The sequence below is a fragment of the Medicago sativa genome, chromosome 5 (assembly GCF_051527215.1).
Source record: "Medicago sativa cultivar Bolivia chromosome 5, Bolivia_mono, whole genome shotgun sequence".
Taxonomy (NCBI): Eukaryota; Viridiplantae; Streptophyta; class Magnoliopsida; order Fabales; family Fabaceae; genus Medicago; species Medicago sativa.
In genome coordinates this window covers 35,082,290-35,143,237 of record NC_140753.1, presented here as the reverse complement: position 1 = coordinate 35,143,237, position 60,948 = coordinate 35,082,290, and the positions used below count along the sequence as shown (strand labels likewise).

Here is a 60,948-nt window from a genome sequence, read left to right as displayed (position 1 = left end):
CACACACACACACACAGATATATATTATTTGGAAATGATAAATTAAATAATTAATAAAATCATTACTAGAAAGTTCTTTCTTAGTCCCCAAGTTATATTTTTGAACGCAATCTAGAATATTTTGGAATACAATCTGAATTATTTTAGTATGCAATCTAATATTTTTAGTGCTTGATCTAAAATATATTTTGGTACGTAATATAATATATTCTGGTACTCTAATATATTTTGGTACATAATATAATATATTTTGGTACTCAATTGAGATATTTTTGTACTAGATCTAATATGTGAAAAACTTAACGTCAAAGTAATGTATTACTTGTTCCCAAAGTTTCTCACTTATTAGTTGTGAATTTTCTCTATAAATAGAGAGCTCACACAATGCATTCTACACACCGAAAATTCACAGTTGATGCTTCCTGTGCTTTTCTTCTCTTCTTCCTCCTTTGACTTGTGTTGACGAGTCTTTCTTCCTTTCTTCTACTTCTAATAATTTCAAAACCCATCAAATGTTGAACATAAAGAGTTGTTGGAAACTTGTCAAAGTTTTGACACTTGCTATTTGGTTTGTATCATGAAGGAAAATATATGAAATTTACTGAAATAAGATAAAGGTAAAAATATAAAAATTGCTATAAATGGAATTTTGGAGATTTGTTTTTAAACCACAATGAATAAGAATCCGTATGTACAACATTTATATGATGACTGGTCTTTGAAAATGTATATGATTTGCATGATGAAAACTACATTTGCTAGACGAAAACATATATATTTCACCAATTTATTACTTTTATTTACCAAATGCTTGTAACATGTTTTGAAAAGCAAATGGTTGCAACTAACACTATGTTCTTGAAACTTAATTTCAAAATATATGTTGATTGGACTCTTGTTGGCACATGGAAATGAATGTTGTACACATGAATTCTTTTTCATTGTGGTTTCAAAACAAATCTCCAAAATTCCATTTATAGCAATTTTAATATTTTTACCTTTTTCTTATTTTAGAAAATTTCAGATATTTCCCTTCATGATACAAACTAAACAGCAAGTGTCATAGCTTTTGCAAGTTTGCAACAACTCTTTATGTTCTATATTTGATGGGTTTTGACATTATTGCCCTCATCTCACCTACTTTCATGCAATATGGTCCCTTTGTTTTCATTGTTCATGACCCCACATATTGAAATGACACTTACACGCTTTCCTTCTCTCTCAAATCAGTAAAATTTATAATGGCATTTTCGTCTGTTTAAGTTTGCCTTCATAAAGTTGCTATATAGTCTATTGTTTCTTTTATATGTGGTAAATGAAATAGATCAAAGGAAAAGAAAGTTCTAGCAAGCTACGGTTTTGTTTTAAGAGATGGGTCGTGGGAAGATTGAGTGGGAAGATTTGAATTAAGAAGATTCAAAACAAAACCACAAGGCAATTGACATTTTCAAAAGAAGAACTGGATTGTTGAAGAAGACTCGTGAGCTTTCTATACTATGTGAAGCTCAAATTGGACTCATCATTTTCTTAAGCACGGGAAAACTGTCTCAGTATTGCTCTGATTCCACTAGGTATATATATTTACCCTTCATTTTGTTTTTTATTTTTCTCTTAGATCCCTAGAATTGTAAAGTTGTTTGATTTATGTGATGTAAACACATTTGTAGAGGAGAATCGCAGCTTACTTGTATATCTACCTTTCCACATTTCATTTTATATTTTTCTCTTGGATATCTTGCTTTGTAAAATTATTTCAGATCAAGCACTAAAATATATTAGATTGCATACTAAAATATTTCAGATTGTGTTCCAAAATATTCTATATTGTGTTAAAAAATATTTTAGCATAACTTAAGGACTAAGAAAGCACTTTCTAGTAATAATTTTATTAATTATTTAATTTATCATTTCCAAATAATAAAATACATAAATATATATTTTTCATTTAGTTCTTTTTTTTCACTTAATTATGCACCTCCTTAGAGGTACGCCCCACTATATAAACACTACTAACGTGTGGGATCCGGCCGATGTGGGACTTCCACTTTTTTCAATTCACACTACACTATTTTACAAGTAAGCTGCGATTCTCCTCTACAAATTAGTTTACATCACACAAATCAAACAACTTTACAATTCTAGGGATTTAAGAGAAAATATAAAACAAAATGAAGGGTAAATACATATACCTAGTGGAATCAGAGCAATACTGAGAGAGGTTTCTGGTGCTTGACAAAATGATGATTCCAATTAGAGCTTCACAAGCTCACGAGTGTTCTTCAACAGTCCAATTCTTCTTTTTGAAAATGTCAATTGCCTTGTGGTGTTGTTTTGAATCTTCTTAATCTCAATCTTCCCACGTCCCATCACCTAGGAACAAAACCCTATTTTGCTAGAACTTTCTTTTCCTTTGATCTATTTCATTTACCATATATATAAAGAAAGAAACAAACAAAAACGTATTGAGAATACACAAAGTTAAACAATAGACTATATATCAACTTTATGAAGGCTAACTTAAAAGACGAAAATGACATTCTAATTTTTCCTGATTTGAGTGAGAAGGAAAGGGTGTAAGTGTCATTTCAAGTTAATAATAAAATCAATATTATGTAGGTTCGAGGGACCATATTGCAAGAAAGTAGGTGAGATGAGGGCAATAATGTCAAAACCCATCAAATTTTGAATAGAAAGAGTTGTTGCAATCTTTGATGGGAACATTTGATGGGATTTGACATTATTGCCCTCGTCTCACCTACTACCATGCAATATGGATTTTAATAAAAATTTAGATTGATTATCATATTGGTCGCAATCTATTATGAAACCATTTTGTGTTAAAGGTACTCAATCTTACACCAAGTTAAGATATTACTGAATCTAGTATTGCTTTTAAGATTTCACTTCTTACATTCAGTAATTTTTCATATAAGTTTTTGTAAATACAGTTTATCTTTAGAGTCCGTCTCCATCTTCTTATTCTTCTTCTTCTTAAAGTTTCTTCTTAATTAAGAAAGTCTGCATGAACAATCAAATTGATTAATTTGTTAGTTAAAACACCTACAATGAAAAACAATATGAATAAAACAGAGTGAGAGAACCATTCCAACTCCAACCCCAAAACTGATGAGGATTTTAATTAGTTATTTCCAAAAACTTTTTTCGTAACTAATCAAAAGCTTCGTCAGCTTTGGCGTTGGAGCAGGAATAACTCTCTTCACTCTATTTTTTCGTCTTGTTTTTCATCATAGAAGTTTAAATTCACAAATTAAATGTTATTATTTTTCTTGCACACATACTTGCTTAAGAAGATGATGAAGGTAAGCCTGGATTTTGAGAGATATATATAATTAGTTATATGTTTGTATATCCCTTTCTAACATCTAACTTCTGCGAGAATTGAGGAAGAAAAGATGGATATTTTTGACGGAGTTTGCAGCAACTAGTCTACAATCTTATAGTCGCTCTTTTTAATGAGCCTCAGAATCTCGTCCAGATTAGACTCTTCAATGGACTGACCCGATGGGCTGGCATTCTTATCAATAGGAGGAGCAACTAGTGGAGTTACTGCGGCAGCAGGTGTAACAACCTTCTTTTGGAACAAGGGTGGACGGACCCTCCCACTTCTCAGAGTTGTAGTTTCTTCAGCAATATTACTAACCGTGGCTGGGGATACCAGAGGCACTTCTACCCCATTCTCAATCATGGTCGCATTGTACTTGTAAGGGATTGCTTTAGGAGAGGCATAGGACACTGAGCCAGGTAGCCTGATCACCAAGGGTTCCACTTCCATTGTCTGAGGTACACTTTTGGTAGGAGAATCATGAAACACCGGCACAATCATACAAACGTCGCTGACAACCAAGTACTTATTGTCCATTAGGCTCTGTATGTCGTCCTGCACTGTACAACAACCCATAGGATTCTGAAGACACTCTGAACAGGAAGTATGATCATGATTAAACAAGGAGGCTTGGCAAAGCTTGACATGTAGCGGCACCAAAGGAGTAGCAACATTACGGACATTTAAAGCGGGGACTTCTTGGGAAACCCGGGATGTTTCAACTTTATCAAAAGCCTCAATCATGTTAACAACTGCATGGTCTGGAAGTGGATTGTCAAGAACGTGTGGAACACTATTTTCAAAAGTCAACCATCCTCTGTCTATTAAATCCTTTACAACGTACTTCAAAGCGTAACACCCTTCAACATCGTAGCCCTGAGCGCCCTGATGGAATTCACATCTGAGATCCTGTCGGAACCTGGGAGGCAATGGCGTAGGCGGAGGCTTGCCTGGCCTGGTGACGCAATGCCCTTTAGCAAGTACAGTTGGGAGCAGATCAGCATACCACATTGGTATTGGTGGAAAATAAGTCCTGGGCCGAGGGCCCTGTTGTTGCGGCTGTGGCTGTTGAGCAGGAGGCTGCTGTTGTACCTGCTGAGCAATGGCATTAACGGGCACTGGTGGTTGACCCGGTGGCAGAGGATATTGCTGGTAGAATGGCGGGAAGAAGGGATGTTGAGAGTACTGCATATATTGGTAGGGTAGAGATAACTGAGCAACATTAATAGGAGAGACAGCAGATGTGGATTGGTTACCGGACATCATCCCTACCTCGGATTCTTTCTTCTTATGGTGGTCGTTACCATACTTCTTTGGCGCACTAGCTGAGGGTTCACCCTTTTCAAGAACAATGATACCTTCCCTGACAGCCTCCTCTAGACGAGTTCCCATGGTAACCATGTCGGAGAAGTTATTTGGCGTAGAGACTATCATTCTTTCAACATATTCCTTCTTCAGAGTCTTCAAGATAGTCTGCGTCAGTTCTTCCTCATCAAGCCGAGGAGAAACACGGGCAGCTACCCCTCTCCATCTCTGAGCATATTCACGGAAAGTTTCGTCTGCCTTCTGAGATAAAGACTTAAGAGAATCCTTGTTCGGCTTCAAGCGGGTATTGAACTCATAATGATTTTCAAAAGCAGCAGCGAGTTCCTCAAAAGTATGGATATTGTCTTTACTCATGCCAGTGTACCAGTCTGCCGCATCTTCTGCCAGGCTGTCCTGGAAGCAGTGGATCATCAGTGCATTATTATCTGCGTAGTTGGCCATCTTCCGGACGTACCGAATGACGTGGCTATGTGGACACGAAGATCCATTGTATTTATCAAAATCTGGCACTTTGAACTTCTTAGGAATCTCAAACTGGGATACCAGGCATAGATCACGAGCCTTAGCAGAAACACCATTCTCACGGCTAGCTTTGACCTCACGGAGCTCTCCAGCTAGCTCTCTTCACTGTTCTCTCATAGCCTCTACTATAGGGTCCTCTCCACGTGGAGTGTCAACATTAATTACCTGAGGCACAGTGTGTACCACATGATTGGTGACAACGGTAGTCGCTTGAGGCATGGAAGTATTTGTAGGAGCAAAGGTTGTTGTAGGAATCTGTCCTTGATTGGCAATACCAGAAGCACCGACTGCAGTGTTGGGAGCATAGAAAGCTGAGAGTCCATAAGTGCGCCCATTGGGCATAACAAATCGAGCATCAGAAGCCACTGTGGATAATGGGTTGGATGGAATCACTTCAGTAGTAGCCGGAACAGATGTGGCTGGTTGTTCTTTTGCAGCCATCAGAGTAGACATAGTGTCATGAGCCTTGGCCAAGTCTTCTTTCATAGCAGCCAATTCGGCGCGGAGCTGAGCATTCTCTTCCTCAAAGTTGGCCATGTTTCTTCTCTTGTACAATCTTGTCTGATGAACTCTAGCTGGTTGGTAAACCTTACGAGCACGAGCCACCTTTCAGACTGCGGCGAAAAAACCAGGAGGCAATGAGCATGAGGGAAGTTTTTTGTGACCAATGAATGCATATGATGCATGAGATGTGTTAATGCATATGCAAAATGACTCTTTTTGTGTTATCGAAAGGTTTTAGACAAATTAGAAATTTGTAAACACTACTAAACAACTGAAACACCATACCCAGATGAAACATGCCAACATCACAATGTCTTACAAGATAATTCCCTTTGAAATGCTAAGCCAAGGGATAGACTTTGAAATGTAAAACAACATAAACAACAACTGAGAACAACAACAGGGAATAGCAATCCTCAAGCATAGGAGGTGGAAGGGTCATCCTTAGACTCAGACTCCGACTCATAGCTGCAATATCGGGCATAGAAGTCACGGGCCCCCCTAGCCTTTTGGAATCCCTCAAAAGCAACTTATCCTTTTCTTCAATTTCTTTTCTAGCCTTAGCCAATTCCCTCTTCAATGTCAAAACCTCATGAGTCTTCTGCTCATCTTTTCCATCCAAGGTCATGATCAGATTCTCAGCCTCATAGTATCTAGCCTTCCACTGATGCTTCTCTCGGCTCTCCATAGCTAGATGCTCCTGATACTTCTCCTGAGTAGGCAGGGGTAGAGGCAAAGGCATGGTTGGAATAGATGCGGACACATATCTCATGGCGGGGTAAGGCATGCCAATCTCCTCAGCCTGGTTTATTACCCATTGAGTATAGGCCTCATGAGCAATACCGGATCTCACACCCATATGCTTCACATCTTTCTTCCGAATCTTAGACCAAGCCTCTATGAAATCCTCTCTTATTCCTGTAGGAGCATTAGAGTAATGGAAGAAGTAAGGAGATGTCGCAAGATAGATGGGCTTCTCTTTCATCGGGAAACCGAATTGTCGCAAGGCGAGCTCCGGGTTATAGTTGATTCCACCCCGGGTACCAAGAAGAGGTACATTAAGAAACTTTCCACCACCGAAGATAATTTCTTTGACTCTAGAGGCGGGCGTGAGCCAAACCACTTCATTAGGAGTGAGAGCCATAATCTGCTATGAAATAGTCAATTCTCTGGATTATCATGAAAAGACTTTGGAAGGTGCGAAATAAACCACCTATAGAGGAGAGGTACACAACAAAGAATGTATCCACGACCCTTGCCAGATCGATCGTGGATAGCATGGTATATGTCAGCCAGCAAAGTAGGAACCGGATTCTTGGAGCGGAAGATCACAATAGCATTCATATCCACGAAGTCATCAAGATGTGGAAAAAGGATAAGCCCATAGATGAGTAGTGCAAGAATAGCCTCAAGAGTGTCCTGACAAGTAGTTTTGAGATTGACTTTTTCAAGTAGATACTTCAAAGTGAACCCTCGGATGCGAGCCTTAGTGACAAGATTCTTGGAGACATCGGAGGTCTTGAGATAGAGATCACGGGCAATAACCAAAGGCATAGGAGGATGCTCAAGACCCGTGAAAGGTGTTCCCTTGGCTATAGGCAAACCTGTCAAGGAAGAATAAGCCTCTAGAGTAGGTACCAACTGAAAGTCAGGAAAAGTGAAGCACCGATATTCCCGATCATAGAATTGCACTAGAGTATGCACAAGCTTCTCATCCACATTAGTCCGGAGAAGAGTAAGTAAGTCCCCATAACGGTGTCGGAAACCAATCAGATCCTTGACCTTGAGTGCCAAATCTCTCAAACTAGCCAAATCCACTTCCTTGAACTTATAGGACTTAGTCTTCCCCATTCCTACAATGTTTACAAATTCAAATTGTCTAAGCCTTTCGATAAATACATGGAAAAGAAAAAAAAATTATGCATGTATGCATGATCACATTCAAGTACGGAGAAAACACAGAGGGTTAAGATTCAAAGTCATGGAGTTATAGGTGGACACGGTGTCCGGTGATACTAGGGCTTTGGGTAATAGTAATCGGGTTCTAAAAGGTTCCCAAGTCGCAGCCTCTCCCACGTATATCATGGTGCCATGAGACAAACACTCGCTCCATGATTATCCGCGAGAAGATCTAACTTGAGTGTAGTATCGCGTGACGACTAAAACTCGAGGCAACACTCGGTTTAGCCTCCGCACTACATCCTAGAAAATGGCCATGGATGGGTTCGGTTATCTACGGTCCATAGCGTCATAGAACAATTGGAAGCAAAGTGCCTAAGCGCGACAAACACGCGCCAACAACATCACCCCCAAAATGCCTCAGCTATGTGGGATTGATCGCATAATCCAATACACGAGGCAACCCTCGGAATGAATTGTCGATTATATCCCCCCTAAATCCTAAGTTCACTCTGCCCGGGTGTAGGGCTTTAATATTCTCACCCCCACACGTTTTGCAAGAATTTAAACATTTATTCACATAAGAAAGCAAGTAAAAGAAGCAAGTAAAAACGAAAGCGCAAGCGTGAAAATAAAGACTAGGCGTAACTCTCAAATCTCCCCAGTGAAGTCGCCAGCTGTTTAATCTTGGTTTTTCGGGTGTCAAACATTGATTAAGTTTGAACCTTTTTAACCTTTGATATCTCATTTTTTCTTGGGAAGGAAAAAATAAGAAAAACCCTTGAGAATCGAGGTCCGGGAGTTGTTTTCGTCATGGGAAGGTGTTAGGCACCCATAACGACTATAGTATCCTATAGGAACCGTCTTTACCTTCTACGCGCGCGCTTTATTTTCAAATGCTATTTGAAATTGTTATTTACACCTAAAGGTTTGCTATGTTAAGAATTGGAGGGAGAAGGATGTGTTTGAATTTTTGTTTTATTTGAATTGAAGGAACATTGGTTCCTTGCCTACATACCCTTTTAAGGGATCAAATCCACCATAGTTCTCTTCCAAAGATGTTTTTGCTTTTGTTGATTGGTTTTAATTTGGAAAAAATGGAATTTTTAAGAATAAGAGAGAGAGGCCTCAAGGGCATAAGACTTGGAAAATGTGTGGTGGAATTTAGTTATTTTGCAAAGAAAGTCCAAATATGATTAAAGTTCATTAAGGTTTTTATTAAAGAAAATAAAGGGAAAATTCAATGGGATTTTGATCCCAAGGTTTCTTTGGAAAATTATTTGAGTGATGTTGTTCAAGTTTTTTGGAAAAAAAGAATTTTTGCCTAAGTTTCAAAGTTCCTAAACATACATCTAAGCTTACATTCCCTAAACATACATCTAAAGTATTCATACCCTAAACATACATCTAAAGTATCCATGTGATGTGTGTGCATGTGTCGGTGCTTGTGTCGGTGTACATCATTAGAGTCCATTGTCCTTTTACATCATTGGCCTAAATACACACTACTATCCTCGTGAGAACCATAAAGGAAAAGCAAGAGATAAAGTGGAGGAGGAGATGAAGCATGGAAGGCTTATGATGTATATGAAACATGAAACAAAAGGGTTAGTAGCACCAAATATAATGAAGAAAATAATAAGACAAGAGAGTACTAAACAAATGCAAAAAACACAAAGATAGAGTATTAAAATATACTAGAAACTAATCACAATACTTCAAGATGCACATGACTCATAATTTCCACATTATGACAATTTTAAAATGAGTTTCAATGCAGCAAAAATGTGAGAATTAGAGGTTCATGCTCAAGTTACAAGATTGTGATTCATTCCTAGATGTATTTAACATTTTATTTTCACAAACAAACACTAATATGCCTTGTAAAACAAGTAACTAATCACACATATTCACATGCAGCAAGAAATACACCCAAACAGTGACAAATTCATCACAAATTCACACATCACCAATCACAAACATGTATCAAGAGTTGGGATCAAAATTGTGCACATCTTCACAAGCTTTTTACCATAAAATTCAAGGATTAAAACAAGAAAATGAATCAATATATTTTTATAAAGTTTTTCAGTGCAAAATCAACACAAAAACATCACAAAAATATCATGAGGTCTCTATAAATTTTTTAGAGAATTTTCTAAAACATTTTGGCATGGCAGGGGTGTAGAAAGTAAGAAACATGGTGCAACCAGCAAGAAAATAGAGGAAAGAACGAAGTCCAGTAAAGAAACAAGCCTAGGCCCAAAATCTAACGGATCCGGATCACAGGGAACATTCACAGCCGTTGGATTGATCCGAATCCTCCTTAACCTAGATCTAACGGTTGAGATGGAGAAGAGGTGAACCAAAAATAAACCGGACCGGTTCAAGCCTCTATATAAGCATATAGAGACCAGTCCAATTCATTTCTTCCTCTTCTTTCTCTCTCTAACACAAAACCTAGTGAGAGAAGCTCTCACTTCTCTCTAAACTTTTCCGTCGGAGAAGATGACCGGAGAAAGCTCCGGTACAGTGGCTCGCCGGTGGCGCCACCGTACCGGAATCTTTCTGATTCCTTTTTCAAAATCTTTTTCCATGAATCTTCTCGTCTTCTTCTCCTCTTTACGATTCTGAGGTTATTTTTGTGAAACTATGATTAAAATAGAGTAGATCGGGGTTTGAAACTTAAGGTTTTCAAGAACTTTTTAGGTTTTCAAATCTTTTTCAAATATGTTTCCAGAAACTACCGATCTACCTTGATCTATCTTCGTTGATGTTTTTAAAGAGAAACTGAGAAGTTTTACGTGTTTACCTGTGATCTGTTCTGGAAATTCGAAGGAGAAGACGAAGAAAAACTTCTTGATTCTTCTCTGATCTTCTGATGAACACTTCGTTGTTGTTTCAACCGAAAATAAATCGGTGAGTTTGCTTTGGTGCACCAGTCTGATTCGATCTACTCCTTCTTCTTCTCCGGTTTGATCTTGCTTCGATCCTTCTTCTTCTCCCTCTTCGTCTCTGTGATCGCACCGGTTCGTCTTTGAGATGAATTGGTGCTGGAATTGCAGAGAATGCAGTTCAATGATGAAGATTCACCTTCGAATCTCTGAGAACTGCGAAGAAATTGCTTCAATCTTGCTCAATTGTGCTTCTAGAAAAGTTAGGGTTTGGTATTGGGGATGAATGTTCTTGGAATTTTCTGGAAACGGTTAGGATTTAGATCTTTGATGAGATGAGAGAGAATTGGTTTTGTGTTTGTATGAGTTGGCACGTTGTGAATGGAAAAGTTACTGTTGCGGTGGCTGAGATGGCCTTATATAGGCTGCCATATGTACTTGAGACCAATGATATGTTGACACCTGTACTGGGACTCTAACAAACTCGGCCTTGGACTTGTTTTAGGACTTGGGACTAATCTGCAATTTTTGAAAATACAAGGACCAAAATGCAATAATAGAAAAAGGACTTGAAAACAAAATTAAAACATTCGAGGACTAAAATGCAAAACTGTCAAAGGACTAAAAGTGCAATTTTAACAACTTGGAGGACTAAAATGAAAATAATAATAAAATTGGGTACAAAATGTAAAATGGAAAATAACGTAAAGTGAAGCTAAAAATAAAATCAACAAAAGGACTAAAATGAACCAACTACCAAATGAGGTACTTCAAAGTAATCTCTTTCTATCAAAATTTTGTGTGAAATGACCAAAATGCCCCTAGGGACTAAACTGACTCAAAATGTCTCAGATGCAATTTTTGAAATGAATTTTGGCATGGAATTAAAGCAAAGATTTATACAAACCAATTGAAAAGACTCGGAGACAATTTTCAGGGATTAAAATGAATTTGAATGCAGGAAATGACTAAAATGCCCTTTTCCATGATTTTTGCCAATAAAATGCAGAGAAACATGCACTTGATCAGAGACAATTTCAAATGACTTGATATGTAAGAAAAACATTTTGGATGACTTGAAATGCAAGAAAACATAGACAAAGTCACAATTGAAATTTTTTCAAAACAAAGACAGTTATACATGTCTTGCTCTCGTCTAATAGCATTTCATGCTCTTGTTCTTGAACATAATCATACATGGGCTCGATCAAGAGCATAAACATAACATAATCATAATCATGATAAACATAATCGTGCCTAAGTTCATTCATTGGTTAGTGTTGAACAAACAATTATTATCTTGATTCATTTTACGGATAGTCCCAGGTGGAGTAACCCCGAGATCAATCCCATACATGACCGATGTACGTACATCGGACTCCCTCGGTGTCGTGCGGGTCCCTTGCGGATTAAACCGTCCCCCTTAGGTCGAGAACCTCCCGTATCCCCCTGGCGTGGATAACAAGAGACACGATCACCTACGTCTTGTTTACTCAGTGACATGCGGGTCCCTTACGGCTTAAATCGTTCTCATTACGAGAACCCCTTGTATCCCCCTGATGTGGATAGCAAGAGACATGTCACCTACACTTATTAATCATAGTCTTATCATACGTATACTTAAACATATTTATACTAGCTTGCTTAATACCTCGGACCCTTGAGTCGATCCGATTAGCGGTAATCTTATACTTGTTCATGCTTGTAAATTCTTAATCATGGTGGAGTGATTAACTAATCAAACCACGACTTAACATAATTGCTACAACACTCTTGATCATGTGCGAAGACTAAAAGCTTTGCGTCTTATCATTCTAGAGATTCATGCTAACTAGCTAGTTCTCGACAACTGTGTCGAGGCTCTTGTTTTTCCCTTACCTATGGATAACTTGCTACCCGTCTCTTGACATGATTTCTCTCGTATTCCATGCCTTACTAACTTGCATAATACTTGCCTCTTTAACATAAGAATCTTGCTTTCATTGATCATCATTTAGGACCATGGTTTGAGGGGTTTACATTCGTAAAAAAAGTTACCACGGAGAAAACCGCATCGCGAATCCCCATGCCTGCCTGAAGCGAGCAAAACAATGAGATTCCTCTCTGTCTTACTTGCCTAGGCGAGTGGATTTGCTGGGGAGGCGAGTGGTAGCTCGCCGTGGCGAGTTGGGGGCGAGCAGGACCCCCTGTTCGGCCTTCTAGCTCGCCTCGCGAGCCCTTTGCTTGCCGGGGCGAGCTGTGACAGTCCTGCAACCTCAAAATTGATATTTTTGACTTAAAAACCTCAAACCAAGTGTCTCTATGTGTTTTGGAACATATTTGATCATTGGAAACTTATAAAACATTCATATGGCAAGAATTAACATGTATAGCATGCATGGCATAAAAAGGGGCTACTAGACTAATACTTGAACCCTAGAATTTCATATCATTCATAATATACATATATAGCATAATCACAATCCCAAAGGGGTGGGAAGTCTATCTATGGAACTCACCTAGAAAGTTTCTTGAGACATTTTCCAAGCTTCCAAGCCCAAGCATCAAAACCCTAACTTGATTCTCTTGCAATCTTAGCCCATGCCATTCAATCTTGTTGTTTTCTTGAACTCTAAGACACCATGATCTTGGTTTGTTCAACAAATCTTGAATTTCATATCCCAACTCAAACTTCCTTCTCCAAAACCCTAGCTCTTGTTTCCAACATAACCTCAAGGTTATTTCTTGCTTAACTCTCCAATTCCATGCTACATGATCAACATAAGCTCCAAGTCATAAATCAAAAGCCTTAACCTCTTATCCAACCCAAAACCCTAACTTTTGAACCCATCCTTGTGAGAAGAAATGAAGGAATCAAACAAAATCCAAGCTTCTTTAGGTTCAAGAGATCAAGAGGGAACATAGTCTAAAAACTCACCAAGAGAAGATGAAGATTTAGGAAAGTTTGGTGGAGAAGAAGAGAGGGAGGGCGTGATTGAGGAGAGAAGGGAGAGAGAAAGTCTTTGCCAAAGACAAGAGAGAGAAAGGATAATGAAAATGAGATATTTTGGGGCCAACTTCAAATAAATATACTTCCCATGCAAAATTACCGTTATGCCCTTGCCTTGAACGTGTTTAAAATGACTCTGATTCCTTTCCCGTAAATAGCTGACATGTCATAAAATATTTCCAATAACTTACTTTCCATGAATATCATTCCTCTGATACATTTAACAGGTAAAATTTCCATTAGCTGACGAGCGGGATATTACAAATAGACACATATCAGAGATGGAAAAACATTTTGAGCAAGTATTTTTAGGTCCAAAATTAGGGTATAACATTGTTATGTTAGTTTAAACGTTTGTACTTTGTTATGATAGCACTAGTTACTGCTAGTGAAGAAACAAGTTGGATAAGATGCTTGCTAGCTGAGATCCCTTTATGGGAGAAATCATTACCAGTTGTGTTAGTTCATTGTTATAGTACCGCGGTTATTGCAAAGATTAAGAATCGTTATTATAATGGAAAGAGACAACATATAAATCGGAAACACAGCACGATTAGAGAGAGTGTCTCTAATGGAGCGGTTAGAGTTAATTTTGTACATACTAATGAAAACATAGCGGATCCCTGGACGAAAGGACTAAATAGAGAGAAATTCCAAGATACATCCAGTAGGTTGGGACTAATACATATAGCTCACTGACTGATGGTAACCCGACCTATATGACTGGAGATCCCAAGACTAAGGTTCAATGGGTAATAACAAGTCATGAAGTGATAGAATATGCTACGATAAGGATTAATAAATCATGATCCTACAGCAAAAGAAGGATGAGGTAATAGAAACTCTTAATGAGATCTATACTATAGGATGAGTGGGGTACATAGTTACAGGAGTACCTTTGATAGACTCACCTATACGAATGTGGAACTGAGGTCGGTCCTTGGAATTTTGAGGCAGAATTCCTAGACTCACCTATAAGATTGAGTATCTTTAACACAAATTGGTTTCATAATAGATTGTGACCAATATGATAATCAATCTAAATTTTTATTCCAATCACATGTTAACATTTTTATTTACTTTGTGTTAATAAGTTGATGAATTATTGTTATTAATTTATTAATATATCATACGAATTTATTTATCATGACCTCAGCATCCCCATGATTTATTTTGAAAAATTCCATGAGTGACATAAGCAATAATGTTTGATGAACCAAAATTTCCGGAAAATGAAAAAAAAATCCCGAGTTATCGAGTAAATTGGGAGCACATCTTTTATAACAAACTAGCGGTAGGAAGGGCACTACCATGCCCGTCTAACCTCTCTTTTTACTACGCTAACTTGTGTGTATATTTTAAGGGATAAATTTGAACCACATTTTGCAAAAAAATTGAAAAAAATAAAACAAAAATTGGTCTTTTTTTTTTTTTGTCGATGACTTGGCCCCGGAACCAGAATATGTCTTCACTCATTTTCAAATATGCTCAAAGAACAAAACAAAATTGTGAAATTTTTTCTAAAAGACCTCAAACTCTATTTTTATTGTTCCAATTTGTTCCTTTCAGAATTAATAATAAATTCAGTGGAAATTTGTCGAGATTAAATTATGGATTTAATATGTTTTTAATCCCTCCTTGAAATTTTTTATTAACATTTAGTCCCTATTTGATTTGTATAGGGACTATTTTGGAGGACTAAAACTATCCAATTTTTGTAAAATGTTTTCAAAATAGAGACTATTTTTACAAACTAAAAAATTTTGGGGGACTAAAATTACCAATAAAATTTCGTAGCGACTAACCTTAAAAACTCATGATTTTGTAGGGATTAAAAACTTATTTAACCCTTAAATTATTCAAAAAAAATATATTGATATATATATTTTATTATTTTGAAATTTTAAATAAAATAATTAATTTTTTTTGACAAGAATAAAATAATTAATTTATTAATTAGAAAGTTTTTTTCATAGTTGCCAAATTTTGTTACAATATTTTGGAACACATCCTGATATATTTTGGTATCCAATCTAATAATTTCGTACGTGATTAGACATATATTTTGGCACTCAATAGTATATTTTTGTACTCAATATGAAATATTTGGGACTGAATTTGGGATATATTTGTACTAGATCTAATATGTGAATTACTTGTTCCTAAAGCTTCTCATATATTAGTTGTAAAAGGTATTCTGAAACTTCGAATCTTTTTCTTCTCTCTCCTTCTTTGACTTGTGTTGACGAGACATTCTTCCCTTCATCTCCTTTTTTTTTTTTTGGTCCATGAAATTAACCCTTTTCTTCTTTCTCCCTTTTTAACTTCTCTTGAAGAAGTTTTTTTTCCTTCATCTCATTTTTTCCCTTCGAAATTAAGAGTGTTCTGAAGACTGTATACCTTATAGATATAATGTCTCTTGGGAATTAAAAATGGTCTTAAGAGCCTAGTCCCTTTAATAATTTATGTCCGTTCAGAATAAATAATATTTTACGGCCATAATCCCTTTTTTCATATAAGGGAATGATCTTAAAAATATATTCTTCCTCAATTCTCGCAGAAGTTAGATGTTAGAAAGGGAGACACAAACATATAACTAATTATATATAGCTCTCAGAATCCAGCCTTACCTTCTTCATCTTCTTAAGCAAGTATGTGTGCACGAAAAATAATAACATTTAATTTGTGAATTTAAACTCCTATGATGAAAAACAGGAGGAAAAAATAGAGTGAAGAGAACTATTACTGCTCCAACGCCAAAGCTGACGAAGCTTTTGATTAGTTACGAAAAAAGTTTTTGGAAATAAATAATTCAAATCCTCATCAGTTTTGGGGTTGGAGTTGGAATGGTTCTCTCACTCTGTTTTTTTTTCATATTGTTTTTCATTGTAGGTGTTTTAATTAACAAATTAATCATTTTGATTGTTCATGTAGACTTTCTTAATTAAGAAGAAACTTTAAGAAGAAGAAGAATTAGAAGATGGAGACGAACTCTAAAGATAAACTGTTTTTACAAAAACTTATATGAAAAATTACTGAATGTAAGAAGAGAAATCTTAAAAGCAATACTAGATTCAGTAATATCTTAACTTGGTGTAAGATTGAGTACCTTTAACACAAATTGGTTTCATAATAGATTGCGACCAATATGATAATCAATCTAAATTTTTATTAAAATCCATATTGTATGGTAGTATGTGAGACGAGGGCAATAATGTCAAAACGCATCAAATGTTCCCATCAAAGTTTGCAACAACTCTTTCTATTCAAAATTTGACGGGTTTTGACATTATTGCCCTTATCTCACCTACTTTCATGCAATATGGTCCTTTTGTTTTCATTGTTCATGAACCTACATATCATATTCCTCGGACCTGCATAATATTTAATTTATTATTAACTTGAAATGACACTTACACCCTTTCCTTCTCACTCAAATCAGGAAAAATTAGAATGTCTTTTTTCTCTTTTGAGTTAGCCTTCATAAATTTGATATATATTCTATTGTTTAACTTTGTGTATTCTAAATACGTTTTTGTTTGTTTCTTTCCTTATATATGTGGTAAATGAAATAGATCAAAGGAAAAGAAAGTTCTAGCAAGATAGGGTTTTGTTCCTAGGAGATGGGACATGGGAAGATTGAGATTAAGAAGATTCAAAACAACACCACAAGGCAATTGACTTAACCCCGATTTCGGCCGTTTTTGAGAACTCTAAAATCAACCATGGAAGTCATTCTAGTTAGATTTCCTAAGAACTATTACATGTTTCGACTCAATAAGGCTAGGCCACTTTATGCCCTTTTTAGTGAAAGCAAAAGTGTCAAAAACGAGTGAAATCCGTAAATTAACAAGGAAATTCACTTAACCCCCATTTCGGCCGTTTTTGAGAACTCTAAAATCAACCATGAAAGTCGTAGATATGCTTGTTAGATTTCCTAGGAACTATTACATGCTTCGATTCAATAAGGCTAGGCCACTTTATGACCTTTTTAGTGAAAGATAAAGGGTCAAAAATGAGTGAAATCTGTAAATTAACAAGGAAAATCACTTAACCCCCATTTCAGCCGTTTTTTAAAATTTTAAAATAAACCATGGAAGTCATAGATATTCTAGTTAGATTTCCTAAGAACTATTACATGTTTCGATTCAATAAGGCTAGGCCGCTTTATGCCCTTTTTAGTGAAAGAAAAAGGGTCAAAAACAAGTGAAATCCATAAATTAACAAGGAAATTCACTTAACCCCCATTTCGGCCGTTTTTTGAAAACTCTAAAATCAACAATGGAAGTCGTTGATATTCTTGTTAGATTTCCTAGGAACTGTTACATGTTTGGATTCAATAAGGCTAGGCCACTTTATGCCCTTTTTAGTGAAAGAAAAAGGGTCAAAAATGAGTGAAATCCGTAAATTAACAAGGAAATTCACTTAACCCCCATTTCGGCCGTTTTTGAAAATTTTAAAATAAACCATGGAAGTGATAGATATTCTAGTTAGATTTCCTAAGAACTATTACATGTTTCGATTCAATAAGGCTAGGCCACTTTATGCCCTTTTTAGTGAAAGAAAAAGGGTCAAAAACGAGTGAAATCTGAAAATTAACAAGGAAATTCACTAAACCCCCATTTCGGCCGTTTTTGAAAATTTTAAAATAAACCATGGAAGTGATAGATATTCTAGTTAGATTTCCTATGAACAATTACATGTTTCGATTCAATAAGACTAGGCAACTTTATGCCCTTTTTAGTGAAAGAAAAAGTGTCAAAAACGAGTGAAATCCGTAAATTAACAAGGAAATTCACTTAACCCCCATTTCGTCCGTTTTTGAAAACTCTAAAATCAAACATGGAAGTCGTAGATATTTTTGTTAGATTTCTTAGGAACTGTTACGTGCTTCGATTCAATAAGGCTAGGCCACTTTATGCCCTTTTTAGTGAAAGAAAAAGGGTCAAAAACGAGTGAAATCCGTAAATTAACAAGGAAATTCACTTAACCCCCATTTCGGCCGTTTTTGAAAACTCTAAAATCTACCATGGAAGTCGTAGATATTCTTGTTAGATTTCCTAGGAACTGTTACATGCTTCGATTCAATAAGGCTAGGCCACCTTATGCCCTTTATAGTGAAAGAAAAAGGGTCAAAAACGAGTGAAATCCATAAATTAACAAGGAAATTCACTTAACCCCCATATCGGCCGTTTTTGAAAACTCTAAAATCAACCATGGAAGTCGTAGATATGCTTGTTAGATTTCCTAGGAACTATTACATGTTTCGATTCAACAAGGCTAGGCCACTTAAGCGGCCCACCAGCGTGCCAGAAGCATCCCAAAAGCGTGTTGTTCCAGGAGTTACTGGAACTAGGACGCTTAAGCGTGCAGAGGACGCTTAAGCGTGCTAGCCCCAGTTCAGCCACTTTTGAATCATTGTTTTATGCGCTTGGGGACCAATCCGATACTTCTAAAATGTTTCTTTAGACTTAATTAACCTCTGTTTATACCTTTGATCCTACTGGAACATGATTTGAATTGGTTTGGACTTGAATTTGTGAAATTCGCCTAACTTTTAGAAAAACGGTCCAAACGTCGATTTTTTTCTGAAAACTTGTTTTTCTCCGGAATTTGAGGTGGGATTAAAGTTGTATATTGTTTATATGATTTCTAAAAATGGTTGTGATTGGTTTCATCAAGCTTGAACTTGTTTTGCTTTGAAAATAGGGGTTTTGTGAAAAATCGATAAAGTGAGACGAACTTTGAGTTTTTATTGAATTTGTCGTATTTGGCCGATGAAATGCGTATGTAATCTCTACTGCACGCATATGTGACTTGTGAGAATACATGGCATAGGCAATTGAGCTTGTTTGCTTGGTTTTGACCTATATGCTCAAGTATTTCTAATGTTGTGATCTTAAGAGACGAGCTTTGCGGGAAATGGTTTTAAGAGCCAATTGTCTTGTGAATCCTTTATGGATATTTGATATAACTTATATGAAGATGATTGGTGGTGTATATTTGTGTGACAACTATATGTTGCTTGTGTTGTGGATGTTGTTGGCAATTGTATATATGTTATGTGGTGGTGAATTGTTGTTAATTGCATATATACAAGTATTGGTGATGTTGAGGTGAATTGTTTGTGTGAACATATGCATTGTAGTTGAGTCATATGTTCATGCATTCATGACTGATGGTGGTGGATTTTATATCCAATTGAGGTGATTACGATGTTTTTGTTGCATCGGAGGTGACGACCTTGAGGTGATTTGGTACCACATGCATCTAGATGAGTCTAGAGCCATTGCATACATTGTTGGTGAATTGAAATGTATTTGAGTTGTACATGATGATTGAATTTGTTAATTGATAATTGACATGGTGGAATGGTGATATGTGTATGATATACTTGTTGTTGTGAACTTGGAATGATGATATCATTGCTTTGGAGTGATAGGAATGTTGTGATTACTTATGAGTACATGTATAATTTGTTATTCATCATTCTTGAATATATCTTTCATTTCCAATGTTCTTGTTAAACTTATTTGGATTATGATGATGTAATGCTAACCCTCAGTGGTTTACCACCTACCTTTCTGTATGGACGGGTAGATGGAGTGCAGGATGCTTAGTTTGTTTGGTTGATGATGCCGAGGAGTGGAGTTCCTCTTTATATGCAAGTGTCTAGATTAGGGCTCTGATCTAGGGTAGTTCTTGCACGTTGTTTTATTTGACTATGTATTTTGGAGTTGAGATGGTACTTGTTAATTGAGATTTGGAGAATATATTTGTATTATGTTGAGATTTGAAGATGTTTAGGAATTATATGTATGTTCCGCTGCTATGTTATGTAACATGATCTTTATGCATGTATGTTTGAATTCAAAACGTAGCATCTATTTCTAGAATATATTTGTATATTCGCGCGTTTTACCGCTTATTAGAAATAGGGTGTTACATTGATTACTTGCATATATGTTAATTGTTGGTGATATTATTGGTGAATGCATATATGCTAAATCATGATGATGAATTATGTTATTGAATCATTATATGAAAATGACGTTGATTGTTGGTGGTGAGTTTATACATGCTAGTTTCGATGTGATTGGTGATGAATGCGTGTATATACATATAGTCATTGATTATAGTCGTTGAATTGTTGTGAACATATGCATTATGGACTGAGTCATATGTTCATGCATCATATGTCGTGTCGGATGTTATATCCATATTGCCGTTGACCGGATACTTGTATCCATTTTGCCGTTGATTATAGCCGTTGATAATGATGTTTTTGTTGCATCATAAGGTGACGACCTTGGAGGAGATTGGTACCACATGCATCTAGAAGAGTCTAGAACATTGCATGCATTTGATTAGTCGATGAGTCGTGTCATATTTGAATATGTGACTTGGTGAATTGTATATTGGTGAAATTTGGAGAATGTTGTGATTATATGGATTGGTGTATATGTGCATTAGTGGATTTTGTTGATGGTTGTGAATAAATGATCTATGCTCTAATTGCATGTCTTGCCTATTTGTGCTTAAACACTTGGTGAATCAATTGATGATAATTATTTTAGTAATAATGATGAGGTGAGATTTTTATATGGTGATTTTCTTTGATGATGATGATTGCTTGCTTATAACTTTGAAATGATGGATTGTACTTGTTGAGTTAAGCATGCTAGATGAGTAATGAGGTGAGTATTATTTTCATTGATTGATGTTGACAAATGACGAGCTTATGTCGATGACTTGTTTAGAGATTGAATATGCATGTTATGCTATGGTGATAATGTGATAGCTTGAGATGCAAGTAATGGGGGTAATAATCATATGATGCTAGTATTCTGGGAGGGATGTTTATGTTTATGTGATATGCTTAAATCCTTGAATGCTTATGTTTTCATATGTTGATTATGATTAATGTAATGCTTACCCCCAGTGGTTTCGACCGCCTATCTGTCTGTATGGATGGGTAGACGCTGTGCAGGATTAGTCGCTTGGCGAGTTGCTTGGTGGATGTTTGGATAGAGGGAGCTAGCCTCCGTTATCACTTGGCGTTGTAGTCTAGGGCTATGATTAGGTTGAGTCGATGTCCTAGTTTTGTCTGAATATTTTATTTTGGAGATGTACTCATTGTTGAGATTTGGAGAATTTTATGTTGATGTTATTTGACCATGGCATATATATTTTTGGAGATGTATGAATTATATTCCCCTGTGACTGTTGAGATATTATTATATATGCATGTTGGTTGTTGTTTAGATGAGACATTGCGTCTATTTCTTAAATATTTGTTATATTCGCGTGTTTTATCACTTTAATAGAAATAGGGCGTTACACTAGTTACTGCTAGTGAAGAAACAAGTTGGATAAGATACTTGCTAGCTGAGATCCCTTTATGGCAGAAATTGTTACCAGCTGTGTTAGTTCATTGTGATAGTACCGCGACTATTGCAAAGATTAAGAATCGTTATTATAATGGAAAGAGACAACATATAAATCGGAAACATAGCACGATTAGAGAGAGTATCTCTGATGGAGCGGTTAGAGTTAATTTTGCACATATTAATGAAAACTTAGAGGATCCTTTGACGAAAGGACTAAATAGAGAGAAAGTCCAAGATACATCCAGTAGGCTGGGACTAATACATATAGCTCGTTGAGTGATGGTAACCCGACCTACATGATTGGAGATCCCAAGACTTAGGTTCAATGGGTAATAACAAGTTATGAAGTGATAGAACATGCTACGATAAGGATTAATAAATCATGATCCTACAGCAGAAGAAGGATTAGGTAATAGAAACTCTTAATGAGATCTATACTATAGGATGAGTGGGGTACATAGTTACAGGACTACCTTTGATAGACTCACCTATACGAATGTGGAACTGAGGTTGGTCCTTGGAATTTTGAGGCAGAATTCCTAGACTCACCTATAAGATTGAGTATCTTTAACACAAATTGGTTTCATAATAGATTGCGACCAATATGATAATCAATCTAAATTTTTATTCCAATCACATGTTAACATTTTTATTTACTTTGTATTAATAAGTTGATGAATTATTGTTATTAATTTATTAATATATCATATGAATTTATTTATCATGACCAAAGCATCCCCATGATTTATTTTGAAAAATTCCATGAAAGTCACATAAGCAATAATGTTTGATGAACCAAAATTTCTGGACAATCAAAAAAAAAAAAACCCCAGTTACCGAGTAAATTGGGAGCACATCTTTTATAACAAACTAGCGGTAGGAAGGGCACTACCATGCCCGTCTAACCTCTCTTTTTACAACGCTAACTTGTGTGTATATTTTAAGGGATAAATTTGACCCACATTTTGAAGAAAAAAATAAAACAAAAATTGGTCTTTTTTTGTCAATGACTTGGCCCCGTGACCAGAATATGTCTTCATTCATTTTCAAATATGTTCAAAGAACAAAACAAATTTGAGAAATTTTTTCTAAAAGACCTCAAATTCTATTTTTATTGTTCCAATTTGTTCCTTTCAGAATTAATAATAAATTTAGTGGAAATTTGTCGAGATTAAATTATGGATTTAATATGTTTTTAATCCCTCCCTGAAATTTTTTATTCACTTTTAGCCCCTATTTGATTTGTATAGGGACTATTTTGCAGGACTAAAACTATCCAATTTTTGTAAAATGTTTTCAAAATAGAGACTATTTTTATAAACTAAAAAATTTTGGAGGACTAAAATTACCATTAAAATTTCGTAGGGACTAACCTTAAAAACTCATGATTTTGTAGGGATTAAAAACTTATTTAACCCTTAAATTATTCAAAAAATATATATTGATATATCTTTTATTATTTTGAAATTTTAAATAAAATAATTAATTTTTTTTTTGACAAGAATAAAATAATTAATTTAGTCATTAGAAAGTTTTTTCATAGTTGCCAAATTTTGTTACAATATTTTGGAACACATCCTGATATATTTTGGTATGCAATCTAATAATTTCATACGTGATTAGACATATATATTGGAACTCAATAGTATATTTTTGTACTCAATATGAAATATTTGGGACTGAATTTGAGATATTTTTGAACTAGATCTAATATGTGAATTACTTGTTCTCAAAGATTCTCATATATTAGTTGTGAAAGGTATTCTGAAACTTCGAATCTTTTTCTTTTCTCTCCTTCTTTGACTTGTGTTGACGAGACATTCTTCCCTTCATCTCCTTTTTTTTTTTTTGTCCATGAAATTAACCCTTTTCTTCTTTCTCCCATTTTGACTTGTCTTGAAAAAAATTTCTTTCCTTCATCTCATTTTTTTTCCCTTCGAAATTAAGAGTGTTCTGAAGACCGTATACCCTTATAGATATAATGTCTCTTGGGAATTAAGAATGGTCTTAAGAGTCTAGTCCCTTTACTAATTTATGTCCGTTCAGAATAAATAATATATTAAGACCATAATCCCTTTTTTCATATAAGCAGAATGATCTTAAAAATATATTCTTCCTCAATTCTCGCAGAAGTTAGATGTTAGAAAGGGAGAGACAAACATATAACTAGTTATATATATCTCTCAAAATCCAGCCTTACCTTCATCATCTTCTTAAGCAAGTATGTGTGCAAGAAAAATAATAACGTTTAATTTGTGAATTTAAACTCCTATGATGAAAAACAGGAAGAAAAAATAGAGTGAAGAGAACTATTCCTGCTCCAACGCCAAAGCTGACGAAGGGAAATATCTGAAATTTTCTAAAATAAGAAAAAGGTAAAAATATTAAAATTGCTATAAATGGAATTTTGGAGATTTGTTTTGAAACCACAATGAAAAAGAATTCATGTGTACAACATTCATTTCCATGTGCCAACAAGAGTCCAATCAACATATATTTTGAAATTAAGTTTCAAGAACATAGTGTTAGTTGCAAGCATTTGCTTTTCAAAACATGTTACAAGCATTTGGTAAATAAAAGTAATAAATTGGTGAAATATATATGTTTTCGTCTAGCAAATGTAGTTTTCATCATGCAAATCATATACATTTTCAAAGACCAATCATCATATAAATGTTGTACATACGGATTCTTATTCATTGTGGTTTAAAAACAAATCTCCAAAATTCCATTTATAGCAATTTTTATATCTTTACCTGTAATACCCTGCATGTAAAAATTCAGTATCAGTTATTTATCTTAGGGTTTTTTTAGGGAAAGGCAAAATGGTAATTGCACATAAGACTTTCCGGACCGAATCAAATTATTCCAATGGATCACGGTGAATGTAATATTTCGCTTAAAACTTTCACGGCATTTTATCGGATATTTTAGTTGAGGAAGAGTGTAGAAAAGGGCATTTTGGTCATTACTCATCTAAGGACTATAAAAGGTCAAGCATACAAAATATCTTCATTTTTTTTTCCCATTCTTTTCTCCCTCATCAAAAATATCTCCTCCCCTCTTCTAACTCTCTCTCTCTCTCTCGGCCCTTTTTCTTCTCCCACCTAATTCTCATCATTCTTTCCAAATTTAAGCTAAAATCAACATACAAGCAAACAACTTTGATCCTTATCATATTGTGACCTTGTTAGCAAGTTTTGAGACCTTATGTTGGTGAACCAAGCCTTGGACAGAAGACATGAAAAGAGAGCTGAAGCTTGAGTACAAGAAATTTGAAAGCTTTAGCTTATGATTTTGGATTCCTACTTGGAGCATTAGAAGGTAATCACAAATAATCTGTTATTGCTTTTGGATTCTGTGATGACCCTGTATTTTTGACTGCTAGTAGTATCAGTTTTAGTGTTGTTGTTGTTGGGATGTTATGTTGAACTAAAAGTGCCTAAATTGAGGTATAAGTTGTTTTCAAGGAAATTATCATAAATGATTATTGGATGAAACAAGTTAGACTTTTGATGCAAGTGGTTTAGGTGAAGTGTAATGATGTTTGGTTGTATTCTGGAAAATTTGAACATAAGTTGAATTGTTTAGAGGGAATAAGTTGTCATATAAGCTGTTTTGAGCAAAATGCCTTAAACGACTAAGTTGTGAATTCCAACTGTTGTATAAGTGGTTCATAGGACTGTTTATTCATGTTGGAATTATGTGTGAAAGTTTGAATTGAAATTGATATGCTAAAAGTCATGAGTTTCTAGTTAAGCCGTTTGGAAAATAGCTTAAATTGGAATTTGAGTTGTTTCAAGTATTTTTTTTGTAATGACCAGTTTATGAGAGATATGTTTAACTGGTATATGAGTAATGGTAAAATCATAAGCTGTTTGAGTGATGATAAAAGTGCTTAAATAGTAATTAAGCTGTTTTGGAAGTGCTTAAATAGCCAAATGGCAAACTTCTGGTGCAGGGACTGAAATGGTAATTTTTCTATATGCTGGTTGATGAGTTAGGAGTATGTCACAAGTGGGTTGGACTGTTTCGGAAAAGTCAAGACCTATAAGTCAAGGCATAAGCTATTTTGGAAAATTGATTATGGAGTTTTGGAGATAGCAGAAGCTGCAAGTTGTTGATAAGATGCTTTGCAATTTTTCCAAGAGTGATTCGAGGTGAGTTCCTTTAGTTAGTAAACCCACCTTTGGGTAGTAAATTATATCATTAGAATGCTAATATATGATTAAGAATTATTAGAACGTGTTGGCATAATTGTATCAATGCTAGATTCCCATTATTTTGTTCTAAAATTTCTTATGTTGTTGTGCAATACTACTTTAGTCCTAATGTTGGAGGATAGAATTTGAATAGAAGATTGATATACATATAATTTGGAAAATTGAATTGTCACATGTTTTGGTTACTAGTTTACTCTAAATTCTCTTTTATGTTATGAATATGTTTATGATAGTGTTGATGTTGGAGGAAATTGTTTAAACAAGGCCAATGATGAATTTACTTATGTAAATGATTGAGAAAAATATTGGAATTTAACATTTGCCTTGGTTACTAGAAATGGTTACATTTTCTTAAATAATTTTACAAGAAAGTTTATCATGCATAAATATAGCCATTGTTCGGCTAGAATTTGAAACATTCATTTTATTCAATTATGTAACCAGGAATGTTTTAAGATACTCCAACATGCATAGTAACATAAACATGTTCGAATTGACATTAATGCATATTTTCTTACTATGTGACAAAGAATATTTAGCAATCCTCCAACTTAGGTGCCATTACATAATTATTGCACATTGACATAAGAGATGTATTTAGAACAAGCATGTCATGTAAACAATTCATGGGTGGATTTCCAATCATTGGAAGTAAAGAATCCTAGTTATGGAAGTTCAGCTTAATTAGTCGAATTTAGTTTATCAGAATATGGGGGAAATCTTATGACCTTTTAGGAATGGCATATGACAACGATATGCCTAGAACCTGAATAGGTTAGTATCAGAATTAATTTCAGAATAAAGACGGAATCACTACGTCTTTATTATCAGTTTCAGGATGTTATTATTATAAGAAATCAATTAAGTTAATGTATTCCTCTATTTTGCTCCCCGTTAGTAGTGGAGTTGAGAATTATTTCAGTTATCAGAAATCATTTCAGTTATAATATTAAAATATGTTTAAACCGTGGCTTTTGCTATCCTCGCCAGTTAGGATACAAAAGGTTCCCGCCAGTTGGAACGGGCACTATCCGTGAGGATGACCCCACGATAATCAGAGGAGTCCGGTATCCCCGTCAGTTGGGTTCCCGCCAGTTGGAATTATTACCGGTCAGAGTAGAATAAATTCCGGGGTTACTCCACCTGGGTTTATTCCGTAAAATCAACTCAGATAATATTGTTTGTTCAACGCTAACATTCCTAACATAATATGACAGACATTATGACTATAATAGTTAGTATGATTTCAGCATTAGTATCAGGATTGAATCAGTATTTCAGATAGCGATCCTAGTTATCCCCCGATCGCTCAGTTAAGCATGACAAAACTGTATAAACCCAAAAAGGGTTGAGCTTAGAGTCAGATGGCGATCCTAGGTTCCCTGAGATTGCCTACAACTTAGGATAGGTGGAACTCACTGAGACATCCCGTCTCACCCCAATCCCTTTTATTTTATTTCAGATCAGCAGGTTGTACGTGGCAAGGAGACAATACAGGAGGCTGAATGTCATATTTTCACATGCTCGTGTCGTACTAGTTCAGATTATTTATTATGGTTCCAGACATGTATTCATACAGCAAATGTACGATCCTGTAGTGATATATATATTTATTCAGTCGCAATTTTTATTATTGTAATTTTAATGTATCCAGAACTAAATTTAGCGCACATTCTAAATATTCTAGATAAGTTTAGTATGGGCGTTACATTACCTTTATCTTATTTCAGTAAATTTCATATATTTTCCTTCATGATACAAACCAAACAGCAAGTGTCATAACTTTGACAAGTTTCCAACAACTCTTTATGTTCAACATTTGATGGGTTTTGAAATTATTAGGAGTAGAAGAAAGGAAGAAGGACTCGTCAACACAAGTCAAAGGAGGAAGAAGAGAAGAAAAGCACAGGAAGCATCAACTGTGAATTTTCGGTGTGTAGAATGCATTGTGTGAGCTCTCTATTTATAGAGAAAATTCACAACTAATAAGTGAGAAACTTTGGGAACAAGTAATACATTACTTTGACGTTAAGTTTTTCACATATTAGATATAGTACAAAAATATCTCAATTGAGTACCAAAATATATTATATTATGTACCAAAATATATTTTAGATCAAAAGGACTAAAAATATTAGATTGCATACTAAAAGAATTCAGATTGTGTTCCAAAATATTCTAGATTGCGTTCAAAAATATTTTAGCATAACTTGGGGACTAAGAAAGAACTTTCTAGTAATGATTTTATTAATTATTTAATTTATCATTTTCAAATAATATATATATATTTTATTTAGTGCTTACTTTGTTCACTTAATTATCCACCTCCTTAGAGGTACACCCCCACTATATAAACACCACAAATGTGTGGGATCCATCCGATGTGGGACTTCCAGTTTTTTCAATTCACACTACACTAGTTCTACCCATTATGGGAATTTGTGTTTAGTCAATTACTCAATTTCCACAGATGCTCCTAAAAAATGGTTTCGAGAAATATCGTCAGACGTCTCCGTATAATTTTCTAGTAAACAAAGGTGTCGCCTACAACTTTAACCATTGCATAGCGGATACTATTTCGATTTAACAAGAGTTTCTATTACCTCATCCTTCTTTCGCTGCAGGATCATGATTTCTCAATCCTTATCATAGTATGCTCTATCACTTCATGTCTTGTTATTACCCATTGAATATAAGTCTTGGGATCTTCAGTCATGTAGGTCGGGTTACCATCACTCAGAGAGCTATATGTATTAGTCCTAGCCTACTGGAAGTATCTTGGATTTTCTCTCTATTTGGTCCTTTCGTCAGAGGATCCGCTAAGTTTTCATTAGTATGTACAAAATTAACTCTAGCCGTTCCAATAGAGTTACTCTATTTAATCATGTTGTGTTTCCTATTTATATGTTGTATCTTTCCATTATAATAACGATTCTTAATCTTTGCAATAGACGTGGTAGTATCACAATTAACTAACACAGCTGGAAACAGTTTCTCCCATTAAGGGATCCCAGTTGGCAAGCATCTTAGCCAACTTGCTTCTTCACTAGCAGTAGCTAGTTCTATCATCTCAGATTCCTTTGTGGACTGAGCATGAATGGTTTGCTTCTTAGACTTCCAAGAAACAGCTTCTCCAGATATGCTAAATATAAAAAACAGCGGTCATTTTAGTCTCTAAAATTTATGAACAGACAAATATGTCCTTGAAAACATGTCGGTTTTAGTTTGTCCGTCGCATTTTTACATTAGAGGTACATGATGTACATTAAATGCATATAGAACATCTATATGTAGATCTATGCAACGCTATCATACAACTTACGTCAACAATATCTAAGCTCTTCTCAAGAAAAAAAATTAACAATATCTAAACTTAAATGCACTTTTCTAAATTTTTTAATTTTTTTTTGAACAAGTCTAAATTTTGGATTTTAATGTCTTTGTTTCAAAAATTTCTGGATTTTTTGCACACAACTTAGTTTGAGAATTATTTTTCTTACATATCATATTCATTAACATGTGGAATTACATTTTTTGGCATGTCATTGCATATTTTGAAAATAGAACAAACGGGACATTAAAAATAAACCCTAGACTTTATTGTAGGAAAAATTTCTAAACCGATTAAAATGGGGGGACTAACATCTCAAGTTTAGAAATACTGGAACTAAATCATGGTTAGGTTAAAATAGGGATCTCTATTGCACAATTTGTTTGGCATCAACGACTACCTGTCGAGAGATGTTTCCATATACGACCGTGGAAGAACATCCCACGTCGTGGCTTTCGATATCCTGCTAGGTGGATACGAAAGGTTCCCGCTAGGTGGAACGGACACTATCCGTAAGGATGACCCCACGATAATAGAAGGAACCGAAACACATCGGAATGAGAGGGATCCGGAGGCCGTGTAGGTATGGGACTACATGGTTGAAGGAAGGCTTATAAGAATTGTTAGGTACTACCCATATCAACAAGATGCATCTTCTTTTCGGGAGCTCAATCCATAGGAACTCCACAGTTAAGCGTGCTTGGCTTGGAGTAGTACTAGGATGGGTGATCTACCGGGAAGTTTCCCGGTAAGCATGTGAGTGAGGACAAAGCATGCTAAAAAGACTCGTGTTGGTTTGTGGGGTTAGTCGGCAATCCTGTAAGCAGTCTGGGATGTTACAATAGTTACAGGAGTACCTTTGATAGACTCACCTATACGAATGTGGAACTGAGGTCGGTCCTTGGAATTTTGAGGCAGAATTCCTAGACTCACCTATAAGATTGAGTATCTTTAACACAAATTGGTTTCATAATAGATTGCGACCAATATGATAATCAATCTAAATTTTTATTCCAATGACATGTTAACATTTTTATTTACTTTGTATTAATAAGTTGATGAATTATTGTTATTAATTTATTAATATATCATATGAATTTATTTATCATGACCCCAGCATCCCCATGAATTATTTTGAAAAATTCCATGAGTGACATAAGCAATAATGTTTGATGAACCAAAATTTCTGGAAAATGAAAAAAAAAATCCCGAGTTACCGAGTAAATTGGAAGCACATCTTTTATAACAAACTAGCGGTAGGAAGGGCACTACCATGCCCGTCTAACCTCTCTTTTTACTACGCTAACTTGTGCGTATATTTTAAGGGATAAATTTGACCCACATTTTGAAAAAAAAAAACAGAAAAAAATAAAACAAAAATTGGTCTTTTTTTTTTTTGTCGATGACTTGGCCCCGGAACCAGAATATGTCTTCACTCATTTTTAAATATGCTCAAAGAACAAAACAAATTTGAGAAATTTTTTCTAAAAGACCTCAAACTCTATTTTTATTGTTCCAATTTGTTCCTTTCAAAATTAATAATAAATTCAGTGGAAATTTGTCGAGATTAAATAATGGATTTAATATTTTTTAATCCCTCCTTGAAATTTTTTATTCACTTTTAGTCCCTATTGGATTTGTATAGGGACTATTTTGGAGGACTAAAACTATCCAATTTTTGTAAAATGTTTTCAAAATAGAGACTATTTTTACAAACTAAAAAATTTTGGGGGACTAAAATTACCAATAAAATTTCGTAGGGACTAACCTTAAAAACTCATGATTTTGTAGGGATTAAAAACTTATTTAACCCTTAAATTATTCAAAAAATATATATTAATATATATTTTATTATTTTGAAATTTTAAATAAAATAATTAATTTTTTTTGACAAGAATAAAATAATTAATTTAGTAATTAGAAAGTTTTTTCATAGTTGCCAAATTTTGTTACAATATTTTGCAACACATCCTGATATATTTTGGTATCCAATCTAATAATTTCGTACGTGATTAGACATATATTTTGGCACTCAATAGTATATTTTTGTACTCAATATGAAATATTTGGGACTGAATTTGAGATATATTTGTACTAGATCTAATATGTGAATTACTTGTTCCCAAAGCTTCTCATATATTAGTTGTAAAAGGTATTCTGAAACTTCGAATCTTTTTCTTCTCTCTCCTTCTTTGACTTGTGTTGACGAGACATTCTTCCCTTCATCTCCTTTTTTTTTTTGGTCCATGAAATTAACCCTTTTCTTCTTTCTCCCTTTTTAACTTCTCTTGAAGAAGTTTTCTTCCCTTCATCTCATTTTTTTTCCCTTCGAAATTAAGAGTGTTCTGAAGACTGTATACCTTATAGATAAAATGTCTTTTGGGAATTAAGAATGGTCTTAAGAGCCTAGTCCCTTTAATAATTTATGTCCGTTCAGAATAAATAATATTTTACGACCATAATCCCTTTTTTCATATAAGGGAATGATCTTAAAAATATATTCTTCCTCAATTCTCACAGAAGTTAGATGTTAGAAAGGGAGACACAAACATATAACTAATTCTATATAGCTCTCAGAATCCAGCCTTACCTTCTTCATCTTCTTTAGCAAGTATGTGTGCACGTAAAATAATAACATTTAATTTGTGAATTTAAACTCCTATGATGAAAAACAGGAGGAAAAAATAGAGTGAAGAGAACTATTACTGCTCCAACGCCAAAGCTGACGAAGCTTTTGATTAGTTTCGAAAAAAGTTTTTGGAAATAAATAATTCAAATCCTCATCAGTTTTGTGGTTGGAGTTGGAATGGTTCTCTCACTCTGTTTTTTTTTTCATATTGTTTTTCATTGTAGGTGTTTTAATTAACAAATTAATCATTTTGATTGTTCATGTAGACTTTCTTAATTAAGAAGAAACTTACAAATTAATCATTTTGATTGTGAATCTAAAGATAAACTGTTTTTACAAAAACTTATATGAAAAATTACTGAATGTAAGAAGAGAAATCTTAAAAGCAATACTAGATTCAGCAATATCTTAACTTGGTGTAAGATTGAGTACCTTTAACACAAATTGGTTTCATAATAGATTGCGACCAATATGATAATCAATCTAAATTTTTATTAAAATCCATATTGTATGGTAGTATGTGAGACGAGGGCAATAATGTCAAAACGCATCAAATGTTCCCATCAAAGTTTGCAACAACTCTTTCTATTCAAAATTTGACGGGTTTTGACATTATTGCCCTTATCTCACCTACTTTCATGCAATATGGTCCCTTTGTTTTCATTGTTCATGAACCTACATATCATATTCCTCGGACCTGCATAATATTTATTTTATTATTAACTTGAAATGACACTTACACCCTTTCCTTCTCACTCAAATCAGGAAAAATTAGAATGTCTTTTTTGTCTTTTGAGTTAGCCTTCATAAAGTTGATATATATTCTATTGTTTAACTTTGTGTATTGTTTTTGTTTGTTTCTTTCTTTATATATGTGGTAAATGAAATAGATCAAAGGAAAAGAAAGTTCTAGCAAGATAGGGTTTTGTTCCTAGGAGATGGGACATGGGAAGATTGAGATTAAGAAGATTCCAAACAACACCACAAGGCAATTGACATTCTCAGAAAGAAGAATTGGAGTGTTGAAGAACAATCGTGCGCTTGTGAAGCTCAAATTGGAATCATCATTTTGTCAAGCACCAGAAAGCTCTCTCAGTATTGCTCTGATTCCACTAGGTATATATATTTACCCTTCATTTTGTTTTATATTTTCTCTTAGATCCCTAGAATTGTAAAGTTGTTTGATTTGTGTGATGTAAACTCATTTGTATAGGAGAATCGCAGCTTACTTGTAAAATAGTTTAGTGTGAATTGAAAAATGTGGAAGTCCCACATCGGCCGGATCCCACATGTTAGTAGTGTTTATATAGTGGGGGTGTACCTCTAAGGAGGTGCATAATTAAGTGAAAAAAAAGCACTAAATGAAAAATATATATTTATGTATTTTATTATTTGGAATTGATAAATTAAATAATTAATAAAATTATTACTACAAAGTGCTTTCTTAGTCCCTCAGTTATGCTAAAATATTTTTTAACACAATATAGAATATTTTGGAACACAGTATGCAATCTAATATATTTTAGTGCTTGATCTGAAATAATTTAACAAAGCAAGAGATCCAAGAGAAAAATATAAAATGAAATGTTGAAAGGTAGATATACAATTAAGCTGCGATTCACCTCTACAAATGTGTTTACGTCACATAAATCAAACAACTTTACAATTCTAGGGATCTAAGAAAAAATAAAAAAACAAAATAAAGGGTAAATATATATACCTAGTGGAATCAGAGCAATACTGAGAGAGGTTTCCGGTGCTTGAGAAAATGATGAGTCCAATTTGAGCTTTACATAGTACAGAAAGCTCATGAGTCTTCCTCAACAATCCAGTATTTCTTTTTTAAAATGTCAATTGCCTTGTGGTTTTGTTTTGAATCTTCTTAATCTCAATCTTCCCACTCAATCTCCCCATGACCCATCTCTTAAAACAAAACCCTAGCTTGCTAGAACTTCCTTTTCCTTTGATCTATTTCATTTACCACATATATAAAGAAACAATAAACTATATGCTAACTTTATGAAGGCTAACTTAAACGGACAAAAATGCCATTATAACTTTTTCTGATTTGAGAGAGAAGGAAAGGGTGTAAGTGTCATTTCAATATGCGGGGTCATGAACAATGAAAACAAAGGGACCATATTGCATGAAAATAGGTGAGATAAGGGCAAGAATGTCAAAACCCATCAAATATAGAACATAAAGAGTTGTTGCTATGACACTTGCTGTTTAGTTTGTATCATGAAGGGAAATATCTGAAATTTGCTAAAATAAGAAAAAGGTAAAAATATTAAAATTGCTATAAATGGAATTTTGGAGATTTGTTTTGAAACCACAATGAAAAAGAATCCCTGTGTACGACATTCATTTCCATGTGCCAACAAGAGACCAATCAACATATATTTTGAAATTAAGTTTCAAGAACATAGTGTTAGTTGTAACCATTTGCATTTCAAAACATTTTACGACCATTTGGTAAATAAAAGTAATAAATTGGTGAAATATATATGTTTTCGTCTAGCAAATGTAGTTTTCATCATGCAAATCATATACATTTTCAAAGACCAATCATCATATAAATGTTGTACATAGGGATTCTTATTCATTGTGGTTTCAAAACAAATCTCCAAAATTCCATTTATAGCAATTTTAATATTTTTACCTTTTTCTTATTTCAGCAAATTTCATATAATTTCCTTCATGATACAAACCAAACAGCAAGTGTCATAAGTGTCATAACTTTGACAAGTTTTCAACAACTCTTTATGTTCAACATTTGATGGGTTTTGACATTATTAGGAGTAGAAGAAAGGAAGAAGGACTTGTCAACACAAGTCGAAGGAGGAAGAAGAGAAGAAAAGCACATGAAGCATCAACTGTGAATTTTCGGTGTGTAGAATGCACTGTGTGAGCTCTCTATTTATAGAGAAAATTCACAACTAATATGTGAGAAACTTTGGGAACAAGTAATACAATACTTTGACGTTAAGTAATTCACGTATTAGATCTAGTCCAAAAATATCTCAATTGAGTACTAAAATATATTATATTATGTACCAAAATATATTTGAGTACCAAAATATATTATATTATGTACTAAAATATATTTTAGATCAAGCACTAAAAATATTAGATTGCATACTAAAATATTTCAAATTGTGTTCCAAAATATTCTAGATTGCGTTCAAAAAATATTTTAGCATAACTTGGGGACTAAGAAAGAACTTTCTAGTAATGATTTTATTAATTATTTAATTTATCATTTCCAAATAATATATATATATATATATATATATTATTTTGTGCTTACTTTGTTCTCTTAATTATGAACCTCCTTAGAGGTACACCCCCACTATATAAACACCACTAATGTGTGAGAACCATTCGATGTGGGACTTCCAGTTTTTTCAATTCACACTACACTAGTTCTACCCATTATAAGAATTTGTGTTTAGTGAATTACTCAATTTCCACACATTTTCTTAAATAATGGTTTCGAAAAATATCATCAAAGACGTCTCCGTATAATTTTCTAGTAAACAAAGGTGTCACCTACAACTTTAACCATTGCATAGCGGATACTATTTCGATTTAACAAGAGTTTCTATTACGTCATCCTTCTATCGCTGAAGGATCATGATTTCGCAATCCTTATCATAGTATGATCTATCACTTCATGTCTTGTTATTACCCATTGAATCTAAGTCTTGGGATCTCCAGTCATGTAGGTCGGGTTACCATAACTAAGTGAGCTATATGTATTAGTCCCAGCCTACTGGAAGTATCTTGGATTTTCTCTCTATTTAGTCCTTTCGTCAATGGATCCGCTAAGTTTTCATTAGTATGTACAAAATTAACTCTAGCCGCTCCAATAGAGTTACTCTCTCTAATGATGTTGTGTTTCTGATTTATATGTTGTATCTTTCCATTATAATAACGAGTCTTAATCTTTGTAATAGTCATGGTACTATCACAATTAACTAACACAGCTGGTAACAATTTCTCCCATTAAAAGATCTCAGCTAGCAAGCATCTTAGCCAACTTGCTTCTTCACTAGCAGTCGCTAGTTTTATCATCTCAGATTCCTTTGTGGACTGAGCATGGATGGTTTGCTTCTTAGACTTCCAAGAAACAGCTTCTCCAGATATGCTAAATATAAAAAGCAGCAGTCATTTTAGTCTCTAAAATTTATGAACAGACAAATATGTCCTTGAAAACATGTCGATTTTAGTTTGTCCGTCGCATTTTTACATTAGAGGTACATGATGTACATTAAATTCATATAGAACATCTATATGTAGATCTATGCAACGCTATCATACAACTTACATCAACAATATCGAAGCTCTTCTCAAGAAAAAAATTAACAATATCTAAACTTAAATGCACTTTTCTAAATTTTGGAATTTTTTTTTGAACAAGTCTAAATTTTGGATTTTAATGTCTTTGTTTCAAAAATTTCTGGATTTTTTGCTCACAACTTAGTTTGGGAATTATTTTTCTCACATATCATATTCATTAACATGTGGAATTACATTTTTCGGCATGTCATTGCATATTTTGAACATAGAACAAACGGGTCATTAAAAATAAACCCTAGACTTTATTGTAGGAAAAATGGGGGGACTAACATCTCAAGTTTAGCAATACTAGAACTAAATCATGGTTAGGTTAAAATAGGGATCTCTATTGCACAATTTGTTTGACATCAAGGGCTACCTATCGAGAGATGTTTCCATATACGACAGTGGAAGAACTTGAAAATGCATGATGATAATTTCTGTCTTGACCAATTTTTACCCCGGAGACTGGAGTCATTTTATGTTTTGTACTATCTTTGTTCTTTTTCAATTCTCTTTTCTTAGGTTTTTATTTTTTGAGATGAGTTGTCATTTTAAAGTTGTTTCACATACTAAGGATACTATCTTTGTTTCACTTTTTTTATTCAAAAAGGGGTGTAGTGTAGTTAAGGCAACGCAACCCTCAAGTAATATACTTATAAGTGATTTCAGGGAAGGAACAAAACCAATCACTAATTACAGAATTAGAGACAGAATTTTGTGTTCACCTTAAAAATTGAGTTGACAGATATTAGTGACAAAATAGTTTAAACATCTGCTACAAAATTTCAGTTATTAAATTCCTCACAAAACTAATTAGTTTAAACGTTTGTACTTTGTTATGGTAGTTTAAATGTTTGTACTTTGTTATGGTAGTTTAAACGTTAATTTGTACTTTGTTATGATAGCACTAGTTACTACTAGTGAAGAAACAAGTTGGATAAGATGCTTGCTAACTGAGATCCCTTTATGGGAGAAATTGTTATCAGTGGTGTTAGTTCATTGTGATAGTACCGCGACTATTGCAAAGATTAAGAATCGTTATTATAATGGAAAGAGACAACATATTAATCGGAAACACAACATGATTAGACAGAAAAGCTAACTGATAAGCCACTGGTCTGGTACACTTGAGTATCAAGAACGGTCCCACATACCTTGGACACAATTTCTTAGTTCTGAAGACGCCTCTCAAACCCAGTTTAGGAGTAACCTTTAGGAACACATGATCACCTTCACTAAACTCTAAAGGTCTCCGTCTCTTGTCCGCATAACTTTTCTGATGACTCTGAGCTGTTCTCATCTTTTCCTGAATTGATTTAATTTTCAAAGTTGTTTCTTGAATGATTTCTGGCCCAATAATGCCCTTATCTCCAACCTCGGCCCAACATAAAGGAGTCCTACACTTCCTACCATACAACGCTTCATAAGGTGCCATTCAAATACTCGAGTGGTAACTATTATTGTAGGAAAATTCTATCAATGGTAAATGATGATTCCAACTTCCACCATCTTCTAGAACACAAGCACGCAACATATCCTCTAAGGTTTATATGGTTCTTTCTGACTAACCATCGGTTTGTGGATGATGAGACGTGCTCCACTTCAAACGAGTCCCTAAAGCTCTTTGAAAAGCCTTCCAAAAATGTGAAGTGAAAATTGGATCTCTATCCGACACAATACTAACTGGAACAGCATATAGCTGACTATCTCTGAGATGAAAAATTCTGAATAATGCGATGTTTTGTAGGTAGACTTAACCGGTAAGAAATGAGCTGACTTGGTTAATCTATCCACAATCACCCAAATTGAGAAATTGAGTCATGACCTTTCTGAGTACAGGGTAATCCTCATACAAAGTCCATAGTAATATGTTCCCACTTCCATTGAGAAATCTCTAATGGTTGAAGCATACCAGCTGGTCTCTGATGTTCTATTTGGACTTGTTGACATACAATGCACCTCGCCACAAATTCAGCAATATCCATTTTCATGCCAAGCCACTAGTATTCCCTCGTTAAATCTTGATACATCTTGGTAGCACCAGGGTGAATTGAAAAACTACACTTGTCGGCTTCTTCCAAGATCAATCTTCTAAGCTCTTGATCACTTGGAACACATATTCTTCCTTCAAACAAAATCGATCCATCCGAAGCCATTGAAAATTCTAGGTAAACACTTCTTTTGTGTAGTTCTGAATCGACACTTTGTGCTTGTACGATCCTTGACCGCAAATCATATGAGACTTCCAGTTTGTGTAACCAAATACCATCATCATCCTCTGTGACTTCAAGGTTAAGGACACGAACCCTCTCATACATATTACAAGCGTGCATCATAACTTTGGCTTGAGCTAAAGCCTTGCGACTCAAAGCATCTACTACAACATTGGCCTTTCCTGGATGATATTTTAAATCAAAGTCGAAGTCTTTCAGATACTCCATCCAACGCCTTTGCCTCATATTCAAATCCCTTTGATCAAATAAGTATTTCAGACGCTTGTGATCACTGAATAGTTCAAATTGTGCTCCATACAAGTGATTCCTCCATATCTTCAAAAATGAAAACTATGGTTGCCAATTCCAAATCATGAGTGGGGTAGTTTTGTTCATGCATCTTGAGTTGTCTAGATGCATAAGCTACAACATCGTTTTCTTGCATAAGTACTCCATCGAGTCCCTTAGACGATGCATCACAAAACACAATATATTTCTTCTCTGGGTTTGGTATAGTTAGAACTGGTGCTTGAGTTAACTTCTTCTTCAGAGTTCTGAAACTCTTCTCACCTTCCTCATCCCACATGAAGGGTACATCTTTTCTGGTGAGTCGGGTTAAAGGTAAAGCGATATGGGAAAACTTCATGATGAATCGTCGGTAATAACCAGCTAATCCCAAAAAGCTTCGAACTACCGAAACATTCTTCGTTCTTGTCCAATTCTGAACAGCCTCAACTTTCGATTGATCGACTGCCACACCTCCCAGAGAAATAACATGACCCAGAAACTTGGCTTCTGACAACCAAAACTCACACTTGCTAAATTTTGCATACATATGCTTCTCCCAAAGAATATCCAATACTATCCTTAAATGTTGAGCAAGCTTTTGGAGGTTCTTAGAATAAACCAAAATGTCATCAATGAAAATAATGACGAATTGATCTAGATAAGGCTGAAAAATCCGATTCATATAGTTCATGAACATTGCTGGTGCATTAGTCACACCGAAAGGCATAATTAAGAATTCATAGTGTCCATAACGCGTTCTGAAAGCAGACTTGGACACATCCGAAGATTTGATACGAATCTGATGATAACCCAATCTGAGGACAATTTTCGAGAACACTGACGCCCCCTTAAGTTGATCCAGTAGGTCATCAATTCTGGGTAAAGGATACTTGTTCTTGATGGTCACCTTTTTCAGATGACGATAATCAATACACAGCCTCATGTTGCCATCTTTCTTCTTGACCAACAATACCGGTGCACCCCAAGGAGACACACTGGGCCTGATAAAATGCTTTTGAATAAGCACTTCCAATTGGGATTTCAATTCCCTGAGTTCCAAGGGAGACATTCTATATGGTGCTACTGACACTGTTTCGGCTCCCAAAATCAAATCAATTGAAAACTCAATTTCTCTTTCTGGTGGTAAACTTGTGATATCGGCCGGAAAATCATCCAGGTACTGACTGACAATTGGAATATCAATGGGACTTAAATCTATCTATGAAGTCACAGTGAGCATGACATAAAAACCCTTATCCTGAGCACAAATAAATTGAACCATCTGATATGTGTGCTTAAGCAGTTTTGAAAAGGCCACTCCTTCCACCGTGTTACTAGTAGGCATGTAAATACTTTTCTCCGCACACCCTATATATACATGATTAGCTGACAACCAGTCCATGCCTAATATCACATCAAGGTGCTTCATAGGACGACACACTAAATCTATATAATATGTCTTCCTAGATACAGTGATAGGAAAATTCTCGCAAACATAGTTTGCTACAATTCCTTCGTCAGTGGCCGTAGTTACCATCACAGGGGGATTTAATAATGAAACAGATAATTGAAGAGCTTCAACACATAGAAAGGAAATGAAAGAACATGATGCACCACAATCAAATAAAACTCTAATAGGATTTTGACCAAGAAAACACATACCGCCAATCAAGTCCTCGTTAGCCTGAGCCTTCTTTCCATCAAGTGAATACACTCTACCCTTGCTCATTGTGGTACTTACACCTTTGCCCTTGTTCCCTCTAGTAAGACAATCTGCCATAAAGTGTCCTTTCTGGCCACAAGCATAACATGAATCGTCACCTACTTTGCATTGCCCATCATGGGTCCTTCCACATTTCCTGCAAACTACAAAAGGGTTGGATGAACCCATCTGCTTCCCCTTCTGAGGAGACCTCTTTGGCTTCAACTTTTCACGATTCCCATCAACAAAATTTCCCCTCCTTCTATCAAAAGACGTGGTACCCTCTTTAACAGCTTTGTCAAAACCTCTCTCAGCTTCCAGACTATTATGCACCATCTCATCAAAGTTTGTCAATCTCTGCTGACTGACCACAGCATAAAGTTCACCCCTCAAAGCATGCTTATACTGGTTAACCTTCCACATCTCATTACCTGCATACTCGTTGTGAGTAGAGTAATGAGACAATTCCTCAAACTTCCTTGTGAAATTTGTCACCGACATACTGCCCTGCTTCAACTGAAGAAATTCTTGCTCTTTTCGGACTTTGTATGTCACTGAGAGATACTTCTCTCATCACTTGCTTGAAGTTATCCCAGTTTAATTCCATGCCACTAGCTACCATGCGGCATCGAGCTGTCTCCCACCAGTCTTTCGTTGGGCCACGAAATTGATTAGTTGCAAAAATGACCTTTTCTTCTTCCGTACAATCATCCATACAAAAAATCCTTTCCATATGCTTAATCCACCTCTTGGCCTCTGGCGGTTCAACGCGGCCATTGAACTCTGTAGGATGATTCCGATTGTACTCTTGGAAAGCTGGATTCCCCACAACTAGAGGTGGTGGATGCGGTTGATGCACTTCTGGTCCTTGTTGCATAATTTGAAAGTGTCTAGAATACTCAAAAAGTGCGCTAAAACTGATATTGGATACATTAATTATACAATAGAGAAACGACATCAAGTCGAGAGTTTAGATACAACGACATCCAAAGTCTTATGTTAAATTATTGTGCTGCAAGATAGTCGAATGAAACAAACCTACAAATCTCATTACAACCCATCACATAATATAACATATGTATCAAGTAAACAACACGAGATTGGATCCATAAAAGCACGATCAATCCAAATCTTTCTCCTTACCCTTGCCTCAAGAAACCTGTGAACCTGAACAAATAAGGAGAGGAATGAGACATAATGCCTCAGTGAGTTCTTCCTAACCCTAGGCTAGTGATAACCTCGAGGAAACCTATGGTTACCACGTGTCTAAGATACAACCTGCCGGTTGATTATACATGTGTGGTCATGCTTGCCTAGACAGTAGTGCATACTAGATCAGTCATAGAGTCTTCTTAACTTGTTATAGGCTTCTATCACTAAATGCGTCATGGCAGTCAAGGGGAAACTAAGACCGCTTGTTAAGATACGCTCTACGCATCGAGATCAAACATACCATATTCATGACACGATTGAAAAGTCGGATGATTAAGGGAAAACCTAAGATCGTCATCGACATAACTTTCTTTATCTTATCTTGCCTTCGAAACTTGTACTTCACTTACATCTTATCATATACGCAAGCATAATAATTGTATTCAAACATTAAGTTAGCGGTTAGCGTTGAACAATCAAGATTATTTGAGTTCATTTTACGGATTAATCCCGAGTGGAGTAACCCCGAAAGTTAATCCCTTACTACCGGTGGAAAAACCTAGCTAAGGCACACCGGACTCCCTTAGTGACGTGCGGGTCCCTATCGGCTTACCTTGTTCCCCTTGGAGAACCTCTTGCATCCAACCTTGGAAGGAATACAAAAGACACGACACCTTCACTTACTTAATGGCCTTGACCATAGATAATTCTTGTTAAACTTTCTTGTGAATACGATATCTAATTGTTCACGTCTTAGCATAAATAAATTCATGCTTATCTATCTAGTTCTCGACAAACTATGTCAAGGCTCTATGTTCATTCCCTTACTTGATGCATAGCTCACTACCCGATTATAACCCTATAACTTCTCTCATATACCATGCATTACTCGATTAGTTAACTACTTGCTTCTCTTTCAAGAAAATCATTTCAATATTTATTCAATGGAATCGTGGTTTGAGTGGTTCACTTTTGTAAAAAGACACCACGGAGAAAACCGCCACGCAAAACGCCATGGCTGCCTGAAGCAAGCAAAACAGAGAGTTTCTTCACTGTCTTACTCACCTAGGCGAGTGATTTGTGTGGGAGGCAAGCAGTTGCTCGCTGTGGCGAGTTGGGGGCGAGTAAACCCCCAGTTCTGGTGGTTTAGCTCGCCATGGCGAGTAGTTACTCGCCCCGGCGAGTCATGACAGTCCAGCACCCTCAAAAATGGTATTTTTGACCCAAAAACCTAAAAACCAAGTATCTCAAAGTATAATATGTCTCTAAGGACCATAGAAGACCTGTAAAACCTTAACCAAACAAGTTTTAACCAGATAAGCAAGCATGGCATGAAAAGGGTAACAAAACTCTATGTATAAACCCTAAAAATTTATGTTTCTCTTACAAGCATAATCACATAATCCCATGGGTAGAATCTAACTAGGAACTCACCTTGATGAAGTTGAAGTTAAGCTCAAAAACTCTAGACTTGACAGCAAAACCCTAGGAAGGAAAACTCTAGATGTGAAGAAACTATTTTGGTGAAGCTTGCTTCCAACTTTCTTACCCACACCCTTGATAAAAGTCTATTCTTGCTTAGATTCTTACTTGATGAAAGATTAAGTGCGGATTCAAGTATTTATGTGGGAAGGAGAAGGAAAAATCTAGAGAGAAGGGAAAGCAAACTTATGCCAAACCCTAGAGAGAGGAAATGAAGAAAATTGTGAAGAATTTGGACTTAAAGTCCTTAAATACAACCTTGGCTTGCAATTCCAAAAATACCCTTAGCCTTAACACACGCATTTTATCGTTTCAGATAAAACCTCGTATCTCTAATAAGCGGGATATTACAGATCCCACACATTAGTGGTGTTTATATAGTGGGGGTGTACCTCTAAGGAGGTGCATAATTAAGTGAACAAAGTAAGCACTAAATATATATATATATATATATATATATATATATATATATATATATATATATTATTTAGAAGGTAGCCCCTAATATGGACCTCAAAAGTAAGGGTCCATTGGTGGACCTGTACAAATGACTTGATGCAGCAGGTTACCATCATTTAGATAATAATTTTAATTTTATTAGAATATCCTCATATGATGACAAAAGAACAAAGCTAATTTTCCTGAAATGGTCACTGTTGCCTTTAGTGATTGGAAAGGTCCAAAATTCTGAGCTTGCATTTCCGAACTTTGACGAATGATGAAGATGGTCCAAATCCATTCTAAATAGATTTATGTAGAATTTCATCAACAAAAAATTATGCAGAAAATCTTCCACAGTTATTTCCTATGTGATTCAACCAAAGCTCGCCGGAGAGGACGATTTTTACCTAATTACTTTGTGGGATTTTATTGATCTGGTGGCAAATGAACTTGGTGGGGGTAGTACAACAATCACAATAGCATGATTGAAAATCAAACCGTATCACCAAAAAATGGTCGAACCTAAAAATGAAAAGGTTGTAAAATCAAGTCTGTTAAGGTACTTTTTTATATCTATGTTGCTGTTGCTGCTGCTTATGTTCCTGGATACAATGTGGGAACAGACTGGAGTAAGAGTGGTTTTTTAGTAGAAAAATAAAAATAAAATCGAGTCCATTGGTTCCATTGTTGTTCTCTCACTTTCTCCTCTAATTTGCAAACTCAATCCCAGCTGAAGACCCTTTTTTGCGATAAAATTAGGAGAAATGATTATTGTTTCCATCATCTCCAAATAACCAGATCTAATTATTGATAAAATTATTTTGGTAAATGATTATTGTTTCCAAATATTTAGAGCTAAAATGGTTTACAAATAAAATTATAAATAGTTTAATCACAAAGATCATCATACGTTCCATTAAAAAAAACATAAACATAAGATGTTGAAGATAGAGATGGAAGACTAGTGTCAAAAAGTAAGAACAGTAGAGGTGCAAGCTGTTAGCACGTGGGGTAGAAGTCTTTAATCATTTTTTTTTTTGTAAACAAAGGAAGCTTGCCAAAGAAGCAAGCCCTTAAAGATAATATATAAACTCAAAAAAGAAACAAGAAAGAGGGGGGACAAACAACCAAAACCCTCAAGAAACTAACAGAATCTAAAGTACGGCAAGCCTAATCTATTTCTAGCAAAAGCTTCCCTAATTTGATGAGGAACATGATCCCACCAAAAGGAAGTATTCAGACTTAAACCTACATTAGCTAATTGGTCAGCACAATGATTACCTTCCCTATAAACATGAGTAATGAAAAAAGACATTCTTGTTGTTAAGTACATGCAGTTTTCCCACCTGTTTTTGAGATGCCAAGGAACAATGGTTCTTGATTTAAATGCCAAAGTCACTAACATGGAATCAGTTTCAAGCCAAATATGATTCCACCCTCTCTGATAAGCCAGCTCAATAGCAAACATGGCACAATTTAATTCAGCAACTAAAGAGTTTGTATTACCCAAATTATAGGCAAATGCTCCAAGAAACTCAGCTTTGTTATTTCTGTAAATCCCCCCACAAGATGATGGACCTGGATTCCCCACTGAGGCTCCATCTATATTACATTTAATCCAATTAAAAACTGGTGGCTGCCACAAGATTTCTTTAATTCTAGGAGCATTACCAACATTCAACTTGACTGAGAAACCTTTGAGAAGAACAAAGTCTGAGATAGAAGAGTTTGCTGCACAATTAGAGTTATTACCTGTCATAGCAGTTCCTGAGATGATCATATTGATAGCTGACATGTATCTAATCCTTTTCTCATTAAATCTCAACTGATTTCTGCAGAACCATATGGTGTTTATGATGTTAATGATTGCTGCTGTTATCACAATTTTACAAAGAGGAGACCAATTTCTCTGAGTGATTTGAATTGCATCTTGTAAGGAAGAGAAAGTACACTGCAAATTAATTATCGAACTGAACCATTGCCAAATAGAACCAGCAAAAGAACAATCCAAAAATAAGTGAGAAGTTGTTTCTTGAGCTTTTCCACAAAGACTACACATTGAAGGAAGATTGCATCCTCTTAAAGAGAGATTCTCATCAGTAGGGATTTTATTGTGTAAGCTTCTCCACACCATTGTTGACTTTGAAGGTGGTATGGAATTGTTCCATATGCATTTGGCCCAAGCTAAATTCTGACCAGCATTGCAATGAAATTGATAAGCTTCCTTGAAGGACAAACCTCCATCATGAGAATGATTCCAGATAAATTGATCATCTCTATCATTGATAGGAATTACTATGTCATCAATAAAACTTTGTAAATTTGGGAAGATTTGCAGCAAGTTTGGAGGAATGCTCCATGCAGAATTAATGATGAATTGACTGACTGTGGCTTTTAAAGAGGAATGCAAGTCATTTGGAATATTAAGAGCAGAAGCTAAAGGAGAACCACACCAAGAATCAGTCCAAAAATTTATATCATTACCATTTCCAAGCAGCCAAGATGTATTGAGCATGACTTCATGATATTTATGTTTTATGCTACTCCAAATAGAAGATGAAATGTGATAGGCAATAGGAGTTTTGTGTGTCAGAACCCTGTTCCTAACAAACTGAGCCCATTGAAGGTTAGAATGCAGCATTTCCCAACAAAGCTTGAGATTAGCACCTTCATTAATCTTTGAAAGTGATCTGAGACCAAGACCCCCTTCCTTTGTAGGAGAACAGACTTTATGCCAAGCAACAGTTACTAGCTTTCTTTTATTCACATCTCCACTCCATATGAAATTTCTCATCCACCTTTCTAGATCTTTAATTAACTGCACAGGCCAAGAGTAAATAGATATACAGTGAAGGAGCATACTATGAATCACACTCTTCACTAACTGCACTCTACCAGCAAAAGATAAAAGAGAGGCTTTCCAAGCTGAAAGCTTGAGTTTTACCTTGTCTGCAATAGGTTGAAAATATGCAGTTTTAGCTTTGCCTTTGAAAATTGGAACTCCAAGATAAGTAAATGGAAGAGATCCAATGTCAAAACCAGTCATGATAGAGATTTGAGTAAGTCTTTGGTGAGGTATTGAACCAGAATAGATTGATGATTTATGAGGGTTAACAAATTGACCTGAAATCTGAGCATATTTAGTAAAAAGATCAATCAGATTTTGAATGTTGGAAGTGGAACCTTTGCAAAAAACCATGATGTCATCAGCATACAAAATATGAGAAGGAGCTGGATTGCCTCTTGAACCCTGAATTAGCTTTAATTTACCATCTCTGATTAGCTTTGTGATACTTCTGCTCAATACTTCTTCTGCAAGGCAAAACAATATGGGGGACAATGGATCTCCCTGTCTGACACCTCTAGAGCAAGAAAAATATCCATGAAGTTTACCATTGATTGCAATTGACATTTTAGCTGACTCTAGAATTGATTTAATCCAGTTGCAAAAAATATCACAAAAACCAAAAGTCTTCAAAACTTTAAGCATAAAATTCCAGTTGATAGTATCAAAAGCCTTTGCCATGTCAACCTTCATAGCTAGATTCCCACCAAATGTTTTTTTATGAAGCACATTAACCACTTCAGAAGTAAGGTATATACAGTCTTTGATGCTCCTCCCTTTTATGAAGCCTCTTTGCTGAACAGATGTAATTGCTGGCATGATAGAAGAAAGCCTGTCTGCTAAGATCTTAGATATCACCTTGAACTTGAAATTTTCTATTGCAATAGGCCTGAATTGCTCCACTGTATCTGCATTGTTAACTTTAGGAATAAGGGCAATAATGTTAGCATTAAAATTGGGTAATAACCAACCAGAAGTAAAGAACTGTAAAACAGCTCTAATCACATCATGTTTGATTATTTCCCAGTAAGTTTGAAAAAAGATTGCTCCAAAACCATCAGGCCCTGGAGCACTATTTTTATTTAAAGCAAAAACAGCATTAGTAATCTCTTCGTGTGAAGGAAGTATAGTTAGCATATTGTTCACTCTATCTGTAATCAGTTCTGGAACAACTTCCTCAATCAAGCTATTTTGAACTATATTTGTGTTGTCGGTAAATGTATTTGTAAAGTGATTAACAACATGTGCTGAAATTAACTCAGGGTCAGTAAGGGTGATATCACCATTCCTCATAGTTGTGATAAGGCTGGAGACATTTCTGATCTTGGATATTCTATGAAAGTATGCTGTGTTTCTGTCACCTTCACAATGCCACTTAACTTTGGATTTTTCATGCCAAAAAATTTCTTCAGGGTTTAAAGCATTTTCCAGATTCAGCTGAGCATTTTTTTCTTGATCCAAAAGGGAATCAGTGCAACCATTTGTGTCAATCTTCATTTGAATGTCATCAAGAGTTTTGTAAGCTAAGGCCACTTGAGCATGAACATTACCAAAAGTATTTTTATTCCACTGCTTGAGGGCTTCTTTCAAAACTTTCAACTTTTGAGATAAAATAAACATTGGGCAGCTTTTGACTTGATTGCTCCAACACTGCTTAATAATGTTAATACAATCTGGATGTTGTATCCACATTCTCATGAATTTAAAAGAAGAAGAAAATTGAGAACATTGTGTTTGGAAATCAAAAAGGAGGGGATAATGGTCTGATCTGAGTTTGGTTAAGGTGCAGACATTGAGGGATTGACAAACATTGATCCAGTCTTGGTTAACTATCACTCTATCTAGTCTTTTTTGGGTGTTGTTTCTGCCTCTTCTACCATTGGACCAGGTAAAAGAGACACCTCTAGTGTGCAGATGAATAAGGTTATTTAAGTCACTCCACTGTTGAAACTCACTCATTGGTAATCTGGCAGGCTCATGTATACCTTTGTGTTCATGGGATCCTAAAATGGTGTTAAAATCACCAATACAACACCAAGGCATTTTGTGTTGGTTTTGAATATTAGATATGACAGACCAAAGTTGTCTTCTTTTTATGTAACAGGTAGAAGCATAGACAGCTGTGATACCAAAAGATTTTCCATCAAGCTCAACTTGAATAGAAATCTGTTGATCATCAACATTAATAATGGTAGGATTAATTTGAGTAGAGCAAAGACACCATAAGTTAGGAATAAGGGCACCTCTATTATTCACAGAACAAATCTTCAAACCAAGATTATGCAGCCACCTAGGGGATAAGTTATTAATGGACATCCATGGTTCTGAGATGAAACATAAATCAGGCTTAAATTTAACTAAAAGTTTTTTTAAAACTAATTTTGTAAGAGAATTAGCCAAACCTCTCAAATTCCAGTAAAAGCACTTCATCTAAATGGTTTAGAGGTAACAACCTTTGACCTGGTAATATAAGGCTTTGGCTTTGACAACTTCTGCACACTTGCTTTTTTCTCAGCCTTCTTAGTTGCTTTACTAGTAACCATCTGAAAACCTTGATCATCAACATTTGGATTAGAGGCATCTGCTACTTTGGACAAAACTGCTTCAGCAGGCTGCTTCCCATGAACAATTTTGGCAGTTTCATGTGTCTTGTTAGCTTCATTCAACTCATGAACATCCTCTTTATCTGTCATTTCAGCAAGGTTTGTCCATGATTGTTTAAGAAATTGAATATCTTGCTGTAGAACAACTTGAACATCTTCAACTTCATTATTTTCTGAACTAGCATCTGCATTATCACTATCATTTTTCTCTGATTCATCAAAATCATTATTGACCTGTTGGGTTGCATCAACAAAATCTGAACCAATGGAACTTTCTGAGTCTTCTACCACTACCTTATCTTGATTATAACTTGCTGCCCTGCTGTTAGCCTCTTGGTTTAGATTTGCGGCCTGATCATTTTCCCCTTTTGACATAATGTCATTTACCTCCATTTCAAGATCTGCATCATCCTTTTTTCTTTGTTTTGAACCTGAGTCTTCTAAATTCACAACTTCAGGCTCTTTGTTCTTCTTGACAACATAATTTTGAATGTTTCTTTTTGCCTGATTTTTCTTAACATTCTCATTATGTTCTACTGGTTTTCTCTTACAAAAGCTACAAAAGTCAGGTAAGTTTTCATATTCCACATCTACAAAGAATGCATAACCTGTTCTTTCAACTAGAATTCTATGGCACAACGCGTCATTCAAATTCAAATCAACTAAAACCCTAGCGTAATGACAAAAAGATCTATCCAACATAGACTTACTTGTGATATTATCGGTACAAATTGGAGTTCCTACCCCATTAGCAATAGCAAATAGGATTTTTTGACGCCAATACTCTTGAGATAAGCCAAAGATGCGAATCCAAACCTGAGTAGTTGCTTGTTGCTGAATATTAGGGCTAAAATCCTTGCTCCACGCAAATAGCTTCAATAAACCTGGATTGAGATTCCACGAGCCAAATGATCTCACTCTTCTCATGTCTTCTATAGATGAGAATGAAAATTCATAATACCCTTTCCCAATAGAGGTAACCCCCCATCGTTTCAGATCTTTCCATAAACCAGAAAGCTTAATTCGCAAGTTTTCGACAGTAATAGGGTTTGAACCCTTGGGCCAAATGATTCTACCATGCAAATTGTGCTTGCATGCCTCTAATCCTGCCTCATATTCATCATCAGGGATTTGAATAGCTCTATCATCACCCTTGAGACAAGGTTTAGGTAACTGGCTGAGAGGGATGTCGCAAATATTACTGACAGCTTGTGCAAAAGTCTTTTGTTGCTTCGATTCAGTGGGTTTAGATTGTGGATTAGGTATAGGTGGTGGTGGAACAGGACCGGCTTGAAGGCAAGGCCAAGAGAAAAATGAGAGCACATGTTGTTTTTCATCTTCGTTTTCGAATGTAATAAGAACTATACAGTTTATTTCAATATTCAAGATTGATACAAGTTTTTTATCCTATATTGGTTTGAAATAAACTTTGATATGTAAGTTTCTGGTTCAGTGAAATGTAAAAGAGTCTTTAATCATTTCTTTTGTATGGAACTGGCTGTAATAGGTCATTTACACAGGTCCATCGGTGGACCTTTATTTTCAAGGTCCATATTAGGGGCTCCCTATTTGGAAATGATAAATTAAATAATTAATAAAATCATTACTAGAAAGTGCTTTCTTAGTCCCCAAGTTATGCTCAAATATTTTTGAACGCATTGTAGAATATTTTGGAACACAATCTGAAATATTTTAGTATGCAATCTAATATTTTTAGTGCTTGATCTGAAATATATTTTGGTACATAATATAATATATTTTGGTACTCAAATATATTTTGGTACTCAAATATATTTTGGTACATAATATAATATATTTTGGTACTCAATTGAGATATTTTTGTACTAGATCTAATACGTGAATTACTTAACGTCAAAGTAATGTATTACTTGTTCCCAAAGTTTCTCACTTATTAGTTGTAAATTTCCTCTATAAATAGAGAGCTCACACAATGCATTCTACACACCGAAAATTCACAGTTGAGGCTTCATGTGCTTTTCTTCTCTTCTTCCTCCTTCGACTTGTGTTGACGAGTCCTTCTTCCATTCTTCTACTCTTAATAATGTCAAAACCCAATTTAGGAGAATAAGAATCCCTATGTATAAAATTTTTATATGATGATTGGTCTTTGAAAATGTATATGATTTTCATGATGAAAACTACATTTGCTAGACGAAAACATATATATTTCACCAATTTATTACTTTTATTTACCAAATGGTTTGGTTGCAACTAACACTATGTTCTTGCAACTAACACTATGTTCTTGAAACTTAATTTGAAAATATATGTTGATTGAAATATATATGTTTTCGTCTAGCAAATGTAGTTTTCATCATGCAAATCATATACATTTTCAAAGACCAATCATCATATAAATGTTGTACATAGGGATTCTTATTCATTGTGGTTTCAAAACAAATCTCCAAAATTCCATTTATAGCAATTTTAATATTTTTACCTTTTTCTTATTTCAGCAAATTTCATATATTTTCCTTCATGATACAAACCAAACAGCAAGTGTCATAAGTGTCATAACTTTGACAAGTTTTCAACAACTCTTTATGTTCAACATTTGATGGGTTTTGACATTATTAGGAGTAGAAGAAAGGAAGAAGGACCTGTCAACACAAGTCGAAGGAGGAAGAAGAGAAGAAAAGCACAGGAAGCATCAACTGTGAATTTTCGGTGTGTAGAATGCACTGTGTGAGCTCTCTATTTATAGAGAAAATTCACAACTAATAAGTGAGAAACTTTGGGAACAATACATTACTTTGACTAGCAGTAGCTAGTCAAGCATCTTAGCCAACTTGCTTCTTCACTAGCAGTATCTAGTTTTATCATCTCAGATTCCTTTGTGGACTGAGCATGGATGGTTTGCTTCTTAGACTTCCAAGAAACAGCTTCTCCAGATATGCTAAATATAAAAAGCAGCAGTCATTTTAGTCTCTAAAATTTATGAACAGACAAATATGTCCTTGAAAACATGTCGATTTTAGTTTGTCCGTCGCATTTTTACATTAGAGGTACATGATGTACATTAAATGCATATAGAACATCTATATGTAGATCTATGCAACGCTATCATACAACTTACATCAACAATATCGAAGCTCTTCTCAAGAAAAAAAATTAACAATATCTAAACTTAAATGCACTTTCCTAAATTTTGGAATTTTTTTTTGAACAAGTCTAAATTTTGGATTTTAATGTCTTTGTTTCAAAAAATTCTGGATTTTTTGCTCACAACTTAGTTTGGGAATTATTTTTCTCACATATCATATTCATTAACATGTGGAATTACATTTTTCGGCATGTCATTGCATATTTTGAACGTAGAACAAACGGGTCATTAAAAATAAACCCTAGACTTTATTGTAGGAAAAATGGGGGGACTAACATCTCAAGTTTAGCAATACTGGAACTAAATCATGGTTAGGTTAAAATAGGGATCTCTATTGCACAATTTGTTTGGCATCAAGGGCTACCTGTCGAGAGATGTTTCCATATACGACAGTGGAAGAACTTGAAAATGCATGAAGATAATTTCTGTCTTGACCAATTTTTACCCCGGAGACTGGAGTCATTTTATGTTTTGTACTATCTTTGTTCTTTTTCAATTCTCTTTTCTTAGGTTTTTATTTTTTGAGATGAGTTGTCATTTTAAAGTTGTTTCACATACTAAGGATACTATCTTTGTTTCACTTTTTTTATTCAAAAAGGGGTGTAGTGTAGTTAAGGCAACGCAACCCTCAAGTAATATACTTATAAGTGATTTCAGGGAAGGAACAAAATCAATCACTAATTACAGAATTAGAGACAGAATTTCGTGTTCACCTTAAAAATTGAGTTGACAGATATTAGTGACAAAATAGTTTAAACATCTGCTACAAAATTTCAGTTATTAAATTCCTCACAAAACTAATTAGTTTAAACGTTTGTACTTTGTTATGGTAGTTTAAATTTTTGTACTTTGTTATGGTAGTTTAAACGTTAATTTGTACTTTGTTATGATAGCACTAGTTACTACTAGTGAAGAAACAAGTTGGATAAGATGCTTGCTAACTGAGATCCCTTTATGGGAGAAATTGTTATCAGTGGTGTTAGTTCATTGTGATAGTACCGCGACTATTGCAAAGATTAAGAATCGTTATTATAATGGAAAGAGACAACATATTAATCGGAAACACAACATGATTAGACAGAAAAGCTAACTGATAAGCCACTGGTATGGTACACTGGAGTATCAAGAACGGTCCCACATACCTTGGACACAATTTCTTAGTTCTGAAGACGCCTCTCAAACCCAGTTTAGGAGTAACCTTTAGGAACACATGATCGCCTTCACTAAACTCTAAAGGTCTCCGTCTCTTGTCCGCATAACTTTTATGATGACTCTGAGCTGTTCTCATCTTTTCCTGAATTGATTTAATTTTCAAAGTTGTTTCTTGAATGATTTCTGGCCCAATAATGCCCTTATCTCCAACCTCGGCCCAACATAAAGGAGTCCTACACTTCCTACCATACAACGCTTCATAAGGTGCCATTCAAATACTCGAGTGGTAACTATTATTGTAGGAAAATTCTATCAATGGTAAATGATGATTCCAACTTCCACCATCTTCTAGAACACAAGCACGCAACATATCCTCTAAGGTTTATATGGTTCTTTCTGACTAACCATCGGTTTGTGGATGATGAGACGTGCTCCACTTCAAACGAGTCCCTAAAGCTCTTTGAAAAGCCTTCCAAAAATGTGAAGTGAAAATTGGATCTCTATCCGACACAATACTAACTGGAACACCATATAGCTGACTATCTCTGAGATGAAAAATTCTGCATAATGCGATGTTTTGTAGGTAGACTTAACCGGTAAGAAATGAGCTGACTTGGTTAATCTATCCACAATTACCCAAATTGAGAAATTGAGTCATGACCTTTCTGAGTACAGGGTAATCCTCATACAAAGTCCATAGTAATATGTTCCCACTTCCATTGAGAAATCTCTAATGGTTGAAGCATACCAGCTGGTCTCTGATGTTCTATTTGGACTTGTTGACATACAATGCACCTCGCCACAAATTCAGCAATATCCATTTTCATGCCAAGCCACTAGTATTCCCTCGTTAAATCTTGATACATCTTGGTAGCACCAGGGTGAATTGAAAAACTACACTTGTCGGCTTCTTCCAAGATCAATCTTCTAAGCTCTTGATCACTTGGAACACATATTCTTCCTTCAAACAAAATCGATCCATCCGAAGCCATTGAAAATTCTAGGTAAACACTTCTTTTGTGTAGTTCTGAATCGACACTTTGTGCTTGTACGATCCTTGACCGCAAATCATATGAGACTTTCAGTTTGTGTAACCAAATACCATCATCATCCTCTGTGACTTCAAGGTTAAGGACACGAACCCTCTCATAGCTTGAGCTAAAGCCTTGCGACTCAAAGCATCTACTACAACATTGGCCTTTCCTGGATGATATTTTAAATCAAAATTGAAGTCTTTCAGATACTCCATCCAACGCCTTTGCCTCATATTCAAATCCCTTTGATCAAATAAGTATTTCAGACGCTTGTGATCACTGAATAGTTCAAATTGTGCTCCATACAAGTGATGCCTCCATATCTTCAAAAACGAAAACTATGGTTGCCAATTCCAAATCATGAGCGGGGTAATTTTCTTCATGCGTCTTGAGTTGTCTAGATGCATAAGCTACAACATCGTTTTCTTGCATAAGTACTCCATCGAGTCCCTTAGACGATGCATCACAAAACACAATATATTTCTTCTCTGGGTCTGGTATAGTTAGAACTGGTGCTTGAGTTAACTTCTTCTTCAGAGTTCTGAAACTCTTCTCACATTCCTCATCCCACATGAAGGGTACATCTTTTCTGGTGATTCGGGTTAAAGGTAAAGCGATATGGGAAAACTTCATGATGAATCGTCGGTAATAACCAGCTAATCCCAAAAAGCTTCGAACTTCCAAAACATTCTTCGTTCTTGTCCAATTCTGAACAGCCTCAACTTTCGATTGATCGACTGCCACACCTCCCTGAGAAATAACATGACCCAGAAACTTGGCTTCTGACAACCAAAACTCACACTTGCTAAATTTTGCATACATATGCTTCTCCCGAAGAATATCCAGTACTATCCTTAAATGTTGAGCAAGCTCTTGGAGGTTCTTAGAATAAACCAAAATGTCATCAATGAAAATAATGACGAATTGATCTAGATAAGGCTGAAAAATCCGATTCATATAGTTCATGAACATTGCTGGTGCATTAGTCACACCGAAAGGCATAATTAAGAATTCATAGTGTCCATAACGCGTTCTGAAAGCCGTCTTGGACACATCCGAAGATTTGATACGAATCTGATGATAACCCAATCTGAGGACAATTTTCGAGAACACTGACGTCCCCTTAAGCTGATCCAGTAGGTCATCAATTCTGGGTAAAGGATACTTGTTCTTGATGGTCACCTTTTTCAGATGACGATAATCAATACACAGCCTCATGCTGCCATCTTTCTTCTTGACCAGCAATACCGGTGCACCCCAAGGAGACACATTGGGCCTGATAAAATGCTTTTGAATAAGCACTTCCAATTGGGATTTCAATTCCTTGAGTTCCAAGGGAGACATTCTATATGGTGCTACTGACACTGTTTCGGCTCCCAAAATCAAATCAATTGAAAACTCAATTTCTCTTTCTGGTGGTAAACTTGTGATATCGGCCGGAAAATCATCCAGGTACTGACTGACAATTGGAATATCAATGGGACTTAAATCTATCTATGAAGTCACAGTGAGCATGACATAAAAACCCTTATCCTGAGCACAAATAAATTGAACCATCTGATATGTGTGCTTAAGCAGTTTTGACAAGGCCACTCCTTCCACCGTGTTACTAGTAGGCATGTAAATACTTTTCTCCGCACACCCTATATATACATGATTAGCTGACAACCAGTCCATGCCTAATATCACATCAAGGTGCTTCATAGGACGACACACTAAATCTATATAATATGTCTTGCTAGATACAGTGATAAGAAAATTCTCGCAAACAAAGTTTGCTACAATTCCTTCGTCAGTGGCCGTAGTTACCATCACAGGGGGATTTAATAATGAAACAGATAATTGAAGAGCTTCAACACATTGAAAGGAAATGAAAGAACATGATGCACCACAATCAAATAAAACTCTAATAGGATTTTGACCAAGAAAACACATACCGCCAATCAAGTCCTCGTTAGCCTGAGCCTTCTTTCCATCAAGTGAATACACTCTACCCTTGCTCATTGTGGTACTTACACCTTTGCCCTTGTTCCCTCTAGTTGGACAATCTGCCATAAAGTGTCCTTTCTGGCCACAAGCATAACATGAATCGTCACCTACTTTGCATTGCCCATCATGGGTCCTTCCACATTTCCTGCAAACTACAAAAGGGTTGGATGAACCCATCTGCTTCCCCTTTTGAGGAGACCTCTTTGGCTTCAACTTTTCATGATTCCCATCAACAAAATTTCCCCTCCTTCTATCAAAAGACGTGGTACCCTCTTTAACAGCTTTGTCAAAACCTCTCTCAGCTTCCAGACTATTATGCACCATCTCATCAAAGTTTGTCAATCTCTGCTGACTGACAACAGCATAAAGTTCACCCCTCAAAGCATGCTTATACTGGTTAACCTTCCACATCTCATTACCTGCATACTCGTTGTGAGTAGAGTAATGAGACAATTCCTCAAACTTCCTTGTGAAATTTGTCACCGACATACTGCCCTGCTTCAACTGAAGAAATTCTTGCTCTTTTCGGACTTTGTATGTCACTGAGAGATACTTCTCTAACATCACTTGCTTGAAGTTATCCCAGTTTAATTCCATGCCACTAGCTACCATGCGGCATCGAGCTGTCTCCCACCAATCTTCCGCTGGGCCACGAAATTGATTAGTTGCAAAAATGACCTTTTCTTCTTCCGTACAATCATCCATACAAAAAATCCTTTCCATATGCTTAATCCACCTCTTGGCCTCTGGCGGTTCAACGCGGCCATTGAACTCTGGAGGATGATTCCGATTGTACTCTTGGAAAGCTGGATTCCCCACAACTAGAGGTGGTGGATGCGGTTGATGCACTTCCGGTCCTTGTTGCATAGCTGCAGCCCACTGCTGTTGGGACTGAGCGTTCTGCTGCAACTGTTGTTGCATCATCTGTTGGTTCTGTTGCATCATCTATGCCCATATATTCGCATCAGGGTTAACATTATCCTCCACATTCTGATTAACTCTTGGCCGGGCTCATCCTATTCGTGCTCCGGACATTTTCGCTCTAACTGTCATATTTAAGTCAAAGTGATCAATTTCAATCAAATATAACAATGAGGATAACATCCTAAACTCAAAAAGAATAACTACTTGGATTGTAATCTTAATGACCCAAGGTACGATTTGAAACAACCTGCTCTGATACCAAATTGTAATGCACAATTTGAAAGTGTCTAGAATACTCAAAAAGTGCGCTAAAACTGATATTGGATACATTAATTATACAATACAGAAAGGACATCAAGTCGAGAGTTTAGATACAACGACATCCAAAGTCTTATGTTAAATTATTGTGCTGCAAGATAGTCGAATGAAACAAATCTACAAAGCTCATTACAACCCATCACATAATATAACATATGTATCAAGTAAACAACACAAGATTGGATCCATAAAAGCACGATCAATCCAAAGCTTTCTCCTTACCCTTGCCTCAAGAAACCTGTGAACCTGAACAAATAAGGAGAGGAATGAGACATAATGCCTCAGTGAGTTCTTCCTAACCCTAGGCTAGTGATAACCTCGAGGAAACCTATGGTTACCACATGTCTAAGATACAACCTGCCGGTTGATTATACATGTGTGGTCATGCTTGCCTAGACAGTAGTGCATACTAGATCAGTCATAGAGTCTTCTTAACTTGTTATAGGCTTCTATCACTAAACGCGTCATGGCGGTCAAGGGGAAACTAAGACCGCTTGTTAAGATACGCTCTACGCATCGAGATCAAACATACCATATTCATGACACGGTTGAAAAGTCGGATGCTTAAGGGAAAACCTAAGATCGTCATCGACATAACTTTCTTTATCTTATCTTGCCTTCGAAACTTGTACTTCACTTACATCTTATCATATACGCAAGCATAATAATTGTATTCAAACATTAAGTTAGCGGTTAGCGTTGAACAATCAAGATTATTTGAGTTCATTTTACGGATTAATCCCGAGTAGAGTAACCCCGAATGTTAATCCCTTACTACCGGTGGAAAAACCTAGCTAAGGCACACCGGACTCCCTTAGTGACGTGCGGGTCCCTATCGGCTTACCTTGTTCCCCTTGGAGAACCTCTTGCATCCAACCTTAGAAGGAATACAAAAGACACGACACCTTCACTTACTTAATGGTCTTGACCATAGATAATTCTTGTTAAACTTTCTTGTGAATATGATATCTAATTGTTCACATCTTAGCATAAATAAATTCATGCTTATCTATCTAGTTCTCGACAAACTATGTCAAGGCTCTATGTTAATTCCCTTACTTGATGCATAGCTCACTACCCGATTATAACCCTATAACTTCTCTCATATACCATGCATTACTCGATTAGTTAAATACTTGCTTCTCTTTCAAGAAAATCATTTCAATATTTATTCAATGGAATCGTGGTTTGAGTGGTTCACTTTTGTAAAAAGACACCACGGAGAAAACCGCCACGCAAAACGCCATGCCTGCCTGAAGCAAGCAAAACAGTGAGTTTCTTCACTGTCTTACTCACCTAGCCGAGTGATTTGTGTGGGAGGCAAGCAGTTGCTCCCTGTGGCGAGTTGGGGGCGAGTAAACCCCCAGTTCTAGTGGTTTAGCTCGCCATGGCGAGTAGTTACTCGCCCCGGCGAGTCATGACAGTCCAGCACCCTCAAAAATGGTATTTTTGACCCAAAAACCTAAAAACCAAGTATCTCAAAGTATAATATGTCTCTAAGGACCATAGAAGACCTGTAAAACCTTAACCAAACAAGTTTTAACAAGACAAGCAAGCATGGCATGAAAAGGGTAACAAAACTCTATGTATAAACCCTAAAAATTTATGTTTCTCTTACAAGCATAATCACATAATCCCATGGGTAGAATCTAACTAGGAACTCACCTTGATGAAGTTAAAGTTAAGCTCAAAAACTCTAGACTTGACAGCAAAACCCTAGGAAGGAAAACTCTAGATGTGAAGAAACTATTTTGGTGAAGCTTGCTTCCAACTTTCTTACCCACACCCTTGATAAAACTCTATTCTTGCTTAGATTCTTACTTGATGAAAGATTAAGTGCGGATTCAAGTATTTATGTGGGAAGGAGAAGGAAAAATCTAGAGAGAAGGGAAAGCAAACTTATGCCAAACCCTAGAGAGAGGAAATGAAGAAAAATGTGAAGAATTTGGACTTAAAGTCCTTAAATACAACCTCGGCTTGCAATTCCAAAAATACCCTTAGCCTTAACGCACGCATTTTATCGTTTCAGATAAAACCTCGTATCTCTAATAAGCGGGATATTACAGATCCCACACATTAGTGGTGTTTATATAGTGGGGGTGTACCTCTAAGGAGGTGCATAATTAAGTGAACAAAGTAAGCACTATATATATATATATATATATATATATATATATATATATATATATATATATATATATATTATTTGGAAGGTAGCCCCTAATATGGACCTCAAAAGTAAGGGTCCATTGGTGGACCTGTACAAATGACTTGATGCAGCAGGTTACCATCATTTAGATAATAATTTTAATTTTATTAGAATATCCTCATATGATGACAATAGAACAAAGCTAATTTTCCTGAAATGGTCACTGTTGCCTTTAGTGATTGGAAAGGTCCAAAATTCTGAGCTTGCATTTCCGAACTTTGACGAATGATGAAGATGGTCCAAATCCATTCTAAATAGATTTATGTAGAATTTCATCAACAAAAAATTATGCAGAAAATCTTCCACAGTTATTTCCTATGTGATTCAACCAAAGCTCGCCGGAGAGGACGATTTTTACCTAATTACTTTGTGGGATTTTATTGATCTGGTGGCAAATGAAGTTGGTGGGGGTAGTACAACAATCACAATAGCATGATTGAAAATCAAACCGTATCACCAAAAAATGGTCGAACCTAAAAATGAAAAGGTTGTAAAATCAAGTCTGTTAAGGTACTTTTTTATATCTATGTTGCTGTTGCTGCTGCTTATGTTCCTGGATACAATGTGGGAACAGACTGGAGTAAGAGTGGTTTTTTAGTAGAAAAATAAAAATAAAATCAAGTCCATTGGTTCCATTGTTGTTCTCTCACTTTCTCCTCTAATTTGCAAACTCAATCCCAGTTGAAGACCCTTTTTTGGGATAAAATTAAGAGAAATGATTATTGTTTCCATCATCTCCAAATAACCAGATCTAATTATTGATAAAATTATTTTGGTAAATGATTATTGTTTCCAAATATTTAGAGCTAAAATGGTTTACAAATAAAATTATAAATAGTTTAATCACAAAGATCATCATACGTTCCATTAAAAAAAACATAAACATAAGATGTTGAAGATAGAGATGGAAGACTAGTGTCAAAAAGTAAGTACAGTAGAGGTGCAAGCTGTTAGCACGTGGGGTAGAAGTCTTTAATCATTTCTTTTGTATGGAACTGGCTGTAATAGGTCATTAACACAGGTCCATCGGTGGACCTTTATTTTCAAGGTCCATATTAGGGGCTCCCTATTTGGAAAT

The 60,948-nt window shown here is 35.5% G+C and overlaps 1 long non-coding RNA gene across 1 annotated transcript; it reads left to right on the top strand.

The window, feature by feature from the left end:
- The first annotated feature begins 24,624 nt into the window (after nt 1–24,624).
- Nucleotides 24,625–27,800, top strand: LOC146922010 (uncharacterized). Its single transcript, XR_015012307.1, has 3 exons — nt 24,625–25,191; nt 25,829–26,027; nt 27,553–27,800. It is a non-coding gene; the product is annotated as an uncharacterized LOC146922010 (long non-coding RNA).
- The last annotated feature ends 33,148 nt before the right edge of the window (nt 27,801–60,948 follow it).